This window comes from Eptesicus fuscus, chromosome 7 (assembly GCF_027574615.1).
Source record: "Eptesicus fuscus isolate TK198812 chromosome 7, DD_ASM_mEF_20220401, whole genome shotgun sequence".
Lineage (NCBI taxonomy): Eukaryota > Metazoa > Chordata > Mammalia > Chiroptera > Vespertilionidae > Eptesicus > Eptesicus fuscus.
Genome location: NC_072479.1, coordinates 107628266 through 107688103, shown reverse-complemented (window position 1 = coordinate 107688103; position 59838 = coordinate 107628266). Strand labels below are relative to the sequence as shown.

General features: G+C 55.9%; 1 protein-coding gene across 5 annotated transcripts; it reads left to right on the top strand.

The window, feature by feature from the left end:
- Nucleotides 1-13103: 13103 nt before the first annotated feature.
- BRD1 (bromodomain containing 1) lies at nucleotides 13104-54429 on the top strand. Of its 5 annotated transcripts, none has more exons than XM_054719655.1 (13): nucleotides 13104-13360; nucleotides 16490-17870; nucleotides 28306-28462; nucleotides 32554-32685; nucleotides 33060-33188; nucleotides 33612-33924; nucleotides 35945-36148; nucleotides 42332-42436; nucleotides 50476-50611; nucleotides 50970-51097; nucleotides 52001-52110; nucleotides 52279-52433; nucleotides 53086-54429. In XM_054719655.1, exons 2-13 carry the CDS (start codon nucleotides 16504-16506, stop codon nucleotides 53267-53269), a joined length of 3120 nt encoding a protein of 1039 aa, XP_054575630.1. In that variant the 5' UTR covers nucleotides 13104-13360; nucleotides 16490-16503; the 3' UTR covers nucleotides 53270-54429. The 5 variants fall into 5 exon arrangements, with proteins under 5 accessions (XP_054575630.1, XP_054575628.1, XP_054575629.1 ...); XM_054719653.1 differs by having other exon boundaries at nucleotides 41942-42436; XM_054719654.1 differs by having other exon boundaries at nucleotides 35945-36205.
- The last annotated feature ends 5409 nt before the right edge of the window (nucleotides 54430-59838 follow it).

The following is a 59838-nucleotide window of genomic DNA, read 5'->3' as shown; positions in this document are numbered from 1 at the left end:
TGGCCAGTGCGCTCAGTGGTTAGAGCATCTGCCTGCGCACAGGAGGATTGTGGGTTCGATTCCAGTCAAGGGCATGTACCCGGGTTGCAGGTCTGATCCCCATCCTGGTTGGGGAGAGTGTGGGAGGCAACCAATTGAGGTGAGACACATTGATGTTTCTCTCTCCTCTCTCCCTCCCTTCCACTCTCTGAAAAGCTATGGAAGAAATACCCTCTGGTGAGGAGTAACAAAAAAACTAAAACTAATAATAATAACAAAAAAGAAATAATTCCTAGCAGTAGAATTTTTTGAATTGAAAAAAATTTTTTTAATATATTTTTTTTTTTTTAAATATATTTTATTGATTTTTTTACAGAGAGGAAGAGAGAGGGATAGAGAGCTAGAAACATCGATGAGAGAGAAACATCGATCAGCTGCCTCCTGCACACCCCCCACTGGGGATGTGCCCGCAACCAAGGTACATGCCCTTGACCGGAATCGAACCTGGGACCCTTGAGTCCGCAGGCCGACGCTCTATCCACTGAGCCAAACCGGTTTCGGCTTTTTAATATATTTTTATTGATTTCAGAGAGGAAGGGGGAGAGAGAGAGAGAGAGAGAGAGAGAGAGAGAGAGAGAGAGAGAGAGAGGAACATCAATGATGAGAGAGAATCATTGATTGGCTGCCTTCTGCACGCCCCTCACCAGGGAATTGAGCCCACAACCCGGGCATGTGCCCCAACCAGAATCGGCCCCAGGACCCTTCAATCCACAGGCCGACGCCCTATCCACTGAGCCAAACCAGCCAGGGCTAATTGGAAATTTTATGGAGAATCACATGCAATTCTAAGATATAACACAGAAAGCGCCTTTGTGCGTGTTGGCTACTTCCTCAGAGGTAACCTTTTATAAAACAGTAGAAGATCACGGCCAGGACATTGACACTGATACAAACCCCCCATCTTGTTCCCACTTCCCAGCTTTACCTGTATTCCTATATGTATTAAATTCTGTACAATTTTGCCCTAACCGGTTTGGCTCAGTGGATAGAGCGTCGACCTGCAGACTAAAGAGTCCCAGGTTCTATTCCAGTCAAGGGCATGTACCTTGGTTGGGGGCACATCCCCAGTAGTGGGTGTGTAGGAGGCAGATGATTGGTGTTTCTCTCTCATTGATATTTCTAACTCTCTCTCCCTCTCCCTTCCTCTCTGTAAAAAAATCAATAAAATATATTTTAAAAAATAAATTCTGTACAATTTTATTACCCAAGTTGGTTCCTGCATCCAGAGTCTATAGACATTGAAGAGCCCCAATGATGATGGCTCACCGTGCCCTTCTGTAACCACACCCACCTCCCGGATGTCACTCATCCCTGGCGACCACTAACCTGCCCTCCGTCCCTATAATGCTGTCATTTCCGTGCTCGGAGGCGGGACCACAAAGGAAGTAGCTGTTTTGCCCAGCGTAGCTCCCTGGCGATGCGCCACGTTGTTGAATGCATCAGTAGTGTGTTCCTTTGTGTTCTGAGTGGTATTCGATGGTGTGGGTGGACCGGTTTGTGTAACCACTCACCGACTGAAGATGGGTTGATTCCAGCTTTGGTCTGTTACTGTGCACATACTCTGTGTGCAGGCTGTGGTGTGAACAGAAGTCTTCATTCCTCTGGGATAGGTACCCAGAGCGTAATTACTGGGCCATACTGTACTTGAGTGTTTAGTTTTTGAAGAGACGGACAAGTTGGCTTCCAGAGCAGCGGTACCATCTCCCACCTGCACTAGCAATGTGTGAGTGATCAGTTCCCCCACTTGTGGGCACAGCCTTTTATTTCATCACTAGAAGCTCGATGCATGAAATTTGTGCACAGGGGGGCGGGGGGAGAGGTGCCCTCAGCCCAGCCTTGCACCCTCTCTAATCCGGGATCCCTCTCACAATCCAGGACCACTGGCTCCTAACTGCTCACCTGCCTGCCTGCCTGCATGATCACCCTAACTGCCTGCCCCCATGGCCTGGTCACCCCCAACTGCCCCCCCCCCGCCAGCCTGGTCGCCCCTCACTGCCCCCTCCTGCTGGCCTGGTCACCCCTAACTGCCACCCCTGCCGGCCTGGTCACCCCACACAGCTGTTTGGTCGTTTGGTCACCCCTTACTGCCCTCCCCCCCCCCCCCCCCCGGCCTGGTCGCCCCACACAGCCTTTTCGGTCGTCCATTTGGTTGTTTCGGTTGTGATGGTCACTTAGGCTTTTATATATATAGATTATAGTAGGTGTGATAGCTCATAGTGCTTTAGTTTGCATTTCCCTAGTGGCTAATGATGTCAAAACTCTGCATCCAAATGATTGGCTAGGCCCACCCACATTATGGAGGGCCACCTGCTTTGTAAATCACATCCAAAAAACACCCTCACAGACACATGCAGAATAATGTTTGATCAAATATCTGGGCACCATGGCCCAGCCAAGTTGACATGTAAAATTAACCACCACAACCCTCCCATCACTTTTTTTTTTATGTCTGTAGGGTCTAGAGTGATACCGCCCATTTCATTCTTTACATTGGTAATTTGTTTACTCTTTTTTTCTTGTCAGTCTCGCCTAAGGTTTGTCAATTTGATTGATATTTTTCAAGAACCAGCTCTTTATTTCATTGATTTTTTTTCTCTTGTTTTCCTATTTCCGATTTCATTGATTTCTGCTCTTACATTATTTGTGTCCTTCTGCTTGCTTGGGGCTTGTTTTGCTTCCCCCTTCCCCCAGGTTCTTAATGTGGAAGCTCAGATGATTGATTTGAGACGTTTACTCTTCTCGGATGTGTATTTAGTGCTGTAGGTTAAATTTTCCTCTCAGCCCTGCTTCGTTGTGTCCCAGAAATTTTGACATAGTGTATTTTTATTTTATTTAGTTCGATATTTTAAAAATCTGCTCGAGCCTTCCTCGTGAGCCATGAGTTACTTAGAAGTATATCCAACTATGTGGAGATTTTCCTGTGGTGTTTCTGCTTTTGATTTCTAATTTGATTCCATTATGTTCAGTGAACATAGAATGCTGCACCAGACTGCATTCCCACCAGCAGTGCACGAGGGTTCCTTTTTCTCCACATCCTCGCCAGCACTTGTTGTTTGCTGATTTGCTGATGATAGTCATTCTGACAGGTGTGAGATGGTACCTCATTGTTGTTTTGATTTCCATCTCTCAGATGATTAGTGACTTTGAGCATGTTTTCATAATGTCTCTCGGCCTTCTTTATGTCCTCTTTTGAAAAGTGTCTATTTAGGTCCTTTGCCCATTTTTTGATTGGATTGTTTATCTTCCTTTTGTTAAGTTGTGTAAGTTCCTATTATTTTATTTTAACCTACCTATGTCATTATGCATGAAGTGAGTTTCGTGTAGACAGCATGAGTTGGGTTGTGTGTTTTTTTGTAATCCACTATGGCAATCTGTGTGTGTGTGGTTTTTTTTTTTAAATATATATATATATTTGTATTGATTTCAGAGAGGAAGGGAGAGGGAGAGAGAGACAGATACAATGATGAGAGAGAATCATTGATCGGCTGCCTTCTGCACACCCCCCACTGGGGATCGAGCCCACAACCCAGGCATGTGCCCTCGACTGGAATCGAACCTGGGACCCTTCAGTCCACAGGCCGACGCTCAATCCACTGAGCCAAACCAGCTAGGGCTGGAAATCTATGTTTTAATCAGTGTATTTACATTAATTTTTTTGATATATTAGGGCTTTAGTCTGCCATTTTATTGTTTTCTGTTTATTCCCTCTCTCATTCTTCTTCTTCTTCTTTTTTTTTTTTGCCTTTCTGTGGGATACTTGAACATTATTTAAAATTCTATTTTGATTTTTTCATACTGCTTTTGAGCGTAACATTTTGAATAGTTTTCTCAATGGTTCTCTGGGTATTGCAGTATACATACACAAGTTATCAAAGTCTACGGATTTCAGTTTAGCACTTCGAGCAAAGTGTAGAAACCTTACTTCCACTTAGTTCCCTTTCCCACCCCCATTTAAAAAATATGGATATCTAAAATATTTTCTATTTATACATTGAGTTTTATATCAGGTAGTTACAAGTTTTGCTTCAATAATCCAATATGATTTAAGAAAGTTGTAATAAAAAGGATAATCTATTATATTTACCCCTATTTTACCCATTCCAGCATTTTTCTTTACTCTCTGAAGCTCTAAGCTTTCGTTATATTTTCTTTTCTGTTTGAGAACTTCTTTTAGCTATTTTTAAAAAATATATTTTTATTGATTTCAGAGAGGAAGGGAGAGAGAAGTAAAAACATCAATGATGAGAATCATTCATCAGCTGCCTCCTGCATACCCCACACTGGGGATTGGGCCTGCAACCCGGGCAAGTGCTCAGACCGGGAATTGAACCGTGCATGATCTCCTGGTTCACAGGTTGACACTCAACCACTGAGCCACACCGGCTGGGTTTCCTTCAGCTATTCTTTATAGGTAGTTCAGCTAGTGACAAATTATTTTAGTTTTCTTTGTCTGTGAGTGTTTTTATTCCCACCCCCCTCATTCCTGAAGCATATTTTCACTAGATATAGAATTGATGGTCAACAGTTCTTTCCTTTCAGCACTTCAAAAATGTGTCACTTCCTTCTGGCCTTGTGGTTTCTGATGAAAAATTCACTGTTATTCCAATTGTTTTTCCCTTCTAGGCAATCTGTTGCTTCTCTATGTTCATTTTCAAGATTTTTTCCTTTTCATTAGTTTTCAGAAGTTTAGTTATATGCATGCCATAGATTTGAGTTTATCTTGTTTGGGATTTGCTCAGTTTCTTCAATGTGTAGGTTTATGTATTTTGCCAAATTTGAAAGTTTCTGGCATTAGTTCTTCAAATATCTTTTTCAGTTTTATAGCTTTTCTTCTCTCCTTCTAGGATCCATCCAACGATACAAATGCTAATTTTCTTTTTTATAGTCCCACAGTTTCCTGAAGCTTTGTTATTTTATTTTTTTCAGTTTATTTTATCTCTGTTTTTCTGATTGGGGAAATACTATGGTTCTATTTTCTAGTTCATGGAATCTTTATGCTGTTATATCAAGTGTTCTATGAGGCCATTGAGTTCTTTTAATTTTTATTTTGGTGTATTGTATTTTTCAGTTCTAGAATTTCCATTTGTCTTTTTAATAACTTGTTTCTTTGCTAAAATTTTCTGTTTTAAAATTTGTTTCCAGATAATTTGTAATTGCTTGTTGAAGCATTTTTTGATGGTTGCTTTACAATCCCTATCAGATAGTTTTAACATCTGATTCATCTCAGTGTTGATATCTGTTTTTTTTCTTATTAAAGTTATGAATTTCCTGGTTCTTGTTATGACAGTAATTTTATTTTAAAATAAGTTTTTGTTGATTTTTAGGGAGAGAGGAAGGGAGAAGGACAGAGAGACAGAAACACTGATGAAAGAGAAACATCGATTGACTGCCTCCTGCATGTCCCCCACTGGGGATGGAGCCTGCAACCCAGACATGTGCCCTGATCTGAAATAGAACTGGCAACCTCTATGTGCGTGGGACAGTGCTCAACCAACTGAGCCACACCGGCTGGGCATTCTTGGCCATTTTATATCTTTGGAGAAGTGTCTACTCAAGTCCTTTACCCATTTTTTTAAAGCTGGTTGTTTATTTTGGTTGCTGAGTTGAGAGAGCTTCTAAACACAGGAGTGGCAGTATCCCTTGGGCTGTTGTGACTAGAGAAAATATAGAAGTGCCTGGTGAAGCACAGAGACTAGTCAGAATACTGAGATAACCAGGTGAGAGAGGTAGTGACTGACCCTGAGGTAGTAACAGAGGAGGTGGTGACATGGGGCTGGTTTGGACACATTTTCAAGGGGGAGCCCACAGGATTTGCTGTTGCATCAGATGTGATCAGTAAGCATTCCCTTTCGTTCAGGAAGCATGAAGTCACCACCTACTGAGAAGGCGTAACTGCCATAACCAAGAACCACAAACTGGGTGGTTAAAAAACAAAACAGAATTTTTTTTGGTCTCATGGTCCTGGGGGGTGGAAGTCTGAGACTCAGGTGTCCGCAGGGCTGCATCCCCTCTGAAACCTGAATGGGAGTATCTTCCTGCCTCTCCCAGCTCCTGGTGGCTGGTGGTCCTTGGCTTACAGCTGCATCCTGCCAGTCTCTGCCTCTGTTGTCACATGTCCTCCTCCTTGTGTGTCTGTGTCCAAATTCCCCTTTTCTTATCAGGACAACCGTCACGACTGACTTCATTTTATTTAATAGGAACAGACCCTATTTCCAAATGGGGTCACATTCACAGGTTCTGGGGGTTAGAATGTCCACATATCTTTTGGGGGACACAATTCAACCCATAACACATGGGGAAGACAGGCGAGGAGAAGTTTGGAGATGAAGTTTGGAGATGCTCGGTATCTGGCATGTCAAGTGTGAGATGCCTACTAGACATCCCAGAGGAGATGCCGAGGAGGCAGCTAGATAGGGGAGCTGTCAAAGCATAATTTTCAAGAAGTTAAAAATATGACTCTCTGGCTCTAAAGTAAGGATGTGTCAAAGATTTATTTAAATCATTCATGAGGAAACCAGCATGATGGCGAGGCTGCTTCAAAAGATTGGAGAGAGAGAGGGAAGTGTGTGTAGCAGATGAAAAAGCTTGCTTGAGTAAACTTGCTAATTTAGTTTAAGAACAAGCCACTATTCTACAGGGCCATAAAACGGCAACCTCTTCTAACTGTAATCTTTTCTGCAGACAGAAATCATTTGTACCATTTACTGCTGGGCATTGCTTTCAGACAAGAATCACTTTACCAAGCCATCATTTTCTACAAGTCTGCCCTCCCTGAGTTGCAAAAGAAATCACCATCAATAGGAAGTAACAAGTTAAATGGCGCCTCAGAGAATCAGAAAATTTCCCTGGCAGGTCTGCTGCACAGCTCTCAGCCTCCTACCCCAAGGACCCATTGCCATCCTTCTGCCTTTTCATGTTTTGGAACATTTTTATCAGGTCCTCTCCCCGCCCCCCTTCCCCCCCTTCATGATGATGATCTCCAAAGGTTCTTCCTGAGCACAGAAAGCTAGGCTTATTGTGTTTGGACCTGATTCATCCACACAGGTGCTTCAAGGAGTGGTAATTAACAAGCAGGAGCCTCTGGTTGGGCCAGCACATCTAAGCCACATGGTGTTACCCAACACAGAGGCCGGAAATTCAACTTCTGTCTGGAGATGTCATCATAAGGAATGTAGGACTGGGCCTCTGTGCTGCCTGAGATTTTAATGTCTCTTGTTTGCTCTTCTCTTCCTAGGTTACAAAACCGAACCAAACCAACCTTCTTCAGGTTCGCCTGCGGTGCTTGTGAACACAGGTGTGTTTCTGTCTTCTCAAGGACTGTGGTGTCTGCCACAGACCCTGTCTTCCTTACTAGTAAGACCAATGTGGGTCTAAGGACGTTGGTTCAACACAGATGCCACAATGCTTATTCTGAAGCTGAGATGGCCATCTGAAATCACATGAGATATATTCTCAAATATTACAGCAATGTAAGGCCTTGGTTGCACAATCGATTTGTCTAATTATATGCTGGTAAAAAGGACTGATTTTTATTGAAACTATGCCAATAACTAGATTTACACTGAGTGGCCAGATTATTATGATCTCTGAACGCATAATAATCTGGCCACTTAGTGTATATCCTATATAATAAAAGGCTAATATGCAAATTGTCCCCTCGACCAGGAGTTCCACCAGCAGGCAGGCCGCCAACCGCCCATATCCTCTCCCCCTGGCCAGGCTGGTCAGACCCCACCTATGCACGAATTCATGCACCGGGCCTCTAATACACACACACACACACACACACACACACACACACACACACACACACAGAGTAGCCAGATTATTATGCGTTCAGAGATCATAATAATCTGGCCACTCAGTGTATATTAAAAGTGAAGAGTCAGGAAATAGGACATTAAAAAATAACACAGTGCCCTTCTCCAGGCCTTTGTTGGGCCCAAGCTTTCAGCAGAAGATTTAATGGTGTGGGGCTAGAGATGGGGTGGGGGTGTGATGTCCTCAGAACTGAACTTTTGGCTGGTGCATCTGATGGTGGGGGGGGGGAGGTTTGATGTGTCTGGGGACAAGTTTCTGGCTGTTATGGCCCCAACACACAGTCAACTGAGCCCCTCGGTGAACTCATAGAGGTTTCTCACTGCTGAGAGTTATACAGGAAGGGGTAAGGAGAGAATGAACTCTGCTGGGCTGGAATTGGAACTATCAGTATGAACTCAAGGTTTGTTAATAGATATTGAAGAAGGTGTGTGTATGTGTGTGTGTGTGTGTGTATGTGTGCGTGCACGCACATATTTACACATCTCTTTTTCTAGCTCTCTCTGCTGAGTGTAAATGGACTCACACTTGACATTATAGTCTTCTGTGAGCTGTCTCTCCCATTCAGTATTACTGTTTGAGATTCAGCACCTGGCTCAAAGTGTTGCAATTCATTCATTGTCTGGACACACCTCATTTGATTATCCAAAATTTTTGGTAATAAGGACAGTGCTGCTTTGATGAATGTGTCCCCTGATGAACAAGTGCAGGTTTCTCTAGCCTACATCTAGGCATGAAATTTTTACCTAGGAATCAATTTAACCCCACAGCTGGGAATGGGTGTGCACATTGTGGCAGCTTGCATTTTCCCAAAGTGGTCACAACAACTTCTCCCATACCTCATGCTCCTCTTAAAATGTGATCGACATTTCTCTCCACAGGAAGTAGGGGTTGGTGTCCTCCCCATATCTTGAATCTGGACAGGCTTGTGCAGAAGTGATGCTATGTGACTTCTGGGGTAACAATATGAAAAGTGATACAGATCTGGAAGCCCAGTGTGCCACCTTGCAAAATAAATAAATAAGTACAAATAAAAAGTGATACAGGTCCCATCTGGTTCTCTTGGGATTCTTACTCTTGGAACCTGACCACCATCCCACAAGGAAATCCCCAAGGCCCAGAGCCCATAGCCTGAACCAGCTTACCAGCCGCCTGAGTGCACCATCTTGGACATTAGTGAAGATGCTCTAGCTGGCACTGCATGGAGCAGACCAGCCGAGACTGCTGAATCCTGCTGACATAGCAGATCCATGAGCAAAGGGAATGATTGTTGTTTTGAGCTGATTGAAGTTTTGGGGCGGTTTGCTATGAAGTGATAAGTGATACACATGTCGAACTTCATTCAGTAATTTCATAATATTTACCAAGATAATTGCACCATCTGACATTCTGGCCAGTAGGGTTCAGTTGACCCACCTTCTTGCCATCACTGGATATTGCCAGACTTTAACATTTGTGCCAGTTTGGTGTGGTTTCAGTTTGTCTTTATAAAATTACTAGTGAAGTTATTGGCCCTTTCCATATTCTTCTCTGTAAGGAGTCTGATTATGCGTTGTGTTCATCATTCTATTGGCTTGTCTTTTTCTAGTGGATTTGAAATGATTCTTTTTATATTCTGGATAATAATCATTTTCAAAGTACATTTGTTGCAAATATCTCTTAACTTTTAGTCTTTTGTTTTTCATTCGCTTTATGGTCTTTTGAGGAGCAGAAATTGTATGATATATGCTTTCCATTCTTTTGTTTTCAATCTCTGTGACATTTTTAGGGGTATTTCTTGTAAACAGTATTTAACAGTATTTATATTTCAATTTGAGAGTCTCAGACTTTTAATAGACGGCTTTAATTCAGTCATGTCTCCCATTACTCAAACATTTGAATTTATTCCTGTTACCTCATATTATGTTCCTAATTTACTACTAGAGGCCCGGTGCACGACATTCATGCACTGGAGGGGGGGGGGTCCCCTCAGCCCAGCCTGTGCCCTCACAGTCCAGGACCCCTTGGGGGATGTCTGACTGCTGGCTTAGGCCTGCCGCAGTAGGACATCCCCCGAGGGGTCCTTAGCGCTGCCTCGGAGGTGGGAGAGGCTTCTGCCACTGCTGCTGTGCTCGCCAGCTGTGAGCCCAGCTTCTGGCTGAGCAGAGCTCCCCTGTGGGAGTGCACTGACCACCAGGGGCAGTTTCTGTGTTGAGCGTTTGCCCCCTGGTGTTCAGTGTGTGTCATAGCGACCAGTTGTTCCGCCGTTCGATTTGCATTATTAGCCTTTTATTTTATAGGATGCACTTATCTTTTCTTCTTTTTGTTGGCACTATCAATTTTTCATTTTAGTTTTCCCTCCAGCTGTCTTGAAGTCTATAAATCCTGTTTCCATTTTTTTAGTGGAAACTTGGATATTTTAATATTTTAAACCTTTTTCTGTATATTCTAATATCCTTTGACAATACAAGAACTTTAGTACACTTTTACTTCCTGCTCCCTTCTCCTTTTGTCATAGCCATGTTCAGCTCATCTGGGATTTTCTCTCAAGTTGTTATTTGATTTTCTTTTAACAGTTTCAACTGGTTTCTTTGCTGGCATACATATCTTACTCTGAGATTCACCTTTCATTTTGCTAGGGTATATCTTTCATTAATTTTTTAGAAACTTTGTGTGAGGTAAACTTGGATGTTTACAGGCTATGAAATACCCTGATTTTGCTCTTTCACTTGAAGGCTAGTTTCGCTGGGTATGGAATTTAAGGCTCAATTCCCTTAGAATTTAGTCAATTGCTTCTTTGCCAAAGAACCATCCAGGCTTCTCCCTCCTCTCAAAAGAACTGACAATCAGGTTCAGTCTGATTAAATATCTTTCCTCTCTGAAGGTGTCTGGGCTCAGCTCTTTATCCTTGGAATTCCAGAATGTCATTGTGACAGGCCTATGGTTGTTTTTTTTTAACTCCTTGGACAAACTTCCATCCTGTGAGAAGCCATTCTCCCATTTTTTCTCCTGCTCTATGATGAAGGGCTATGTTGTCTTCCATCTTCTCTTTATGAGACTCTCTCTTACTCGTGCTCTGTGTGGTGAGACTCTCCAGCTTGTTGGTGTGCATCAGGCTTGCAAAGGGTGGACAGAAGGATGCAGGCCCTGCTCGCTTGCTCTCCATTGCTGGCTGTCCCAGGCCCATCTGGATGCAGAGAAGCAGGCATATTTAGAGCAGAGGCGGCACTTGCAGCTCCTGTGTCTGGTGCAAATGTGCTGGGCCTGCCCCATGTTGGCCCGAGGATGTGTTTGGAGGGACACCAGCTTTGAGGTTGGGCCTAGCTCAGGACTGACCACTGGGTGTTGTTATCTGCAGTCCTAAGCCTCCCTCCATGCCTCACTTCTCAATTCATACACTGGGTGCAGTGGGGCACAAGTGCTGGTCAGCAAAAGGCCTGTGGGACCCCATCCCCCACTTAGGACACTTGGTGGGCAGGGGCAACCCTCTCCCAATCTGGCATTTGGTGGAGGATCCTAAGCAGATGACCCTGCCTTGCCTGTTGTGGGGCAAGATCTGACCAGCTCAGAAGGACTCTTGGGTGTATGTGGCGATGTCCATTCTCTTCCTGAGCAGCCTCCCTGATGTCACAGGCTGGGGGTCCACCTGTTGGCACCTTTTCCCTGGCTGGGTCTGGGCTGCCCACACAGCCAGTTCTGCACTAACAAATCCTCCAAGAAAACCAAGGAGCCCGGCCAGTGTGGCTCAGTAGTTGAGCATCGACCCACGAACCAGGAGGTCACAGTTTGATTTCTGGCCAGGGCACCTGCTGGGGTTGTGGGCTCAAGCCCCAGTGAGGGGCGTGCAGGAGGCAGCCAGTCAATGATTCTCATCATTGACGTTTCTATCTCTCTATCCCTTTCCCTTCCTCTCTGAAATCAATAAAAATAAATATATCTAAAAGCCTAAGGAACCATCCAACCGGTAGCTATGACATGCACTGACCACCAGGGGGCAGACAACGCAGGAGCTGCAGAGCTGCAATGACTTGGCCACTGCAGTTCTCGGGTGATGCACCCAGAACCAAAGAGGAGCGAGCCCTATTCCAGGGTGTGTCACCGGAGAACTGCCCTCTCGCAATCCCGGACCCCTCCTGGGATGTCAGAGAGCTGGTTTGTCTGATCCCTGCAGGCCAGGCCGAGGGACCCCACCATGCGCAGCCTCTAGTATTTACATAAATATAAAGAAAACCAAGGAATCATCTAGGTTTTTCCTGCCTCTCAGAACATTTTGGGACTTAATGTCAGGATGAAAACTGTCACAAAACCACTGAATTTTAGAGTTTAAACAAGGTTCAGGAACTTAATTTCCAACATGCTCAGCTTTGAGGCCTGAGCAGGGCAGACCCCTCCCAGCCCCACCCCACCAGGAGCCTCCTGACACTGTGATCAGGGGGGATGAGCGCTCCCAGCTGCTTCTTCCCCCCTCCCGACACCCCCCCTCAGGCCGCCCTCCCCCATCCGGTGTCCACTGCCCTTCTCCTCCGTCCACCCTTGGGGGTTCCCTTCCTCTTCAGCCCGGCCCCAGGTGCCCCTGTCCAGAGTCCCCTTGCTTCTGGTCCAGCCCCCACACCCACTTCTTGGGTCTCCTCCCCGCTGGGGTCCCCTCAGGCACCCCCTCAACCAGCACCCCTCAGGTCTGTCCCCTCTGCTCCTCTCCCCTGCCGGATGCCCTAGAGGCCCCCAGCCCTGGAGTCTACCACTCCCTCAGGCCCCAGCCCCTCAGCCCCTCATTCCCGCCTCAGGCCGGCCCCTCAGCCCCGCGTCCGGCGGCCCCTCAGCCCCCATCCCCTCAGCCCCTCGTCCGGCGGCCCCCGAGCCCCTCATTCCCGCGTCAGGCCGTCCCCTCATGCCCTCGTCCGGCCGCCCCTCAGCCCCCATTCCCTCAGCCTGGTGTCCGGCCGCCCCTCAGCCCCGTGGCCGGTCGCCCCCTCACACTCCCTTCCCCCTCATTCCCCATCCCCTCAGCCCCGTGTCAGGCCGGCCCCTCAGCCCCTCATTCCCGCCTCAGGCCGTCCCCTCATCCCCCATCCCCTCAGCCTGGTGTCCGGCCGCCCTTATCGCCCATCCCCTCAGCCCCGTGGCCGGCCGCCCCCTCGCGCTCCCTTCCCCCTCAGGCCCCGCCCCCGCGTCTCCCCGACGTCACGTCACGGCGGCGGGCGGGGCACGTCCCCACGCAGCGCGCCGGGCGGAGCGCTCGCCGCATTGTTTCCTCCGCTGGGGAGCGAGCGAGCCGGCCCGGGCGTCCGAGCACCCGAGCCCGCGCCCGCGCCCCGCTCCCCCTTCCCGCCGCCGGCCGGGCCCCCGGCTCCCCGGCTTCCCCGCCGCCGCCGCCGCCGCCGCCAGGAGCCCCGCCGGAAGCCCGCGCCCAGAGCGGCGGCGCCGGGCCTGCGCGGCCGTTGGCGGAGGAGCCGCGGGCGCCATTAGCGCCGCCTCGGCCGCGCCGGCCCCCGCGCCCGCCCGCCGGGCTCCCGCGGCCCCGAAGGTGAGTGGGGGGGCCAGGCTGGGTCGCCGCCGCCGCCTCGCGGGCCCCGGCCGCCGGTGGGGGCCGCCGCCATGTTTGAGGCCGCGGCGGCCGTGCATTGTCCGCGGGCGGCGGCCGTGGGGCGCGAGGCCGGGGCGGCGGCGAGGCCCGGCCGCTGGGAGGCCCGGCCGCGGGAGTCGGAGTCGGGGTCGTGGGGCCGAGGCCGGGCCGGGGCGGCGGAGCGCTGGGAGGCCGGGCTGTGGGGCGGGGGCCGGGGCCTCGGAGAGGCCGGGGCGGGGGCCGGGGCGGCGGGGGCCGGGGCGGCGGGGGCCGGGGCCTCGGAGAGGCCGGGCGGGGGCCGGGGCGGCGGGGGCCGGGCTCGCTCCGGGCTCGTTCCGGGCCCGCCCGCCCTGCAGGCCTCCTCCGGCCGGGGCGGCGCAGGGGCGGCCTCTGCGGGGCGGGACCGGCGCGAGAGCGGGCCGAGCCCGGCCGGGAGCCCCGGGCGCCCGCGGGTCGCATTATGTAACAGACACTCCGTACGCCTCGCCGGGGCAGCAGCCTGCCCGTGGGGCCGACGTTCCGGGTTTCCTCCGGGACCGGGGAGGCAGCCCGGGGAGTCGGGGGACGCAAGGTCAGGCCGCCGGCCGCGCAGGGAGGCGTCCCTCCCGCTTCCGGGCGGCGCTGGCAGCAAACACGGCGAAGTGGACTTGTGCCCCGGCTCTCGGGGCCCTTCTTTGAAGAAGGAACTTTATTGAGGCCCCGGTTTGCAGAAAGTGCAGCTGCTGTGAGCTCACAGTGCCTTCCGACCAACGTCTAACGCCCAGGAAGCCGCCCGCCGTCGAACGCCCCGTCAGTCCTCAGACTTCACCCCTGCCTGGTCGCCGCCTAACACAGGGATGTAGACTCGGGGTGCTGTCTGCTCCCCGGGCCTGGCAGCCGCTCTGCCGGGCACGGGCCCGAGCTCTGGGTGGTCACTCTCTGTGCGCACTGCCCCGAGGTGTGTGCTGCTCCTGCTCACACTTGCAGCCCGGGGAGCAGTGGCTGGGAGCCAGGCAGGGACCCCGCTGACGTGACCCGCTGAGCTGATCATTAGTGTGGAGTCTCCCCCTCTTGGGGCCCCCATGGCCTCCCTGGTTGTGTTTAACAGAATTATTTCTGGAGAGGCTTTTGCTTCTTGTCCTTGCTGTTCCCTTCCCTCTGGAAATGCTTGTCCCTGTGCAAAAGTGCCACGGGGGCGGATGGAGCCAGAGGGCCGAATACAGAGCCTTCTGGTGTGGGAATGATGGGCAGGCGAGGTGGTCGGTGACTGTGCTGGGCGGCGCTGCTAAATGCCCCCCTTCCCATCAGTTACGTGTTCAACTTAGAGAGCGGCTGACCAGCAGGTGTTGGGTGAAGTTCTTGTAGAAAGTGGTCCGAGAGCTTCAGCACCCACTGGCACTGTGAGTCTGAGGGGTGGTTCTAGTTAGAGCTGCTTGGTACTTGACTGTAGAGGAGAAAATTACATGTTTGCTTTCAGTCTGGTGAGTAAGCAAGTGTTGCTTCTGCCCCACCTCAGTAATGACACCTCTGTGAACCTGCCCCTGGGTGCAGAGGGTCCCCTCCGGGCAGGCTGGGGCACCTACTCCTGGGGACACGCCCAGCTCTCCTCAGAAGGGAGTACAGGTCTGGCCAGCTGGGCGGTGCCTTTGTTGACCACTCCCCAGGAATGAGGGCTGGGTTCCTGGGCTCATGTGGAGGCCCTGAGTGCAGGTGAGTTGGGGTTTGGCTGACCATGGGGTTTGCCATGCTTCACTTTACAAGGAATTTCTGTCAAAGCGTGGGTTTACATTGGATAAAAGAAAAACACACCACACTCTGAAGGGCCTGGCTTACAAAGTGCATTGAGGGGCCCTGGGCTTTCCTTTCAGGACTTAGAAGCCTGTTGAGGGCTTTTCCCAAAGACCAGCTAGACGCCCTGGTGGCCACATGCAGCTGTGGGCCTTGGGCTCCAACTTGGAATGTTGGTTTGTAAGTCAGTCTCTTACGGATCCTTTTGCTTTCTGCCAGTAATCGTCGTTTGGAGGGCGGAGTGTCAGGTCCGAGAGCGGTCCATGTTGTCAGTTCCTAAGGTGACGGACACTCTGGGGGGCAGTGGTCAGTGATGGACAGTGCAGGCTAAAAAGAGCAAATTATAAACCTCTGGCCAAGGATTCAGGTACCCGAGCCGTTGCCTGCAAACCCATCGTGGGGGCTCTGCAGGCAGTGCGGGGTTCTCGGGGTGGCCCTAGCTGTGGAGCGAGAGCAGAGATGCTATCCCTGGGCACATTGTAGGTGTGTGGTGTCCTTGAGAGGGGGAGCGCCTGGCCCGGCACTGGGGTCAAGCCAACAGCTGAGAAGTGCCCCGAGGGGAAGGGGCAGGCTGACTGCCCATGTGGGGTTTCCAGGGGGGTCTCTGCTGAGGACCTGCAGAAGCTGGGTGGGGGCCTCCTGGAGGTGAAGACGTGCCCTTAGATCCGTCTGCGGCTCCTCCCTTGGCTCTTGGTGTGTGGTTGGTGGCCCTGTGTCTCCACGTAGGTGTGGAGGACGTGTTCATGAGAGGAAGGAGGACAGGCCGCGGTCAGACCGCTGAGGCCTCTGGCCCCCAGCACGGGTGCTGCCAGGATGGTGCACTGGGCTACAGAGGCATTCCTGGGCAGCAGCAGGGGGAGAAGCTGGGTCCTGGGGGGTCATCATAGGTCATGAGCAGGGAGCCGCTGAGCACCCTTGTCTCCTGGTCACAACCTCCATACCTGCTGGAGTCTAACCTGTGAGTGGGCTTCTCTGACTCAGGGCGGAGACTCACTCCTGAGGGCTGTTCCAAGCACCTCAGTGACCTTGGCTTGGTCTAGGAAGGTGGCTGGTGAGCAGCGTGCCTCAGAGGGCACGGGGGACTCATCACTGCACATACCGCTCTAGGACACTCCTAGCCTCTGGTCCTGAAGTCCCTGGGGAGGCATTGGCCTGGTGGGGACGGGCTATTGAAATGCGATCGTGAGTCTTGGGATAAGTGATTTTGGAGGCCTGAAAATTACGTTCGCTGGAAGCTTTGACTCAGTGTGAGTGGGTTAGAGAGTTCTGCCCAAGGGTGCTTGGTGGTTTTCTCGAGCTAACTCCACCTCTGCTCTGTTCCAGGGAGTCGGTACCAAATGAGGAGGAAAGGACGATGTCATCGAGGCGCTGCAGCGAGGCACCCTTCCTCCCCATGCAGTACTAAGCACTCCCCGACGCGAGAAACCCTGACCTACGCACAAGCGCAAAGGATGGTGGAGATAGAGATTGAGGGGCGCCTGCACAGGATCAGTATTTTTGATCCCTTGGAGATCATATTAGAAGATGACCTCACTGCTCAGGAAATGAGTGAATGCAACAGCAATAAAGAAAATAGCGAGAGGCCTCCTGTGTGCTTAAGAACTAAGCGTCACAAAAACAACCGAGTCAAAAAGAAGAATGAAGCCCTTCCCAGCACCCATGGTGCACCGGCCTCTGCCAGTGCACTTCCGGAGCCCAAGGTGCGGATCGTGGAGTACAGCCCCCCGTCCGCCCCCAGAAGGCCCCCCATGTACTACAAGTTTGTGGAGAAGTCGGCCGAGGAGCTGGACAACGAGGTGGAGTATGACATGGACGAGGAGGACTATGCCTGGCTGGAGATCGTCAACGAGAAGCGCAAGGGCGACTGCGTGGCAGCCGTGTCGCAGAGCGTGTTTGAGTTCCTGATGGACCGCTTCGAGAAGGAGTCCTACTGCGAGAACCAGAAGCAGGGGGAGCAGCAGTCCCTGATCGATGAGGATGCCGTGTGCTGCATCTGCATGGACGGCGAGTGCCAGAACAGCAACGTGATCCTCTTCTGTGACATGTGCAACCTGGCCGTGCACCAGGAGTGCTACGGGGTCCCCTACATCCCTGAGGGTCAGTGGCTGTGCCGACACTGCCTGCAGTCACGGGCCCGGCCCGCAGACTGTGTGCTGTGTCCCAACAAGGGAGGTGCCTTCAAAAAGACGGACGACGACCGCTGGGGCCACGTGGTGTGCGCCCTGTGGATCCCCGAGGTTGGCTTTGCCAACACAGTGTTCATTGAGCCCATCGACGGCGTGAGGAACATTCCTCCCGCCCGGTGGAAGCTGACATGCTACCTCTGCAAACAGAAGGGTGTGGGCGCCTGCATCCAGTGCCACAAGGCCAACTGCTACACAGCCTTCCACGTGACTTGTGCCCAGAAGGCCGGACTCTACATGAAAATGGAGCCCGTGAAAGAACTGACTGGGGGCACCACCACCTTCTCTGTCAGAAAGACCGCTTACTGTGACGTACACACGCCCCCTGGCTGTACTCGGAGGCCTCTGAACATTTATGGGGATGTCGAAATGAAAAACGGGGTGTGTCGAAAAGACAGCTCAGTCAAAACGGTCAGGTCCACATCCAAGGTCAGGAAGAAAGCAAAAAAGGCAAAGAAAACACTGAGTGAGCCCTGTGCGGCCCTGCCACCTGTGTGTGCTCCGTACATCCCCCCCCAGAGGTAAGCACGTGAAGGGGGGGTCAGGATGAGCCTAGAATGGGGGTGCTAGGGAGGGGTCCGCAGGGCTGTGTTAGAGCGTCCTCGTGCCTTCTGTTTACAGAGCTTCCTTGTGGTCCTCTGAAATGCGGCCTTATTCATTCACCCCGGTGAATGGAGCATGGATGTTGCAGGAGACTTAGTCTGTTAGACCTGGAGGATGTATGGTTTCCTTCATGCCTGCACTGGCCCATGGGGTAAGCCAGACGCTGCCAGGGTGACCAAGGCTACACTGCCTGCAGCGACTGGTCTGGGGCCCTGTAGGGCCCAGGTCTGGTCACCTTCTTTGACAATAAAATGCTCTTCCTCACCTTTCCCACCAGAATTTGGGAACCTTATAGGATTTTTAAAGTAATTGGTTGGAAAGTGAAGCAGCGTGGCTAAGAAAGGAGACACTAGGGTGGAGATCAGAGTGGGGCTGACGTGCGCTATGGGGAGGGAGGGCTGGCCACCTTCCTGGTGTGTGACAGCCTTTCTGGTTTTCCTGACCGTTTGTTTTGTGATGCGAACATTGCCTGGTCAGTGCAGGGCGCTCTGACCTGGAGTGGTCCACAGTGGTGGGGCCGGGTTCTGCTGGCGCCTCTGGGCAGGCCCTGCCTCGCTCCTGCCTGTGTTGGCTCCTGTTCTTGTTCCCGAACGTGTTCCCGCCTCTTTGCCTGCTCCTCTTGTTGCAGACTTGCTCTTTTTATTCCGTTGCCTTTCAGATGCTCTTGGTCAGAACACGAGGTAAGTGACTTGAGAGCCAGCAAGTGCCCTGTGAGTCTGGGAGAGCAGACGTCCTCACTCCAGCACTTCCTTGAGCTTTGAGGAAGTGGCACACTTTCTTTGTAATAGCGCATGGGGCTTTAAAGCCTTTGGTTAAGGAAGTAAAGCATTGAGCTGGTGAAGTGAAGATGCAAATGGGTGTCTGCGTGGAGAACAGCTGATACGATACCTGTTGTTACCCTGACCATCTTATTATTTGAAAGTCACATATAAATAAAGTTGTATATATCTTACACTTGAATAACATACTACCAAGGTATTTTTATTATTATGTAAAAATTACCTTCATTATGTTGAATGTTAGCTTTTTGTATTGTTTTCCTGTATGTCTGTGTGTAAAATAATTAATGCCTATCAACATGTGATTAAAATATATAGTTTTTTTTTTTTTAATACAGGCAGTCCTTGGGTTACGTCGGACTCGACATATGTCGTTTCATGGTTATGTTGCCATCTCCCATTTATTTATAAAAAAAAAAAGTTCCGTCATTTTGACGTATATACATTTGTGCTTTATATTTTTATTATTTATTTACCACAAGTAAAGGTCAGGAGTTGTTAGCTTTCTTTTAATTTTATTTTACTGTTTCACTTCATTACTGCTGTGTATGTGCTCCATGTGAGTGACGTAGGTGCTTATGTAGGTAGGTTCCGACTTACGGTTACGTCGCGCCGTAGGAATGGATCTCCCACGTAACCCGAGGACCTACTGTATATAGTTTGGTTTTAATGTGTCACGATTTTCGTCACACTATCTAGTTAGGTTGTAAGAGTGTAGTGGGATCTGCCATTTAGAATACTGGTTTTGTCCTGAGAGGAGCAAGCACTTACTTTGTATTAAGAATGAGAAACGTGGCTTTTCCCCCTGAAATGAAATCTTTTTTCTTTTACAGAGTAGTACATACTCGTTACAGAATCAGTAAATTCAGAGAAAGTGAGAAAAAAGTGCTCATAATCCCTCTCATCCAGAGAAAACCATTGTTAAAACCAAGGTGTCTCTTGCAGATCAGTCAACCTGACTTTTATTTTATTTTACTAGAGGCCCAGTGCACGAAATTTGTGCACTGGAGGTGAAGGGGGCTGACCCTCAGCCCGGTCTGTGTCCTCTCACAGTCTGGGACCCCTCGGGGATGTCCGCCTGCCGGTTTTCTTCTGACTACTTTTAAGATGTTCTCTGCCTTTGTTTTTTTTTTTTTTGTATTTTTCCTCTAATGCACCCAGGTATTAATTTTCCTTCTCCTCGCAGTCCTGTCCGCCTGCTTGCCGCTCCTTACCACTTGACTTGCTGCTCCTTAGCGCTGCTGCGAAGGCGGAAGAGGCTCCCGCCACTGCCTCTGTGCTTGCCAACTGTCAGCCTGGCTTCTGGCTGAGCGACACACCCCCTGTGAGTGCACTGACCACCAGGGGGTAGCTCCTGCGTTGAGCATCTGCCCCCGGTGGTCAGTGCACATCATAATGACCGGTTGTTCTGGTCGTTCCGCCGTAACAGTTGCGTAGGCTTTTATTATATAGATTATTATTATTATTATTATTTTAAATCCTCACCCAAAGAGTGAGGATATTTTTCCCATTGATTTCTAGAGAGAGTGGGACCGAGGGCGGAAGGGGAGAAAGAGAGAGGAGAGAGACACTGATATGACAGAGACACATCGATTGGTTGTGGGGATCAGACCTGCAACCCAGGAACGTGCCCTTGACCAGGAATTGAACCCAAGCGCTCTAACCATTGAACAGTGCTGGCCAGGGCTTATTTTATTATTTTTTAAATTTTTATTTACTTTTTATATTTTATTGATTTCAGAGATGAGGGGAGAGGAAGAGAGAGAGAAGCATCATTGATGAGAGAGAATCATGGACCGGCTGCCTCCTGCACGCCCCTCACTGGGGATGGAGCCCGCAACCCAGGCATGTGCCCTGACTGGGAATCGAACCTGTGACTTCCTGGTTCATAGGTCAACGCTCAACCACTGAGCCACGCCAGCCAGGCTATTTTTTGTTAATCTTCACCTGAAGATAGTTTTTCCATTGATTTTCTTTTTTTTTAAGATTTGATTTTTTAAAAATAATTCTTTTCCATTGATTTTTAGAAAGGGGGGGAGGGAGAGAGAGGTAGAGAAAGAAACTGATGTATGAGAGGTGCATCGATTGGTTACCTCCCACAGTGCTCTAATCACTTAGCATCACAGGCCAGGGCCGTCAACCTAACTTGGATTTCTACCTGAGTAAAAAAGTGTAGGATTTGTATCAAGAGCTTCTGTTGAAGTGCCTTAAAAATGTGAGCTTTACAGAAAATACGATCTAACAAATTGAACAGTCGGAAGTCTGAAGTGCTCCCTGCCTTGTGTCCAGCCCCTCGTACCTGTTCCAGGAAGTGTGCCCTGGGCTGTGTGTGGGGCTGCAGGAGGAAGCGTTCGCAGGTGGGAGTGCACACACTTGAGCGTCTGGGATGCCCAGGCCTGAATGAGAAGAAAACTCGTGCTTTGAGCCTCAGTATTTCAAAGCAGGGGATGCAGCTAAGCCAGGTCCTAAAGGTGTAGTCGGCTCACGTTGTGTTTTTTTGTTTTCCTAATTGAGGGGTAAACTTCATTACAGTTTGGAGTAGAGATAAAGGACGTACCTGGACAAGTGTTGTGGCCACAGGCTTTGCTGTCTGGCAGTTAATTTTACTATATTTTATAAAAGTTCCGACATACCGTGTCCTGGGGACACGAGATGCTGGAAGCAATGTGGAAGCCCTTCTCTGGATGCCCCGTAGCAACAGGGCGTGTGAGCTCCTGTGGGTGCCCGCGGGCGGCAGTCATGTAGCCCTGCTGGCCGAGGGAGGCAGCGCCCCAGGGTCCCCAGTGGCCTGTGCAGTGGCTACTCTGGAAAGAAGCATTAAACCCAAACTGAAAAGTGCCGGTCACGTGCACGTGCAGGGCCCGTGTTTCCGTTACTGCCCGGCGGCTGTGTCCTGGTCGCTGAGCAGTGTGCAGGCGAGAAGCCCTCATGTGGGTGTTGGCCTGAGTGCTGTCTTAAATGATCTCTCCCTCCTATGACTTCATCACTTTCCTTGGTTTTATTAAAATTTTTATTAAATTTACTTATTTACTGATTGATCTTTAGAAGGAGGGGGAGAGAGAAACACTGGGGATTGAACCCACAACCTTGGCATATTGGGATGATGCTCTAACCAACTGAGCTACTCAGCCAGGGCCCCTTTCCTTGGTTTTAATTCAGGGGAACTGGGTGTCTCCTTGCGAGTCTGTCTTGGTCCAGCGCGAAAGGGCGTCCTCCAGTGAAGAGGGATGTGGGCCATCTGGTGAGCAGATTTGTTTTCATAGAAGAGCCAAAGTGAGTGAAAATAAAACAGTGCAGGGAGACAAACCGGGCGCTGAAGCCTGCGTGTCATCTGGTGTCAGTGTGCGCTTGGGGTGTATTGGACTCCCGAGAGCTTCCTGTCTTGAACTAAAATTAGTGCTTCTGAGTGCAGAGCCGTGGGCGGAGTGCTCCATGCTCATCAACCTTTTAGACACCTCGGCCCGAACTACCCTCAGGCACCTGCTCCTGGGGCTTCTGCCTGGTGGTCTCTCCCAGGACCCACCCCGGTGTCCCACACATTCAGCATGTCTGCTGTGCTCACCGTGCCCCTGGGCCCGGTCCCCTCCCCAGGCGTCCCCTGCACACAGAGCAGGCTCAGTCCACAGGAGAGCTCCTCACTGTATTCACTTCTTTTGGCAGAGATGGGGTGACAATTTATTTGAATCTTAATACTGGCAGCGGGTAATTGCCACACAGTCTCACCTCAGCTCTAGCCTAGGTGTCGCCTGGGCATACACAGTAGTCAGCAGTGGGACAGGCGGGCTGAGGGAGCACCGCCATGGGCACACAGAGCCTGGAATTACTGGGTCGGGTGTCATTATTTCAATTCTTACTTGGAAAACCTTCAAGTTTATAAATTATTGCAGAAGTAAGGAGAACACCCCAATCCTCTACCCAGGCACCTCTTGCTAGCGTTGTGTCCCATGCGCCCTGCACAGGTAGCAAGCACACATGGGCGTGCCCTCTGAGGGCGATTCCATGGGTCCCGTCTCCTAGGACAGGTGGGCACGGTGAGGGGCTCTGCGCCATCCATTGGCCTCGAAGCAGGAAGGACCAAGATGCTCCTGTGCCTTCAGCCAGGACCGGTCCTGGGCAGCCCCCTTTGGTCTGGACATTTCCAGCTGCTCAGTGTCTTCTGAGACGCCGTTTTCTCTTTTTTGGTTAATCCTCACTGGAGGGTATTTTTTTCCATTCTTTAAAGAGAGTGGGAGGGAGAGGGGGAGAAAGAGAAACATGGATGTAGAGAGCCTCATGGGTTGGCTGCTTCCCGCACATGCCCCAACTGGGATTGGACCTGAAACCCGGGTACGACATGCCCTTGACTGGGAATCGAACCCAAGACCCTCTGGTATGAGGTCCGGCGCTCTAGCCACTAAGCACACTGGCCAGGGCTGAGATGTTCTGTTTTGAAAGAGGACAGCCCTTCCCCTTCAGTAGAGCCAGCCTCGTCTCGGGTTTGGTGTCCGCCTCGCTAGTGGCAGTATGCCCAGGTACCAGGGGGACGCCATGCATTCCCCCATCTGGATGCAGTGACGTCCCCTACTTCTTGGTGACTAAGGTGTCCCCAGCCTCTTGGACGATTTCTGCTTTTGTTTCTTCTGACCTCCGACCTGAGGCTGGGAGACCTTTGGAGGCCATGTGGCCCCTGCTCCTCTTCCCCACCCAGAAGTCGTGTCTGTTCTTGCGTGGGTCGTCCTCCCTGTGGGGGCTGGAAACGAGTGTCCACTCGGCCCTCCCTCCAGCGGATCCTTCCCCTCGGTGGAGCCTTCCCTTTTCCCGATGTTGTGGGCCAGGAGGTGCTGGTTTTCGGAGGTCCACCCAGCAGGGCCACGGAGGGGGGCTCACGGGTGCCGGGCAAGGTCAGGGCTGCTTCACAGAGGTGAGTGTCTGGTGGGCTTTCTAACAGAATCGGGCTCTGCCAGGTCCTGATCTCAGGACCTTCAGTTCTTGGTGAGTGAGCCGAGGGGAGCCCCACTGCAGGCAGCCACCTTGGTGGGTCTGGATGATGGGGAGGCTCGGCCGGGGGCGCGGACATGTGCACCCCAGGGGCCTCAGACCATCGACTGCACCTGGAGCTCCGAGGTTTCCCTCACCTTGTCAGCCGGGTGCACAGCACACGGAGTCAGCCTTCTTCCTGAGAGCCGTTCCGGACAGAACCCGTCAAGTCATTTTGAAAAGCAGTGCTGCCCCTTCCCCATTCTTCAGTCGAAGGCCAGTATTTTCACCCCAAAGAGTGGGAAGGTATAATTTCTGGGCTGATGAGGGTGTCTGCGTGTTACAAGGCACATCACTGCTGACAGTGTGCCCAGGGGAACTGGCGGTGGGCCAGGCATCCTCCGCTCAGGCTGGTGCTCGGCTGCCCACTGCTATCCCCTCGCCGGTCTGCACTCTCGCTGGCCTGAGTGTTGAGGTTGCTTCCTAGTCAGGTTGTCGTACTGGTTTGTACACACTCCAGGCTTGAAGCTTCTCAACCCCCAGCGATCTCTAATGGGCGCATCTCCTAGGGAGGCTTCCGTGCCACCGACGGCCTGCGCCGAGATGGGTCTCCCTTAGTTCTGCTCGTGGTGTTTGTTACTGTGGACGTCAGGGTGGGGAAGCGGGATCACACGTGTAAGTAGGTTGTGTAAAAGCAGTTTCGCCGTTGCAGTGATGTACTCAAGTTTTGAAAATTTCCTTCTAAGTTACACACCAAAATCACAAGTTGATGTTTTGTCAACTGACCTGCAGTTTCTGCAGAAGCTAATGGGCGGCCTGGCCTGAGAGTCCGTCCGCCACTGCCTCCTCCTGGCGGATCTCCACGGGCTTTCCCCACCGCCCACCATGCCCGTCACTTCCGCCTGAGCACCTTTCTTGGGAGGCGCCTTGTTCACAAGGTATCTCAGAGGCTTGAGAAATTCAAACTTCTGATCCTTCAATAGGCCCTTGCCAAATACCGCATTTAAAAAAAGTTTAAAATACAATACAAAACCAGGAAGTTGGTAAAACAAACACATGGCTTAGGGAATTGCTGTAGGGCAGACATGCTCATGACCACCATCCACCTGAGAAGGTAGGACCTGGCCAGCCCTCAGCCCCTGGGGAGGGGGCTGGGGGGCTTTTCCCACTCTTAGGACCACTGCTGTCCTCACCTGTGGACCTCGCCTGCTCACCCCTTCCTGATCACCAGGGCTTATCGCGCCTGTAAAAACCCTAGTCCTTGCAGCATCTCCTCCTCTGAAGGTCCCTCTTGGTCTCTCTCCCTTTGGAGTTTATGGAGGGGCTGGTCCCCATTCTGTCCGGTGCCCGTCCCTGGGCTGGGCGTTTCCATGGTTGGTTTCCCGTGTTCCTTGCCCTCTACCTGCGGTGAATGGTGGTTGGGTTGGGGTGATGGGTGCAGAGGGACATGGTGGCTTGTTCACTGTTTGCACAGCTGCTCCCCGGAGCTGCTCTGTGTCCTTCCGGGAGCACATGGCGGGCGCCTGCAGGGCCGCCTCACGCTCAGCCCACCTGCTCCTTTGTGACTGCTCGGGAGGTGGCTGTTCGGTGCAGGTGCTCAGTAAGCACTTGAGGACAGCTCTGAATGTATTTCCATCAGAGCCCGGTGCTCATGCCTGGGGGCTGATAGCTCAGAAGTCCTGACCCTGGAGGAGTCAGTGGCTTGTTTCATGGGACAGAATCTTTATTTATAAGCATGTTGCCAAACAGCATTTCTTTGGACCTTGAAATTGTTAAAAAGTACTTCTATCCACATTGCTTTATTTGGCTGTGGAAATAACTGAGTGTGTACGTGTGTTAGAATGTCTGTCTGCGTGGGCAGAGATCCACAGAGCTGTATGTGCTAAGATTTACTGGTATGCACTCACTGCACCGCCGTGATAACTCAGTCAAAAATGGCAAAATCGAAACTCCACCCAAAAAGGCACCTGTGAGGTGTCCAGGACCAGCCCCAGCCCCAGCCCCAGCCCCAGCCCCAGGCACGGGGGCTGCAGGCAGAGCCTGGGTTCCCAGTGCGCCTCACCTCCTGCTGAAGCCATGCGACCAGGTGTCCTCCAGTGTACAGGCCTGTGGCCCCTTGGTCAAGGGCCTGCAGTGGACACACTAGAGCTTGGGTTCCGGATCTGCCTGTACCAGGTGTACCGGTTAATAATGCGGATTTGTTTCAATAGATGGAGTTACACATATGTTGATATGTATGTGATTTGATATGTATGCTACTTTATTGTATTGACAGCAAGCTTCAAAACTTCATATGTAAAATATTCTGAAGGTGTTAACATCATAGATATTTTTACTCTTAAAAATATTGAATTTGGTGCCAAAAAGAGCATTTGCGGGAAGTTTTAATTCATTACTTTATTTGAAGAAAAGTGCTGCTGAAAGTTATCGTATACTTCGGGAAGCTTATGGTGAACATGCTCCATCTCAAGATACTTGTGAACGCTGGTTTAAACACTTTAAAAGTGATTATTTCAATGTGAAAGACAAAGAACGTCCAGGTCAATTGAAAAAGTTTGAAGACCAACGATTACAAGCATTATTGGATGAAGATGCATGTCAAACTCAAAAACAACTTGCAGAAAGATTAAACGTTGCTCAGCAAACAATTTCTGATCATTTACAAGCAATGGGAAGGATTTTAAAGGAAGGGAAATGGGTGCCACATCAACTGAACGAAAGACACATGGAAAACCGAAAAGTCATCAGTAAAGTGTTGTTTCAACGGCACGAAAGAAAGTCTTTTTTGCATCAAATTGTGACTGGTGATGAAAAGTGGATTTAATTTGAGAATCCCAAATGTGCAAAATCATGGCTTGATCAGGTCAACCATCAACATGAACTGCAAAGCCAAATCGCTTCAGAAAGAAGACAATGCTCTGTGTTTGGTGGCATCAGGAAGGTGTGGTGTATATGAGCTTCTAAAACCAGGTGAAACTGTTAATACTGATCGCTACCGACAACAAATAATCAATTTGAACCACGCTTTGATCGTGAAACGACCAGAATGTGCCAGAAGACACGGCAAAGTAATTTTGCTTCATGATGATGCACCATCACACACTTCAAAACCAGTTAAAGACACGTTAAAAGATCTTGCCTGGGAAGTATGAACCCACCCGCCGTATTCACCAGACCTTGCTCCTTCAGATGACCACTTGTTCCGATCAATGGCACATGCACTTTCTGAGCTGCACTTCAAAACGTATGAAGTGGAAAATAGGGTCTCTGAATGGTTTGCCTCAAAACAAAAGTTCTATTGGGACGGTATCCACCAATTACCTGAAAGATGGGGAAATGTGTAGCTAGGGATGGACATTACTTTGAATAAAGCACTTTTGATGTTTCTCTTGAAATTATCGTGTTTTCTTTGATTATAAAATCCGCATTATTAACTGGTTAATAGTTAATCCGCATTATTAACCGGTACACCTAGTAGAGGCAGAGGCTCCTGGCACCTTCCTGGGGTTTGATGTGACAGGGCCACCTCTGCAAAGCCCCCAGGGTCAGGCCGCTCCAAGGGATGTGAGCCGTGTCCTGCCACAGCAGGTGGTCTTGGGTCTCCCCTGTGCGATGCTTGCCCTTCAGAACTCGGCGGAGGCCAGCCAGCGGCAGCACGTTTGGGCCGTCCTGGAAATGCACGGAGCCGTTGTGTTTAAGGGCAGGCCCATAATGGTCTGGACATGGTCGAGCTGGGGGTCTTCTCACGGTTTTGTTCTTTGGTTATTTTGTAAGACTTGTGGTTTGCATTCTTTAAAAAGTTTGCTCTTAAAAGTCTCTGATTGCTGTCCTGACATTTTGATTGTGATGCACAATGAGGAATGCCTTCTTGTTGCATTTTGTGGTTTTCTGTTTTAGTGTAGATTGAACTTATCTTTCAGTGTCCTTGGGAGGCAAATTGATGAGTTGCTCTTTGTTTCAACAGGAGAGTGATAACTGGGGAGAGGGGAGCTTTCTGGTAACCTGAAGGGTTGCTGAAGGATCATTCACACCCCTCCCCCGCCTCCTCCCCCCGTTTTACAAAGCCCTTGCACTTTATAGGGTGGGGGCTCAGGAGACTGGGAGGTGCCAGTGTCATTCCACCAGCAGCAGCTCCTTTGCTCCTTTGTCTCCAGCCCTGCCCCTGCCGCTCCCTCACTCGAGCTGTCCCAGCTCTTCTTTCCTGTGAGGTGACTGAGAGCGGCTGGTGCCCACCCTCCATGAGAGCCAGCGGGTCTTGAGGGACCCATGCCTGCTGTGCCAGCCGGCAGAGCTTCCCAAGATGTTCCTGCAGCTGCGTGCGTGGGGACAGTGTCTCGTGGAGGAGTTAAGAACATTTAGAGCTTTGTTTTCTTTTTAGGTGTTTAGTCTGATAGACACGAGTGACTTAATAGTGGACGAAACCTGTGGGTAGCAGGAGGTGGTGGACTTGGTTTCAGCAGAACCAGAGACATCAGAGGTAGCATTGTTGTGCCACGGATGAGGGAGACATGTGTGAACACGTGTGGTTTATTAAAAGGAACACTGTCATTTCCAGTCCCCATGAGGAAAGCACGCTGACGTACGGCTTTAAAACTGAACCCGAGTTCGTTGTGTTTAGGTTAAACCGGATTGCGAATCAGGTGGCCGTGCAGCGGAAGAAGCAGTTTGTGGAGAGAGCGCACAGCTACTGGCTGCTGAAGAGGCTGTCGCGGAACGGCGCGCCCCTGCTGCGGCGGCTCCAGTCCAGCCTGCAGTCCCAGAGGAGCGCGCAGCAGGTACGTGCCCTCGGGCTCCAGGCCCCTCGCCGGCGGGTCCAGTGTGGGCCGGCCCTGGGGCCCGCGAAGACCTCACGCGTCCCGGCCTGCGAGGCTGTGGGTTGTGCAGGTGACTCGCATCCATCCGTGTCCCCGGATGTTCCTGCACGCGGCTTCTGCTTCCTCCCCTCACTCTGCACACGTGTGGAACGCCTGGGGAAGGGGAAGCCGAGACTGCGGATCACGTGGGGTGGGGCCCAGGGGAGGGAGCAGCTGCAGGGGAGACGCCGGCCCCATGGGGGTGGGTGGGTCTGAGCTGGACCAGGCGTGTGTGTTTGGGAAATGTGTGAGAGGGACTTTCAAAGGGCGCTTCTCTGCAAGCTGGTTTAGCACTGACTGCAGACGGAGGGCAGGAGGCAAGAGCTGAGCTGCGGGAGAGGAGCAGGGAGTTTGCTGCTGCTGTTGTTACTCTTCTCCTGAGGACATTTTTTCCGTTGACTGTTAGAGAGAGTGGAAGGGATAGAGACACACACACACACACACACACACACACACAGATCAGTTGTGTCCATATGCGCCCTGACTGGGGCAGGGATTGAACCTATAACCCAGGTGCCTGCTCTTGACTGGGCATCGAATCCGAGACTCTGGTGCTCAGGCCAACCCTCTACCACTGAGCCACACGGGCCAGGGTGGTTTTTGCCTTTTTTTTTAAATACATTTTTATTGATTTTAGGGGAAGGGAGAGGGGAAAGAGAGCAACATCAGTGATGAGACAGAACCATTGACGGGCTGCCCTCTGCATGCCCCCCACTGGAGATTGAGCCCCAACCCGGGCACGTGCCCCAACTGGAATCGAATCCAGGACCCTTCAGTCCGCAGGCTGATGCTCTATCCACTGAGCCAAACCAGCTAGGGCGGTTTTTGCTTTTTAAAAGAACAAAACCAGCGCTTGCTAAATTGGAAGGATACAGAGCAGGTCAGCACGCCCTGTGCAAGGATGGCACCCCGGCCGTGAAGCACTCTAAAGCAGACACCAAACAAGCGCTGTGTGCGCTTACCTTTAGGTACTCCATGGGGCGTGGAGAGCCGTGTGGGATTATACAGCAGTTCTGGAAACGCGCGTCTAGAAAGTCAGAAAGGGGCTCTGTAAGAATTTGAAAACACAAATGGTCATCTGCTCGCTGCCCTAATTTTTGGCTGGTGTCTGTACACTCTGCTGTGAGGGGTGGCCAGCCTCTAGGAGGGGTGGTGTTCGTGGTTGGCCTCTGGGCTTGGCCACCTCCTTGGGCCGAGAGGCTGGGAGCACTCGGCAGAAAGTGGAGTCTGGTCAGAGTTCCCTCGTTGCCCCCTGCCCTCCTGGGCACTCGGAGCTGCCCTCCGGTGAGTTGGTAGTGGGCCCTGTGCGCCCGCCGCACCACCACTGTCTGAACGGCTCGCTGCTCGGTCCCTCTTGCTGCTGAGTTGCTAGGGCTGAGCAAGGCCACGGGGACACTGCAGGACACAGCAGGGCGTGGTGCTGTGGGTGGGCAGGACAGGGCTCCAGCCAGCAGGTGAGGCTTGGGGTCTCTGATGAGGGTCTCGGGCCATCGGCGGCCTCTGCTCGCGTTGCTCCCTCTGCTGTGTTCTTGGGTTGGGTACCACTCCTGGGGGACTGTTCCCACCGAGCGAGAACCCTGTCCCTCCACAGGTGACCACCCTCCACAGGGCCTGCCCCCAGGAGGGGCCTGGAGGATGTAGCCAAATTACCTTTTCAGCCCCTTACCTCTCGAAATGGGGCTTTTCATCTCGGTGCCGTCCGTCGTCTCAGTCACAGTGTGTCCTGGGCTGAGCCTGTCCCTCCACCACGTTGCGTGGCCTGGACAGCGACCTCCTCCTTAGGGAGTCCCTCATCTTCACTTTCCTGAATTCTGTGGTGATGGAGGTGATTTAAGTATGAACACGTTTAAATGTTCAGTTTTTAAAATTTAGATCTTAATGTCTCTTTTTATACATTTTGAAAACTTTACCTTTTGCACTCGGATGTCGAGTGTGACTCGACAAGGTTAGCATTAGAATAAAAGAATTGAGAAAAAAGCAAGCGAGTGCAAAGGGTTAAGATTCTGGGCCTCTGAGAGGGGTGTGTCTTGGGGCTGAGGGGTCCGTGCGTGGGCCCCGCTCTCCTGAGGTGAGGGAGTTTCTCCTCTCAGCGGCTCAGGGTGGGGGTGGGTGTCCAGGGCCATCTGAGTTGCAGCCCAGGAGTGTGCAGGCCCGTGTGGGCTCAGTGAAGGCGAGGGACGGAGTGCGTGGTGGGCCAGGCCTCGGCAGAAGGCATCGCCTGCCGGGTGCCAGGACCACCAGGATTGCTGGGCGGGGTGCTGGCTCAGGGTCCAGCACATGGACAGCGGCTCCCTAACCCAGGGTCTTGGCTACCGGGGCGCACGCGTAGCTCCGGCTGGGCTTTGTGAGCGTCCTGGTGGGCGGCTGGCCTGCCGAGGGGTCAGTTGCCTGCTCCGTCTGGCATTGGGCTGGCTGGCTGCTTTGGACGCGTGCCTTGTTTCTCCATGTGCCTGCTGTGGGCCTAGGGGCCTGCGCGTCCTGCACCCACAGAGAGCCTGGACCCTGGAGTCCCCTCTCAGCCTTGGCGTCTAACCTGGGATCTGATGTTTGTTGGTGATGCCTGCTTAGCTGACAGGCTGCGTGCTCGCCCTCCCTTTGGGAACGGAGTTTGTGTTCCCGTCAGGGCTGTGCCAGGGCTCTGGGCCATGGGAGCACCGGCCGCAGCTGGCACATAGTTGGGCTGTGCTGACCGACAGGTGTAGCAGGAGGTGGGACCAGAGCCTCACGGCCTCCAGGTGGGGAGAGCCCTGGCCTTTGCAGGTGGATGGGCAATGCAGGGAGGCGCTGTGGGGGCCGGACACGGAGGTGGGGTGACGCCGAGAAAGGATGCAGACCTGGGCTCTCATCAGGCATGGGGCCCGGATGAATGAGGGGTCCCACACATGGGCCTGCCAGAAGACGCTGGTTTCCGGAGCAGCGAGGGGGTCCCAGCAGTTTCCTTGGCTGTCTGTGCTGGGTCCTTCTGGGTGTGGGTGTGGTTGGGCAGAGGTCGGGCCTTCAGCAGACAGGACGCGGGAGGTGGGCCAGCTCTGCAGGTGGACCCTGGGGCTGTGTTAACAGTCGGCAGGAGGAGGTGGGCCCAGGACAGTGGTCGGCAAACCGTGGCTCGTGAGCCACATGCGGCTCTTTGGCCCCTTGAATGTGGCTCTTCCACAAAATACCACGTGCGGGCGCGCACGTACAATGCGATTGAAACTTCGTGGCCCGTGCGCAGAAGTCGGTTTTCGGCCTGGGCGAGTCTATTTTGAAGAATTGGTGTTAGAACACTCAAGGGGCCAAAGAGCCGCATGTGGCTCGTGAGCCGCCGTTTGCCGACCACTGGCCCAGGAGGAGCTGGGGGTGGGCAGCTGCTGTGAGAGTGGACGGTCAGCGTGCGTGAGGACCGGGGCCCTAGGCACACCCAGGGGGCCGGGAAGGAATGTGAGGAAGTGCGTGGGGGTGGCTGTGTGGAGCCCCGGGGGGAGGGGAGGCAGGACCGGAGTTGGAGTGCTGGGCCCCGCCGGGCTGGGACACGAGCACCTTCGGTTCCGTGTCCTTCTCTGCGCCGGGACGGGCGGGTCAGCTTGGTTGGAGGTGCGTTGGGTGGGCCTCGTGTGTCCTGGCACCGCCTCTGTTTCTCTGACTTTTCAGTACAATCTTTTCAGTGTTGAAACGTAGAATGGAGACGGGCAAATGGCGTGTCCAGAGCACAGACCCACCTGTCCGGCCTGGGCGTTTCTGTGTGTCTGGTTTTTCCCCGGCTGCTGCCTTATTCTGAGAGTCCAGGCGGTGGGACCCCGGCCTCGTCCTGAGGTCAAGGCGAGTGGCTGCTCTCGGCGCAGGCCCTTCAGCGTTTTGGGTCCTGCGAGGCCCCTTGCCCTCCACTTGTACGGACCCTGGTGTGCCCGCACGGTGGAGTCTGCACCCTGCTTACTCCCGCCCTGCTCTGCTCTGGGCGCTGTGGGGAGGGCTGGGCTCCCGCTGCCTCCCTGGGCATCTGCGGCCGACTCCAGCCTCTGGATTCCTTTTCACAGAGAGAGAACGACGAGGAGATCCAGGCCGCCAAAGAGAAGCTCAAGTACTGGCAGCGGCTGCGGCATGACCTGGAGCGCGCCCGCCTGCTGATTGAGCTCCTGCGCAAGCGTGAGAAGCTCAAGCGGGAGCAGGTGAGGGGCTTCGCCGGGCGTGGGCTTCTGGACCTGCAGTCCTTGGCCCGGCCCTCGGCCATCCCGGTGCCCTGGGTTGCAGGCAGCTTTATGGAGGGTGGCACTGCCTCCTTAAAGGACGCCGGGGGTGGTGCAGGGACAGTGTGGCATCCCGTGTGGTGTGTGGGACGCTTGCGGCCAGTGAAGGGGGGGAGCCTGGCCAGCACCTGGTGGGTGTTTGGGGGCGCCATGTGTGACGTGCCTTGACCTAGGCTGCCAGGAGTCCGGGTTTAACTGAGGAGCTTGAATGGCTGTGGACCGAGTGTCAGCGCTGGGCAGTCCTGCGACAGGAAGGCCACCTGTGCGTGTCCGCGCTGAGCACCCTTGTCCTCCAGGTGAAGGTCGAGCAGATGGCGCTGGAGCTGCGGCTGACCCCCCTCACGGTGCTGCTGCGCTCCGTGCTGGACCAGCTGCAGGAGAAGGACCCGGCTCGCATATTCGCCCAGCCGGTGAGCCTGAAGGAGGTGGGTGTGCTGACCGCGCTCGCCCGCCCCGTCCACACTGCCCGCAGGACGCTGCTCACCTGTGTTCCTAAGTCCTCCCTCTCTCTCACCGAGTCCTTAGGGTTAACGGCGCACGTTTCATTGTAAAGTCTTAGCGATGAGGTGGGGGACGTTCTTGCTGAGAAAGAGCCTCAGCAGGTGGGGGGTCTGCCCAGCGGGTGCTCTGGTTTCAGTGAAGGAGCTGAGCCAGCAGGGCCTGTGGGAAGGCGTGTACGTGCCGTGTCTCAGTGCTGCCGCACGTTAGTGGGAGTCGTTTGTGCTGTGTGTGCATTCAGGCATGTCGTGTTGCATGTGTGCGCGCGTGAGACTCTGTGTGGACGTGTGAATTCTCTGGAGTGGCAACAGACCTTTCCTCGTGTAAGTGCTGTGCCCTCCTGCGGTCAGGTGCCCGACTACCTGGAGCACATCAAGCAGCCCATGGACTTCTCCACCATGAGGAAGCGGCTGGAGGCGCAAGGGTACAGCAGCCTCCCTGAGTTTGAGGAGGACTTCGACCTCATTGTGGACAACTGCATGCGGTACAACGCCAAGGACACGGTGTTCTACAGAGCCGCGGTGCGGCTGCGCGACCAGGGCGGCGTCGTGCTGCGGCAGGCCCGGCGCCAGGTGGACAGCATTGGATTCGAGGCGGCCTCGGGGGTGCACCTGCCGGAGCGGCCGGCCGCGGCCCCTCGGCGGCCTTTCTCCTGGGAGGATGGTAAGCACCTGCCCAGGTCCAGGGGTGCCCGGGAGAGCCACCTAGGCCTTGTCGGCCCCGCCCAGCAGGACTGGGATGCGAGCCCCATGGCTCGGTTCCCTAGGAGCCGCACAGAGGAGGAAGGAAGGCGGTTTGTTTCAGTGGCGTCCCGTGTTGTGGATTTGACACGCAGTCAACGCAGAAACCACTGGGATAGTTGCCATTTGCCTTATTTTTCTGTTGCCGCTGCGGTGTGTTACCCTCACAGCCCTGCTGTTCAGACCAGCCACGTTTAGGTGCCCACGTGAGAGGCCCACGCGGCCGTGCCCGTATGGTGCAGCCCAGGGAGCAGCTTAGTTGGGGACTGCGCCCAGGGTGGGTCTCTAGCTTCCGAGGGTGCTGTCAGCTGTGTGAAAGGGCCAGAAACAAGCACACGCACGCCGTTGGCTTCCCTACCCCCTCCCCCTCCTCCTTCCCCCTCCCCCTCCTCCCTCCCTCTGCCCCTCCCCCTCCCCCCTCCCCCCACTCCTGGTTTGCGCGCTGTGGAAAAGGCCTCAGGACTCCGGCTGCCTCCCTCTACGAGGGCACGTGCTTGCTTCTCCAACATGGCGGTCTGCGCTGTTTCTGTCCTCCGAGGCCGGGCTGCCCCCCGCCCCCAGGCTCCGGCACCACGCCTTGGCCGCCACCCGACTTCCCGGAGCAAGAAGGCGTTTGGGGGCCTCCGTGCTGGGCCTTTCAGAAAATGGCCATGCACGCTGCCATGGTGTCGCCTAAGTAAATCCTACACCGCGGTTTTTCTAGGCATAAAATCAAGGATGAGAAGTCCCACTGTATCTCTTCCTTGGTATCAGGGCGGGGGTCCAAGGTGAGCTGGCGCACCCAGTGTGTCCTGCCTCCCTCCCGCTAAGCCTGCTGGGCGCTGCGTGCCCCTCCGCTGGGCGGGGCCGTGCCCTGCTGCAGGCGGGCAGCTGACCCTGCTCTGCTTAAAGAACCGCCAGAGGCACCGAGGCGTTTTCCTTCGGGCTTCGGATGGCGTGGTTGTTGCTCATGTGAATGTTTCTGAGGAGGGTTGCCTATGAAGCTTTGTGAGTGACGATAGGGATTCGAGCCAGGCTGCTAATTCTTAAGCTTCTTACGTGTTCTCTGTGCAATGTCTCCTTCACTTCATAGGAAAGACGGGGGTTCCAGCGTGTCTCTCTAGCTGGGAGGGGCTCCTGCTCCAGCAGATGGCGCTAGAGTAGCTCTCTGCTTAGCGGCCTCACTTGTCTAAGGCAGTGGTCGGCAAACTGCGGCTCGCGAGCTGTGGTTTGCCGCTCTGTTGACTAATGAGTTTGCCGACCACTGACCTAGACTCTCGATTCCAATAATTACAGGCTGTTGTTGTTCCTTGTGATTAAGCCCCTATCCCAGTGGTCGGCAAACTAAGTCAACAGAGCGGCAAATTGCGTCTCGTGAGCCGCGGTTTGCCGACCACTGGTCTAAGGTAACTTGTGCCTCACAGATTTTGGTGTTTTGCTGAGATGAAGCTGCTAGGGGTTTTTGTAGACATAAGCCTGGGGTTCAGAATTACCTGTGAGACGTGCAGCCCAGTGTAATCCCTGGGTCTGGACTCCTGAGCTCGAGGTCAGCTATGCACAAGCAGCCCCCCCTTGGCACTGGCACGAGGAAGGGGCGAGTCCTGCTCAGGAAGAAGCTCGGCAGGTGGTGGGCCTGCCCAGCCGGGCACAGTCGTCACTTAGTTTCAGTCAAGGCGCTGAGTCAGCAGGGCTCAGTGCTGGCCTCCCTCACGCGAGGCTTGGTGGCCCTGCGTCTGCCCCTGCGTCTCCCACGCCCGTGCACCGCCGCGGTGGCAAGCATGTCCCCCTGTGGCCCTGTCTGCCCCCCGTGGCAGCCCTGTCCTGGGTTTAGATCGTGTGTGAGGGCCATCACGTGGCTGAGCAAGGGGCGTGGCCCAGGGTGACGTAGGGGCGGTGGAGGTGGAAGGATGTTCTCTCAGCAGCACCACAGGTGATGGCTAATGGACGTGTGTTCTGTGACTCAGTGGACAGGTTACTGAACCCGGCCAACAGGGCCCACATGAGCCTGGAGGACCAGCTGAGGGAGCTGCTGGACAAACTGGACCTCACGTGCTCCATGAAATCCAGCGGGTCGAGGAGCAAGCGGGCCAAGCTACTGAAGAAGGAAATCGCTCTCATTCGGAACAAGCTGAGCCAGCAGCAGAGCCAGCCCCCGCCCGCGGAGTCAGGTACTGGAGGCTTTGAAGAGGAAGGTGCCCCGCTGGGGCAGGAGCCGGGGGAGGAAGGTAAGCAGCGCGGCCTCCCGTCCGTCTTCCCCAGGCCTAGGGCACCCGCCCCGCCCCGGTCACTAGGCGCTGGTTCCCGTGCAGTCCTGCCGGCGGTGCCGTGCTCCGGCCCCGAGAGGGCCCCGGTGCGAGGCAGAGTGAGGCTGTCCTTCCCAGCTGGGTCCTGAAAAGCCGCCCAGAAAGCACGGCTTAGGTCCCGCAGCACCCCGCGCGGTGGAGCGGAGGGTGGCGTGCCCTGTCTGCGAGGAGGGAGCACCACTTAACGTGCACAGGAGGAGAGGTGCTGTGACGGGCCGCTCTCAAGTGCCCTCCTGTCCATGCTCCTCTTGGGTGTTGGGAGGGTGGAAGGCAGTGTGGGCGCCAGTCACGGGGGCGGCAGGGGGACCGGGGCTGCCCGAGGCCCAGAGCCAGCCCTCCTCGGCAGCAGGGGGACCGGGGCTGCCCGAGGCCCAGAGCCAGCCCTCCTCGGCAGCAGGGGGACCGGGGCTGCCCTCCTGGGCAGCAGAGCGGGGCGAGGCGCCCCCCCCCCCCTTGTTCCGAGCTGGGGTGCGTTGTGAGCAGACCGGGCGGCAGGCATGTTTCTGGGGACTGGAACACGGTGGCGCAGACACCACCCTCCAACCGGGAAGCGGGCACGGGTGCAGAGGGAGCAGTTGGGCGGCTGGTCCAGGAGGTGAGCGCAGGGGGACTTGCAGGTGTGTTACAAGTCCTTTCTAGTTTCAGAGGAAGCGCGGTTCAGTCACACAAAACGGAAAGTGGAGCAAGACTCCACCACCAACAGCAGTGGGGCTGTAACCTTTCTGAGCTTTAAAAAAGCAACACGGATTGTTCTGCAACTTGCTCTTTTAAAAAAGCCTTTGCCTGCTGTTGGCGGTCTACAGGGTCCTGGTCACGGCCATGCGTGTGTCTGGTGTTGCACCGTGATCTGCGGCCCCCAGGAAGCGCTGGCCGTGACTATGTAGTTCCTCTGAGTTCCACATGGTTCCCTGGGTCCCAGCTCCCATGTCCTCTAGCGGTTCCCGTAGGAGTGACGTGTGCATCCAGCCCGGAAGTGGTTCTGCTGCCTTTTCTCCTTTGCTGCCTGGTTCTCAGTTGTGCGGTGGGTTGATTTAGGGTCCGTAGCCTAAGGTGCAGGCCCTGGCGCTCTCCTTGGGGATGTGAATTGCAGTGGGCTCCAGAAGAGAGAGGAGCTTCCGTTCTCCGCGCTCTCCCTGCTGGAGGGTCGGGCCCTGGTACACTTGATCCAGGGACCTCTGGCAGCCAGATGCACTTGGGGTCCCATCGTCAGGCCTGTGCACCCTTGGGGGATGAGTGCCCTGAGACACGGCAGGACCTGGGGGGCGGGTCAGTGTGGGGCACCACTGTCCTCCCAGCCAGCCCTCTTCTTGCTGCCGGGGCGGTAGCTCTGGCTATGGCATTCTGTCTCTTAGAAAGCCACTCCCTGTGTAGTATTTGTCTTAAAAAGAGGGAGGGAAGGAGAAAGCTTGTCAGCAGGTGGACTCGCCATCACTGGAATAGCTGCTCTGAGCACTTGCTCTTCCCAGCAGTCGGGTCTTCTCACTGCGGAGAGGTGTGTGATGCTTCTGTTCCTTCGTCCAGGGCTCCCTCCCTGCATTGGGTCCCGCCCGCCAGGCTGGAGCCCCTCAGTCAGGCCGGTCCCTTTGCTACTCCGGTGCTGGGGTCATTTTAAAGGAAGCACACACACCGAGATGTGAGATGAAAGATAGCCTGGGGCTGCCTGTAACGTGCCCCGTGTTAAAATAACCACGAACATGGAGAAAGCATGTCGCTTTCAGCTGATGGGAAAGGAGATGGAGAGAAAGCAGCTTCCTGGGGACCCAGCATCAAGAGCAGGGAGCACCAGAGGTTTCGAGGCGCCTGTGTGATTCCATGGATGTGCGTGGAGACAGGCGAGTCAGCCGTTGATGTTACTCTAGAAATGGGACTTAGGAGGTTATGATGCACAAAACCCAAGAACCTTTTACAACAACCTTTTACATACAAAGACTCAGAGCAACGACATCATTATTACGCCAAATAGTAGTAACTCCTTAATATCACAAACTGTCTCGGTTATGACTTAGCATTTACCAGGTGTACCGGTTAATAATGCGGATTTTTTTCAATAGGTGGGAGTTACACATATGTTGATATATATGCAATTTGATACGTGTGCTACTTTGTTGTAGTGACAGCAAGCTTCAAAACTTCCTATGTCAAATATTCTGGAGGTGTTAACATCATAGATATTTTTACTCTTAAAACATTGAATTTGGTACCAAAAAAGAGCATTGCGGGAAGTTTTAATTCATTATTCTGAAGAAAAGTTTTGCTGAAAGTTATCGTATACTTTGGGAAGCTTATGGTGAACATGCTCCATCTCAAGATACTTGTGAACGCTGGTTTAAACACTTTAAAAGTGATGATTTTGATATGAAAGACAAAGAACGTCCAGGTCAACCGAAAAAGTTTGAAGACCAACAGTTACAAGCATTATTGGATGAAGATAGGGGTCAAACTCAAAAACAACTCGCAGAAAGATTAAACGTTGCTCAGCAAACAATTTCTGATCATTTACAAGCAATGGGAAAGATTTTAAAGGAAGGAAAATGGGTGCCACATCAACTGAAAGAAGGTCTTTTTTGCATCAAATTGTGACTGGTGATGAAAAGTGGATTTATTTTGAGAATCCCAAACGCACAAAATCATGGGTTGATCCACGTCAACCATCAACATCAACTGCAATGGCAAATCGCTTCAGAAAGAAGACAATGCTCTGTGTTTGGAGGGATCAGGAAGGTGTGGTGTATGATAAGCTTCTAAAAGCAGGTGAAACTGTTAATACTGATCGCTTCCGACAACAAATAATCAATTTGAACCACGCTTTGGTCATGAAACGACCAGAATGGGCCAGAAGACACGGCAAAGTAATTTTGCTTCATGATAATGCACCATCACACACTTCAAAACCAGTTAAAGACACGTTAAAAGATCTTGCCTGGGAAGTATGAACCCACCCGCCGTATTCACCAGACCTTGCTCCTTCGGATGACCGCCTGTTCCGGTCAATGGCACACGTACTTTCTGAGCAGCACTTCAAAACGATTACAGAATCCGCATTATTAACTGGTACACCTGGTACGTGGTTTCCACTTGAAGAACAGGGAAGTGATGGGTGGGTGTCAGGCCCATTGAGGTGGGGGCCGCACCCACCCAGCCAGGAAGGGGTCCCCAGGGACCTTCCTCTGATTGAGGCCTGGGGGTGAGGAGGCAGCGGCAGGCCCGTCCCTGCTGCGCACGCTGCACAGTTGGGGGCCAGCGCTCCTGCAGCTGTGCGCCCCTCAGCTCCTAGTCTGTCTGCTGCCCAGTTCGGGGCTATTTCCCGAGGGGACTGTGAGGCTCAGTGAGAGCTGGAGGCGGCTGTCCCAGCACCTCGTCCCCTGGGGAGTCCTGCATGCAGCCAGCACTTGGAGAGGCCCGTGCTTTGCTTGCACATGGAGCGTGCGTGCCGGTGGCTGCTGGGCCGGATCTGCAGACGGCAGCTCTGGGAGAACGGAGTGGCGTTGTCGCCGAGTCTCCGATAGGGCTTTTGCTCTAGGTTGTGGGGTTTGAGGCCGTGCTTCGAGCCCTGCCTTGCCGTTCCAGGCTGAGCTGTCCCTGACCAGAGGCTCCTGGGGCTGCCTGTCCAGTGTAGCCGGCAGCATGCCCTGGTTGGGTTCTGCTTTATGACATCTGTGGGCGAGGGCGAGGGCAGGCGAGGGCAGGCGAGGGCCCTGTCGTGGTTGTAAGGACTTTTTAAAGGAGCTTCCTTCCTTGTGTGTTAACATCCAGTGCCGTTTCCACACGGTTCGGCAGGCACCGCTCTCCGGGTGGTGGGGGCAGGGACTGGCTGACGGGTGGTGGAGCCCGGGGTTCACCAGGCACCTGGGTTGCGTGGCCCCACACCGGGTCCTTCGCCCGCTTGCCCCTTCATGCCTTGGAAGTCTTTCTGTGAGTTGCCCTGGTGGTGGGCGCCCCGTGGCTGCAGAACAGCGACAGTGGGTGAGCAGAGCGGCTGGAAGGAGGGGCCGGGAGGCCCTGCTGGGTGAGGTCCCCTGCGTCTGGTGCAGGTCTCCTGTGACGGCGAGAGAAGCCCGGTGGGCTGAGCGTAGAGGAGCAGAGGTGTGGGCCATGGTGGTCCGGGGCCTCGCGTGTGGCAGGAACAAGGGCGCCTGGTGGGCTGCTGCCCTGCAGGACGGTGGGCCCTGGGGCCGGATTAGCCTCTGAGTAGGGGGTGGGCTGGAGGTGGCCGTGAGAGAGCCCAGCAGTGGGAGAGCCCAGCAGGGGAGGGGCAGCAGAGAGGCAGGCGGGGGCGGCACCCACCCAGCCAGGATGGAGGCGGCCTCGCAGGCACGGAGGCGGGCCCTTTAGGCGTCGTGGTCGTGGTGATGTGGGGGCTCCAGGGTCAGGCGGAGGGAGGAGAGGAGGCAGGAAGTCAGCGGAGGGTCTGGGGAAGGGAGGGCGGGCCTTCGCGGAAGGCTTTCAGCAGGAACTCGCAGGCCCCTGTCCGTCCACACCGTGCTTGTGTTTTGTCAGCTGTTTTCTTGCGTTTGTTCGTGACTTCACGCAGCGGTGGGAGGAGTCTTGTCACCAGCCAACCCGTCCCTGTGGCTCTCGATTCCGCATCCTGCTGTGGGTGTCCGCTGTCCAGGGCGGGAGGGGGTGGTGTGCCCTGGCAGCTCTCGGTTGGGAGGCCTCTCCCCCGGGGATTTGAGTCCGGGAGGTGGGCACCCTACCGAGCGGGGAGCCCCGAGGCCGGACTTCCGCAGCACGGGCTCAGGTCACGTGGGCCCTGCACGGTGCGCAGCTTTTCAGCTTTCGTTCTGAAAATGAACTTGGGGTTCAAGTGTTAACTTGACATCTTTCAAGTGGCTTGGAGGACGTCCAGGGTCAATACAGGAAGAAGAATGTATCTAGATGCCAGATGCCACTTGGGGTCATTAAATAGCTCCTCTTGGCTGTAGGTCACGAGCTCTGTGGACGGCGCTCATCCCTGTGGGTGTGGCCTCGCGCACGGCCAGCCTCCAGGGCTGAGCTGGTGTTTAGAGCGCTTGTTGCGTGTGGAAACATGAAGCCTCGGTTAAAATGGTTAAAATAGTCTTCTTCTTCCCAAAGGTGGTATTTATTTTAAAGTCAGATTTAAAGAAGAGTTACACGTAGCATTTCGGGATGTGGCTGGCATAGGAGTGAAGTGTGTGCTGAGAACTGAGTGGGAGGTTCCTCCCCGTCCTTAATCGCTCACAGCCCTTCAGCATTGCCTGCTTTTGGCACCGACTAGGGCAGCCTGGGCAGCGGTGGGTGTGAGTGTTTGCTTCCGTGTGCCCAGCTCTGGGCGAGGCCGGGGCCCCGGGCGGGCATGCCCACTAGGCCCTCAGCTGTGTGCGCTTTCTCTTCTCAAGGTAAGTGAGCTGCGGCTGCGGCTGCTGGCGTGCACCCCACTGATGTGCTCAATGTTGGCGAATGTGAAGTCATCTCCCAGGTGTTTCCAGAGGCCAGGGTGCCAGGGCACCCCCGCCTGTGGGGTAGGGAGCCCCCCGATGGGACCCCACAGCCCTCACTGCCCGCAGGGAGTTGTGTGTGATGCTTTGTTTCCTTAATTGAATTAGTATTTTGGTGGACTTCACATTTACAGTAAGTTTTATAATAGATTTTATAATTACCAGTTTTCAAAAATCACTTTATTTATAATTTTTTCAGGAGATAAATCTCCCCCTAAACTTGAACCATCAGATGCATTACCTCTTCCTTCAAACTCGGAGACTAATTCAGAACCACCAACCCTCAAACCAGTAGAACTCAACCCAGAGCAGAGTAAACTATTCAAAAGAGTCACATTTGATAATGAATCACATAGCACTTGCACTCAGAGCGCCCTGGTAATCGGACACCCTGCAGAGCCCACCCTCGCCTGTAGTGGCGCTGCGCCGGCGGCGGCCTCCGCGGGGGCGGAGCCAGCAAGCGATGTAAACAGACGCCCTTCTGTTCTCTTCTGCAAATCGAACAGTGTAAGCCCCCCAAAGTCTGCCAAGAACACTGAGACCCCGCCAGCTTCTCCTCAGCTAGGGACCAAAACCTTTCTGTCTGTAGTCCTTCCGAGGTTGGAGACTCTTCTGCAGCCAAGAAAAAGGTCGCGAAGCACCTGCGGCGACTCCGAGGTGGAGGCGGGGTCCCCGGGAAAGCGCCTGGACACAGGTAAATGCTGCGGGCTCTCGCCTGCCCTTCTCTTCTCCGGGGTCAGAGGGCAGAATCGTGGGAGTGCACCCAGCTGTGGTATTTCAGTCCACTGTCCACAGTCCTCTTAATTTCCAGATGAGAAGACAGATGGCGCATTTTTTCTTAGAAAACCCCTAACTTGTAGGTCTGAGGGTGCATTGCGGGGTGGCTGCTGGCCACATGGGCCTGGGTGGGCGGTCCCGCTCCTCCCTCAGCGTGTGCACTGCGGGAGAGCCGAGGGGCTCATTTGCATGCCGTGGGCTGGAAGGAGGCGCCTGAGCGCTCCTGCAGCTGAGTCTGTGTCACTGAAATGTCCCCTGCGGGGCTCCACGATGGCTGTGCCTCTGGGAGGCGCTGTTCTGTGTCTGACACGTCCGGCAGGAGGTGTGTGAACAAGCTGGTCCATCCCGTGGGTTCTGTCTTGGACCAGAGCCTGGTCTGTGTTTCTTACTGTCCACCTGGTGCGTCCAGACAAGGAGAAGTGTGCTCTCTTGGCCGTCCTGCTGTCGGGGCGCCTTCTCAGCTCAGCTGGAGGAGCAGAGGCCGGGTGGGGCGGGCCATCGGCATCCCGAGCCTTCCCGCAGGGTGCGGTGGAGGGCCGTCCCTGCACCCATCCATCCGTTCTTCCATCCATCCATCCATCCACATCCACCCACCCACCCACCCACTGCACGCGCCGAAGGCGCACGAGGAGGAGGAGGTGCAGCAGGTGCTTCGGGGGCCGTCCTGCACTCAGCAGACGCTCCTTGTTGCCAAAGTCACTGCTTGTGAACGTCGTTGGAACGTAGGGAACGTTCACACATTCCATAGACATTCTCTACCCACGTCCCTCTCTTCATGGTTGACACCAAGTGGGAGTTCTTTAATAATTTGTGAAAACCATCGAGTGTCTGAGCCACACAAGCTCCTCAGCGTCTCTCAGGGCAGGTGAAGGACGGCGCGCGCTGCGGTGCGTGGGGCTTCCCTCCTGTGCCCTGGCCTTGTGTAGGGACCTCAGGCGGCTTGTTTGCAAGTGTTCTGAGACGTGCTCGGAGGGCAGTCGCTGAGTGTCGTGTTTCCGCTTGGCAGTGGCTCCGGGCGCCAGGCCCTGCCTTTGGCTCTGGGGTCTGGGGCGCCCATCCCACGCCACACCCTCTGCCTGCCACCCAACTGCAGCGCCTGTGCAGGGCACTGCTGGTCCAGCACCCACTGAGAAGCTGGTGACCAGAAGGCCGGCCGGCCGGCCCCGCAGTGGCCTCACCTGACCTGGGGGGTCTGGCTGGAGCTGTTGCCACCTGTGGGCCTCCCATCGTTGGCGAGGGCCCGCCAGCCGGCATTCGTGGCATGCAGGGCTCTTGCACTCGGTCACCGGCTGCCCCTCCCGCTTTTCCACGTCTGAGGGGAGGGTTTTGCACAGGCGACCGTGGCCGGGGAGGAGTGTGTGCCCTGTGCCCTGTGCCCTGACTGAAACGCGGTCTCTGCTTCTCATTCCGAGGGGCGTAGTCAGTGGACGTGCGATGAGGCCTTAGCTCTGGAGCCTCAGTAGCTCGTGGGCAGAGTGCCGGCCAGCGGTGCCCACCCGGCCATTCGGGCCTCGCCCACTCGGGCTGCGGCTCTGCACCTGGATCTCTGGCTCCAGCTTGCAGCCTTCGCAGTCGGGACTGGAAGTACCCCGGTCCTCTGATCGTCCCCCACATTTCACCAGCGCGCTCGGCCTGCCGTGTAGGGAGTCTGGGTTCCACTGTGCTGCAGGGTTTCCAAGTTAGAGTGCAACTGAGGCGTTCATTCAGGACGCCGCCCCGTGGGCTCCGTGGGAAGCGCCGCGGGAGGCGTGGGCTGCTCTGGCCTCCAGGAGGGACAGCACACCCGCCTCAGCTCCTCCCCGTCCGCAGAGCTCTACTCTGCTGGCTCCTCTCTTCCGTGGCCACTGGCTGGTTGTAGCAGTGACCCCACTTGTCTCTCCTCCTGAGGTTCCTGCCGCGTGATTCCTGTGTGCACGTGGGGCGGGGAGGGAGAGGGACAGAGGGGAGAGGGACTCTTCGCGTCCTTAGCCGTTCAGGGCAGCGGCTGCTCTGTTGATGTCTTCAGTCAGACTAAGTGGCTTTTTCACTGTTTTCCAGGTTCTCATTTAACTACTAACATGCTGGGTAGTTCACTCTTGGGATCCTAATTATTTTCTCTTGCTCAACTTGGATGGAGTTCGGCCAAGTGGTCATTTGGAGCGCAGGGAGATGGCTGCATCTTGATTTCACATAATTCTTTGGATGTCATTGGAAGCATCAGCCCACCCACCCTCCAACACTAACACCGGCACGTGGAGACCTGCCCCCTAAGTCAGAGCCCGGCGCGGGCTCAGCTGGCTGGGACGCCGCCGTGGGCCTCCCTGGGGACAGGTGTGAGCCTTCGAGTCAGTCGTGGCTCAGATCACCTCTCGCATCCAGAGGACTCACTGGACAGATGCCGATCGCATCCTCAGCAGGCACAGGACCGGGCCCGACAGGACCCGCGTGCGCCACCTGACAGCCAGGAGACCCGGTGCTCACCCTGTCCCTCTGTGTCCTCCCGCCCGCCCTCCCCTTTCCTGCCGGTTCTCCTGGCCGTCCCGCTCAGGGAGGAAGCCCAGCCTGGGAGAGCGGCGGCCTGTGCCTGGTGCCCGCGCCTGCTTCCTGTGCCACGGCGTCTCGTGGAGCTGTCTGGGCACAGCAGGCGGTTGGGATCTTAACGTGCTGTTTTCGGTATCTATTGGGAGGTTGAGACACACAAATGCAGCTCTCGGGCTGAGAGTAAACGTCAGGGCTGCGGACAAGGTGATGGGCTTGCCCCACCGCTCATGAGGCCGAAGCAGGTGCCCCGCCCGGCCCGCGGAGCTGGCCCCAAGTTGGACCCCACGTTGTGCTTCGGGGCCGCGAGGCAGCCTGGGAGGAATGCTGGTGTCCGCAGCCACTCTTCCTTTGCTTTTGCCTCATCAGCTGCCACCCAGAAGGTGTTTTTTTAATTTTTTAATCTTAATACCTTTTTATTGATTTCAGAGAGGAAGGGAGAGGGAGAGAGAGAAACATGAATGATGAGAGAGAATCATTGGTTGACTGCCTCCTGCACTCCCCCTACTGGGGATTGAGCCCACATCCTGGGCATCTGCCCTGACCAGGAATCGAACCCGGGACCCTACAGTCTGTAGGCTGATGCTCTATCCACTGAGGCACACCAGCCAGGGCCAGAAGGTTCTTTAAGGCGCAGTGCTGCGTGGTGGGTGGGTCTGGGCTGTCATATCTGGGCTTGGGGTCCCTGGCCGTGCAGGCTGTTCCGACCGAAGGCCTGGCCTTGGTGAGCTTACTCTGCAGAGTCGCCTCAGTCGGCCCATGGGGCACCTCTTCCGCATGCGCCTGGGTGCGCCCCGGAGGCCTGGAGGGGGTGGGGGCGCCCGGCCAGGGCGCCTCAGCTTGGCCAGGCCTTTGCGGGCAGAGGAAGGCTTGTCTCAGCTTTGTCTCCGTGACCCCCGGTGGCCCTGGGCACGGTGCTGGGTGGAGGACACTGGCCGGGTTCGAGAGCCGCCCTGTCTTGTTCCCTAGCGCACTGACTTGACCTGCAGCCTTCAGAACGCCCTCGTGTTGCGTCGGCTCCCCTGGCCACATGGTTGCTGCAGCTCGGGCCGGCCCTCCTGTCTGCAGACCTGCAGAGCCTGCCTGACTGCGTGTCATTCCGTGTCCTTGCAGGGTCTCCGAGGCCCGGCCTGGCTGCTGCCCAAGCCACAGGGGGCGGGAAGGGCTGCCCAGGGCGCCCCGTGGAGAGTGAAGGTGCTCAGGGACACTTCTCGGGAAGAACGGGGGGGCGGGGTGCTTGTCCCCGGCTGCGTGTCCCCTGTCCTTGGGAAGATGGAAAGGAGATGCACTCCTTCTCGTGCCTCAGGCTGAGGCCTCCCCACCCCTCAGTCTTCCCCCGAGTGTCACCCGGGAGCCTGGCTTTAGGCTGTGGTCCCCAAGCACCTCGTCTGCTGTGGACACCCGAGTGTGGGCTCGCCGTGGGTCTAGGCGCTGGGCTTCTCTGTCCCGGACTCGCCTCTGCTTGGGCGCCTACGCGGTCTGCCCTCGGCCAGCTGCTCCTGTGCTTCCCCGGCAGGCTCCCCGCTGCAGGGCCCAGCCTGCTCGCTCCACGCTGGAGCTCTCCCCGGGCCTCTGGGAGCTGGCCCGGTGGAACTTCCATCATGGCTTTGAGAGGCCGGGCCCCGCCGTCCTGCTTCTCTGCCTGGAAGGGCGGCATCAGCTCCTTGTCGGGAGGAGCGAATGGCCGAGGTCCCAGGCGGGAGAGGCAGGGCGAGGCCGTCAGCTCCACGCCGTCGCTGCAGGCAGAGACTGGGGCTGTGTGTCCAACGTCGGTCTGTTGCCACAAGGTGTGTTTGGACCAGGCCCGGGTCTGGTGATGCTGAGGGTTTCCTCCGAGGCCACAGGTGGTGGCCTGATTCCCGTGCTGGTCCCGGGCCCGGATGTGCGCCTGTGGCTGTGGCCCCTTCTCTCACCTCGGATCTCACACTGGGCTCCGTCCATCGGTCCATCCATCTGGGCGGCCGTCTCTGACGTGCTGAGTTGAGGGTCATCCTGGACAGTGCCTCTGTGCCTCCTGCCGCCTGGAGGACCCTGAGGGGGAGGCAGGACGTCCGTCCCCTGCTCTCCGTGCCCCTCGGGTGTGGGCTGTCGTCGGTCTGCATCTCATGCGGCATCAGCTGCCTTTCCAACATGGTTTGGTCGCCGCATGCAAATGTCAGATTACAGAATGAGCCTAACACCCAACAGTCTGCAGTTCCTGCTTATCAATCTGAGCTAGTTTTAAAGGCAAAAGGACTAAGTGATTTTACAGCCAGTGGGGTTGGTCCACGCAGGGCAGCAGGTGCCTCAGGTTCCGTGGGAACAGCAAAGCTCACTCCCTTCCTGCCCTTGGACTTCTCAGCTGCCGTCGGGTTACTCGTCTCCCTTATTTAAAAGTAAGTCACGTGCGCTGAGCAACTACGGAAAAGCGCACAGGCACATCTTAGGGACACGGGACGAGGGTCCAGACCCCCAGTAAAACAGGGGTTGCCATAAAGTGACCCACATGAATGCTTTGGTCCCAGGCCCATAAAGACAGTTTGCCTCACACGAGTCTATTAAATGTGTAATAGCGTTAAGTCTAACAAAACCACTGTGCATCCCTTCACTAAAACACTCAGTCAAGTCAGCCACCATCTGAGCCGCTGTCTGTGCTGGAGGGTCTCGCGTGGTGGTGATGGCGGCTGACTGTGAGGCGGTTCCCGGAGCGGGGGCGGCTTCTCAGAGTGAGACAGCAGCGACGCTCTCCGCACAGCCGACGACTCCGCGGCCTCCCTGCAGCTGCAGCGTCACCCACAGCCTCTTTCAGAACTGCAGCCAGTCCTCGAACCCGGCACTGCTCTGTCAGTCACGCTCACGTCACACTCTCAGTCCTCTGTCGCCATCTCACCGTCCTCACAGCCTCGTCACAGGGTGGGCTCCGTCTCCAGAAACCCCTCTCTCTGCTCCTCTGCAAGCACCGCCTCATCACTCAGCTCTGTCCTGAGTTTGCAGCGATTCCGCCCGTCCTCAGGCTCCACTTCCTGCTGCTCCTCCTGTGCAGGCACTTCCTCTCGGAGGTCTGGAGCCCTCAGATCGGCCACGAGGCTGGATCGGCTTCTCCCCGACTCCTGTGAATGCCTCCCAGGAATCACTAAGGGTCTCAGTGGCAGCGAGGGCGGGGAGACCTTTTCCATTGATTTTGCCCCGATCCATCAGGAACCACCACGGCAGCGATAGCTCATAACTGTGGTTCTTCTTCACAAGGAGACTTGGGAGTCCAAGTTAGTCCTTGACCCAAGAGCGGCAGGAAGGCATGAAAACAGCGTTCCTCTGGCCCCTCCCCACCAGCGCTCGTGGTGACCAGGCGCCTTGTCGCGAGCGGTAGGTTACGAAGAGCCCTGTTTTCTGAGCAGTCGGTCTGCACGGGCTCACACTGTCCAGTGAGCCGTGTGGCACATTCAGACACAGGTGGAGCAGATGGAGCCTCACTCCCACGGGCCTGGATTTTCTAAATGGGAAGTGAGCACTGGCTCCAGCTTAAAGTCACAGCTGCATGAGCTCCTAGCAAGAGCCGCCTGTCCTGTGAGGCCAGGCGCGGACCTCCTCTCAGCTGTGAACGTCCCGGGTGGCGGCTCCTTCCCAACGGAGGCCTGTCCTCCACCCTCGGAGGCTGGTAGGAACCTGCTGAGTGGCCCCTCCACGAGGCACCCGAGCGGCCCTTCTGCACAACTCGCTGCAGCTCAGCACCTGCTGCCTCCCGGCACCTCCTCCAGCTCACGACCAGCCTCCACACGTTCCTTCCGCAGCCTCCTCCCCTGTCAGCCTCACAGGGTGGGAGAGAGTCGGGCCTGGCCCTGGAGTAGGCTTTGGCTGGAGGGAGCCCTGGCTGTGTGGCCCTCTACCCAGAGCACGGACCCTGTCTCCTCACCAGCAATAGGCTGTTCCCTCTTATCACGCGTGTTCGCTGGAGCAGCACTTTAATTTCCTTCCAGAACTTCTTGGCGTTCACAGCATGCTCGCTGTTTGGTGCGAGAGGCCTCGCTCTCAGCTTCTCTTGGCGTTGGACAGGCCTCCCCGAGCTGGTCGTTTCTGCTCTTGATTGAAATGAGAGGTGCAGCTCTTCCTGCACGGCGCCACCTGGAGGCCGTTGTGGGGGCTAGGAAGGGGCCTGACTTCCGTCTTGTCGTGTCTCAGGAAATAGGGGCCCAGGAGAGCAGTGCGAGCACAGCATTTCTCAGTCAAGTTCTTGGTCTCATGGGGCAGTTTGTGGGCCCCAAACAATGACAGGAGTGAGGTTAAGGGTCACTCATCACAGAGCACACGACCAGTGATGACAGTGACAAGGTTTGTGATATTTCGAGAATTGCACTGAGCACCGGCTGTTGGGGAAGTGGTGCCAGGGGGCTGGCGAGATGCAGGGCTGCACACGCCTTCGGTTGGTGGAATCGCAGTCTCTGAAGCGCAGTGAAGCGAGGTTGCTTTGTGAAGCGGGCGAGAGCCCTCTAAGCTGACCGCCCACTTCACACCGTTGTAAAGAAACGGCTTTTCAATTTTTTAAGCGTGAGGAGTGGGATTCCTTTTTTGGGAAAAAATATGCACAGTCCTTGGTGTCACATGGGAGGGAGCCCGGCTGGGTCTGCGGTGGGGACACGGGTTATGCGGTGAGGGGTGACGTCGGTGGCAGGGACGTGGCCAGTGTGTCTGGGAGGCAGGCCAGGGGCGCGGCTGTGAGGCGGCCTGGCCTTGTGACCACTGCTTCCTGGGAGTGCCCCCCTCCACCCCCCCCGCTTTTAGCAGGTGCCTTGGTCTGTTGTAACGTGTTCTTGAGGTTCTTGATACTTTCCTTTTGAAAGTTTTTTTCCATCGACTTTCCGTTCCCATTTGAAGTTCCACCGTGTGACGTCGCTCTTGGTGGTCTGGCTCCTCAGCCAGGTCCTGGCCGGCCTGGCCCTCGTGCCTGGTGCAGACACAGCTCGTCCCAGCCTACACCGGAGGGACATGCGTGTGGTCCGCCCGCCTGGGAGCGAATAGCATGCCTGTTCTCTGCTTGGTGGAGCCTGTTTCACACGTGACGTTAGGAAGAGCCCCTCTGAGACCAGCGCCCCTGAGCGAGAGGCTCTGTCAGCCTTTGTGTCACTGCGCAGGCCCTGCTCCTGTGCCGTAGGCCCTGCTCCTGTGCTGCAGGCCCTGCTCCTGTGCCGTAGGCCCTGCTCCTGTGCCGCAGGCCCTGCTCCTGTGCCGCAGGCCCTGCTCCTGTGCCGTAGGCCCTGCTCCTGTGCCGTAGGCCCTGCTCCTGTGCCGTAGGCCCTGCTCCTGTGCCGTAGGCCCTGCTCCTGTGCTGCAGGCCCTGAGCTAGGGCTGGGGTTTGGGGTGACAGCCTCCACGCTGTCATAGATGAGACATCAGATTCCGGTTTGGGGGCAGTTCGCGCTTGGGCAGCGGCTCTGGCCGCAGAGCTCAGCCACTGTGTCTTTGCAGGTCTCACCAATGGCTTTGGGGGCGTGAGGAGCGAGCAGGAGCCGGGCGGCCTCCCCGGGAGGAAAGCCACGCCCCGGCGCCGCTGCGCCTCCGAGTCCAGCATCGCCTCCAGCAGCAGCCCGCTCTGCGACGCCAGGTGGGCCGGGGGTTCCCGAGTCACACGGGACCTGTTTTGTGGGCCTTAACCGAGAAGTGGGATGACAGGTCCATGGGAGTACAGGTCTTAACCTTTTGCACTCGAATGTCGAGTGTGACTCGACACGGTTAGCATTAGAATAAAGGAATCGAGAAAAAAGCAAGCGAGTGCAAAGGGTTAATGGGTAGTTAGTGATACTTTCCCTTACCAAGTCTTGCGTGTAACGGCGTGGTGGTGAGCACAGCCACTTTGTACCTGGGCTGCACTCCCTGCTGGCGGGCCCAGCTCCCTGGGGGGATGGGGGGGTGAGGGCTGTGGCTGCAGCGGCGCCACCTGACCAGCCTGCGCTCCCCTGCAGTTTCAGCGCCCCCAAGTGCGGCCGCGGCAAGCCTGCCCTGGTGCGCAGGCACACGCTGGAGGACCGCAGCGAGCTGATCTCCTGCATCGAGAACGGAAACTACGCCAAGGCGGCCAGGATCGCCGCCGGTGAGTGCAGCCCAGGCCCCTGTGTGCCCCTCTGCCAGGCTAAAGGCAGCAGCTGGGTGTGCCCGTGGACACGTGTCTGCTTCCCAAGTGCCTCCGAGGGGACTTGGTGCACCCTGGCCTCTCCCGGAAAGGCCGGCTTTGGCGCCGAGCGAGGCGGTGCGCCGAGCACAGACAGGCCTGCGGGCGCTGTGGGGAAGCGACGCGTTGGTCCTGCATGTCGCCCTGTGTGGGTGCTCGGCCCCAAGTGGTTCCTGTCAGACCCTGATAGGCCGACGGGCTTTGTTTAGGCTCATGTGTGACCTGCAGCCAATTGTGAGGCTGCGGGCGGGGTGGGGGTCCCCCAGCTTTCAGTGTCTAGAGGCGGCTCGGGGTCAGGTGGGGCAGTGCGCTGTGCTGTTGGGATGGAGATGCATTGGCACTGTGGGTGGAGGTGGGTGGCAGTCAGGAGGGTCTGAGCAGAGCAGCGGTCAGCCCTGCTGCATGGAGAGGGGCTGGGGACACCAGGATGTGGGTGTGGGCTCCAGGGATGTTCTGAGGTCAGACCAGGCTCCCTGCTGGTTGAGGGTGTGAGGAGGGTGGGGAGGGCGCCAGGGCTGTGGTTTTGAATTAAGGGTGTTGGTTCCAGAGGGGCCCTGGGGACCTCCCCTGAGAGGGGGGCATGAGGGCGGAGGTGAGGGCTCAGCGGAGAGAGATGGTGGGAGCCTGGAGGTCGGAGCCTCAGGTAGGGTTGGGGTGCGTGGAAACCCCGGGCCAGACTGTGGGTAACGGTGTCAGGGTGCCGGGGCCTCAGGCCCCCTCAGCCAGGGCGGTGCCCATGCCCACCGTTCCTGGTGCTGTCGCTGCACGGGGAGACGCGCACCCTGCGGGGCGCTGCGGGGCTCACCCTCGCTCCCTCTCTCTCAGAAGTGGGTCAGAGCAGCATGTGGATCTCCACGGACGCCGCGGCCTCCGCGCTCGAGCCCCTGAAGGTGGTGTGGGCCAAGTGCAGCGGCTACCCCTCCTACCCCGCCCTGGTGAGCCGGGGCACGGGGCGGGCGGCACGGCTGTCCCCTGCGGGCAGGGCAGGCGTCCACGGGCCCCTGTCCGGACACCCGTGTGGGGGAGGGGCGGGAGAGCTCCCTCACCACCCACCTCGGGGTGCAGCGCCAGCGCTTGGGTGTGACCCCCTGTCCCCCCGGCAGATCATCGACCCTAAGATGCCACGCGTGCCCGGGCACCACAACGGGGTCACCATCCCAGCCCCGCCGCTGGATGTGCTGAAGATCGGCGAGCACATGCAGACCAAGGCGGACGAGCGGCTGTTCCTCGTCCTCTTCTTCGACAACAAGCGGAGCTGGTGAGTGCCGGCGCCGGGAGCACGGGGCCCAGGCTTCCGTTTCTTACCTGTGGGTCCCCCGAGTCCTCCCAGCCCTCAGGTGGGCCCGGCCCTGGGCATTCTGCCCGGAGACACCGCCTCGGCCCCTCTGAGCGCGGATGAAAGCTCGCGGTGCTGTCGGCAGCGCCCGGGCAGCGGCAGGGTTCCCCGACCTCAGCACTGCAGCCCCTCTGCCCGCAGCTGCCGGTTGGCGCCCGCCTGGGGGTGCAGGGCCTGCTGGCACCTGGGGGCTGTGGCTGGGCACCCACCAGCATCGGCATGTCCGGCTGGATTGGGTTTGGGTGTCAGGCTGGTGGGCCTGGGTGGCCACTGGGGAGGGACGTGGAAGGCTGACGGGGCCTCCAGGACACGGGCCTCCTGGGAATCATGGAGGTGCCACCCGGTTTACGTGAGGGTCTGGTTGTGCCCCCGCCCCGCAGCCCCCAGCTGACCGGGCCGGCCACCGACAGCCCTGCTCCGGCGTTCTGGAGGGGCCCCTCGCGCACCCTGACGCCCGGGCACCCTGACTTCGGGGTCGCGTCAGCAGGGCTCTGCGTGGTTAGACTGACGTGACGCGTGGCGAAGGGAACGTGCCCGCAGCTCTCACTGTTGCCGTCTCTTTTCTTTTAAAAAGGCAGTGGCTCCCTAAGTCCAAAATGGTCCCCCTTGGCATCGACGAGACGATAGACAAGCTGAAGATGATGGAGGGGAGGAACTCGAGCATCCGGAAGGCCGTGAGGGTCGCCTTCGACCGCGCCATGAACCACCTGAGCCGGGTGCACGGCGAGCCGGCCAGCGACCTCAGCGACATCGACTGAGGCCGCGTGTCCGTGTTGATAGCTGTACATGTTGTATATCGCTCAGACCTAACTTATTCTGGTGTGGACGTGGCTCTTCCGTCTGTTCCGGGGCCGGGGCTTGTTTCCAAGTTTTCTGTGAAACATCCCGTCTGGGCGCGGCGGGCGCGGCTTCCGTGCGACTCTGCCCGGCACAGGTCGCCGGAGGGTGCTGCTGGCATCACTTTCTTTGATCCATAGCTTTTTTAAAAAAGACTTTTGAATGTTTAATAAATTTGTAAATCATACTCTTTACGCAGAGTACCTGTTATTTAATAAGATGGGATGTAAATTTACAGTGACAAATGTGTATTTTAAGAAAGAAAATGACATTATTTTGAGTGGTACTTTGTGGAAAGAGGCGGAGAGTAAATTTCTGCCGTGTACATCACCTGCGAATCACCAAAAACACTCCGCGCCCTGCGGCGGGGCGGGCGCGTCCCGGTGCTGCGTCTGCCGGTCCTCCGCCGCCCGCCGGCCTCCGGCCTCCGGCAGCCCGGGGGGCCCGCGGATTATTTATTGTAGAAAGTGTATTCACTGCTTTATAATGAGAAATAAATTTGCAAAAGTATATTGATAGCATTTTTATACAGGCACACGGACGGGCGCCGCCCGCGCGGGCTGCTGGCTGTACAGACTGCGTGTTCTTTGGTTTGTACCTTGTCCTGTTTACAGCGAGGGGCTTTCTGTAACTTGTTTTGGTTTAGAACACTTTGGTAGCAATAGAAACTTTGGATACATTTTGTATGGTACCTGTGATGTACATAGAATTAGTACTTTATTTTTATTTTTAAGAGGTAAAGCATTATGTTAGGGGAAAAGGTAGGGTGGGTTTCCAAATTCCATTTTTTTATATTAAAAAATAAAGTCAAGATTTGGACGGTGTGGCCATTTCATTCCTACGTCCCCAGAGTGCTGGCGGGCAGGCGCCTGGAGGCTGGCGGGCCTGGGCCCCGGGCCTGTCCCCACGGCGCATTCAGGCACCGCCCCTGCGTTGTCATGGCATTATTTATTATTTCAGCTGATCACATTTTCATTTTGAACTGGCGGTCTGAGGTTTTTAAATGTTTCTCCTTCCAGTCTCCGTTGTTTGTGACATCTCCACAGAAACTTGAAAATAAATGTCTTCCTTTGATGGCTTTGTCCTGTGTCTGGCAGACGCTTTATCTGCTGTGTTCCTCTCGGGGGCCTGCTGGGGCGAGCCAGGGCCGTGGGCTGCGCAGGTGCCCTCCACAAGGCGGCGGGCGGTGCCGTCACGTCACGGGGTCTGAGCGCGTGGGGTGGTGACGCTTGGAGCTTGTGGCATCAGCTGGGCTCAGGCCTCGGACCGGCTGCAGCGGCTGGCCTGGCGGGATCTGTTGTCCTGGGAGACTGCACCCCAGTGATGTGACCACATCATGTGGCCTCCCCCGCCCCCCCCGCCGTGAAGTGACTGTCACGTGGGCCCCCAAGCCGTGGCACTGCCCCGGCTGCTCTAACCAGGTGTTTCCTTCCGTGTCGGGCCCACGTGCAGGCTGGTGGGAGCGTCCGTGGCAGTGGTTCTGCCCCTTGCCGGTGGTTGAAGGCCCAAACCTGCCTTTGGCTCTGGGGCGAGGGCGGTGTCGGGCACCCAGTCCGCACCCAGGCCCCAGGCTCTGGTTGGGGGGGCTGGGCAGGTGGCCTGGTTGTCTCTGAACTGCTTATTGGGGTCCTGGAGGTCTGGGTGGGGGCGCTCAGGGCAGCCGTGAGGGCAGGGGTGCTGGGCACACTCAGTGGGGAACCTGGCCTGGGGTGCCACAGGCCCCGGGGCGAGTGGACCCACTGAGGCTCATGGTGGCTGCCCCTCCCCCGAGGCCGCAGAGGAGCAGAGCTCTGTGAACCAGGAGGCTCATGTTAAAAATTCATCACTTCGCCCTGGCCGGTGTGGCTCAGTGGATAGAGCGTCAGCTTGCAGACTGAAGGGTCCCAGGTTCGATTCCCGGTCAGAGCACATGCCTGGGTTGTGGGCTCGATCCCCAGTGGGGGGTGTGCAGGAGGCAGCCGATCAATGATTCTCTCTCATCATTGATGTTTCTATCTCTTCTCCCTCTCCCTTCCTCTCTGAAATCAATACACATATTTTTTAAAAATTCATCATTTCAATAAACACTCTGCTGGGTCGGAGTACTCGGTGAGCGCTGCTGCAGGCTCAGTGCGGCGCCGTGGCCCAGCGTTGGCGGTTTCCACGTGGGACTCGTATTAAAAACAGGTGCTTTGCTCTGCGAGAGGGTGACACTCGCCAAGACGCTGAAAATTAAAGTCCACGAGGCCCCGAGGCTCCGTCTGGCCCACGAGGCAACGGGGTCTGTCAAGGCCGAGGGGCTGACCCTGGGAGGCACAGCAGGGACCAGAGGCTCCCAGGGACAGGCCCACAGCGGGGGTGGGGGTGCGCCAGGCCGCCTGGGGCCAGTGCTGGGCCCCCTTTCCGCTCCCCCCCCCCCACCCCCCCGCCACCCGGCACTTGGTGTCCTTGGCTCTGAGTGGGGTCCTGCGGTCTTGGCTCATCTCAGCGTTTCTCCAGCTGCGACTGCAATGCGCCTCCCAGGGACCTGCTCCAATTTCCTGTCAGCCCAGCAGAGGGCGCTCCCACCCTGACATGCCAGCCGTGGCCCCCCCACACTCCCTCCACCTGCTGCTGCCCAGGGTCGGGGGAGGGCTGAGGGCTGAGAGCCTGGGGCCGCTGTGTGCAGGTTGGTGGGGGACAGCGGCCAGGGTCCCGGCCAGCGGGGCGGAGGCCAGGCCTCACGGTGGGCACTGATGACAGCCCGAGCTCCCAGGTGCCCCTGGGGCCCGCCCTCTGCCCCGGGACCTGTCCCCACGGTGCCTGTGGGGCTGCAGTCAGGTACTGACCACACCTGAGGCCACGCTGGGCCTGTGCGCTGGCCCACTCGGCAGGATTCGGGGGGGGGGGGGCGGGGTGCGGATCCAGGGCTGAATTTCTGTTCGATGAATGCACAGTAGCATCACGTTTACAGTTTTAACCCACGGAGTTGTTACTCCTGTGACCCTGGCAGGATGTTCCTAAATGAGGGACCGTGCGGAGGCCCTGTGCACCCCAGGACCGACCTCTTGAGTCCCAGCCGGCACCACTGGGGGAGCCTGGGCCACGGGCAGTGGTGTCCTGTGAGCACAGAGCGCCACGCGTGGCCCGAGGGCTGCGGCCCCAGGCGGCCGAGGGCCCCAGACCAGCGGCAGGTTTGTTGTAACGAACACGAAGCAGCTGCTGCGACGTGGCTGCCGCCCGAGCCAGGCGCTCCCGGCCTCCGACCATCATCGCCTGCAGCCGGGGGATGGCAGGGAGCGGCCGCTGCAGCCGGGATCCCTGGGCCGGTGTGAGGCCCGGGCAGGCCGCGGGCATGGCGCTGGGGGCTGGGGCCTGCAGCGGGCGCCCTGGTGTACGTGGCGGAGACGTGGCCAGCCTGGGGCCTCGGGTGCTCACCTGCAGCCAGTCTGCTGGGGAGGCCCTGGCCGAGGGCTGGGCTGTTTGGTTCCTGGGGTTCAGGGTGCTGGGGTACAATGTGGAACAGGCCCGGAGGTGGAGACTTTACCCCTTGCTGCCGGTGCTGGGCCCCGAGGGCCGCCTGCGTCCGTCGCTCGGGGTGTGGGGGCTGGTTACACGGATGCAGCCCCACCCCCGGAGCCCTAGCTGCAGGGGCCCGGCTGGGGGACTGGCTGGGGGCAGGGAGCCGTCCACACACACGGTGTCACATCCCCCAACCACCCCCGCAAAGGCGTCCTGTCGAAGCTGTTAGTGTTGTCCCCATTTTCCAAAGGAGAAATGGGGGCTTGGAGGGAGGCGTTGCCTGCTCGGGGGTGCGAGGGACGGCTCGAGCGTCGCCTGGCTGAGACCCCAGGCCCGGCCCCGCTCAGGGGAGGGTCACTGAGGGCTGGGACCTTGGGGCCGCCTGGAGCCTCCGCCCCGACGTGCACTCACTCAGCTCCAAAGGCTGACGTGGGTCCTCTGATGCTGGTCTGGGTATGTTTTTATTGATGTCAGAGAGGAAGGGAGAGGGAGGGAGAGAGAAACATCCATGATGAGAGAGAATCATTGATTGGCTGCCTCCTGCACGCCCCCTATTGGAGATCGAGCCCATAACCTGGGCATGTGCCCTGACCGGGAATCGAACCTGGACCCTTCAGTCTGCAGGGCGACACTCTATCCACTGAGCCGCCCCGAGGGGTGGGCGTTCGGTCCTCCCCGCAGGCAGGCCAGGCCCCCGGGACCAGCCCTCCGGCTCCTGGCAGGTCGGGAATTGGATTGTGATGACGAGGTCACGCTGATTGCAAGGAAAACGCATGATCTTTTCTCTCCGTGACGAGAGGCCGACTTCGCTGGAACTAATCGGCGGCGGTGGGGCGGAGAAGCGTAGAGACCGAGGAAAGAAAAGTTAGACGGCATTTGAAAAATACGGCAATTCCCCCCCAAACAACGTGCGTTGTGATGCGTTAATCCCGGCTTCGAGCGATGGCGGGTTCTGCCGACGTCCAGAGCCTTTACCCAGACTCAGCACAGCTCCCGATCTCCGTCATTATCTCTCAATGAACTCACGTCAGGGCTGGCGTTTGCTGTCACACTGACCCTGACTGTCCCCAGAAAGTGGCCCTGGGAGCCAGGAGCTGGGGACTGGCTGGGGCCGGCAAGCCATGTGCCACAGCCTCGTGGGACCCCTGGCCCACTGCCCACTGCCCACCCGAGGGCCCCGCTGCCCACCCGTGCCCCTCACTCCTCGCACAGGGTTGATTTCCACACGCTCCACCCCACAGAGGTCTCAGGAATGAGTCCATCTGCAGGGCTCTGGGTCTGGGGGTGTCGAGTGGCTGTGAGGTGCCCCATGATGTCAGCCATGTTGTCTCTGGACTCGGCTGCAAAGCTCCCGAAAGGCCACGGCCCCGGAACCCTGGGCCCGGAGACCAGGCGTGAGCTGCTGTGGGTTGTCCTTTGCTGTGAAACAAGAACCATGAGGGTCACCCAGCCGGTGTAGCCTATGAACCATGAGGTCAGGGTTCGATTCCCAGTCAGGGCATATGCCCAGGTTGCAGGCTCCATCCCCAGTAGAGGGTGTGCAGGAGGCAGCCAGTTGATGGTTCTCTTCTCTCGTCAATGTTTCTCTCTCCCTCTTCCATCCTCTCTCTCTAAAATCAACAAAAACATGTCCTATATAATAAAAGGCCAGCAACCATAATGGCGTCATGACCATAACGACCATCGACCAGTCGCTATGAGGTGCATAGACCACCTCTTGGTCCCTCCCCCGGGGGTGGCAGTGGGGCGGGACTGGGGACTGTTGAGCAGCGGCAGGTGGTGAGCGTCCAGCAGCGAGCATCGCGGGGGTGGCGGAGGCGAGTGTTGTGAGCTTCGTGGAGCGTTGCAGGGCGTCATGGGGCATTGGACAGGCTAGGCCTAGGGACCCTACTCACCCACCATTTCGTGCCCTAGGCCTCTAGTCCCATTCGTAAAAGCCTATGTGGTTGTCAGGCCCTCACACCATGACGCTCTCACGCTGCAACGAGCGATCACCAGGAAGCTGTGGGTGCGCGGGGGTGCGTGGGGGCTTGATGCTGCATGCGCGGCGTGGAGGTGGGGCCCGCTGCTCTGTGCGGCGAGGCCTGGGGGACCCCCGGCTTGGCCTACCTCTTTGGGGCGATCGATCGCGGGGATCCTGCACTGTGAGAGGGCACAGGCCAGGCTGGGGGACCCCCTTTCCGAGTGCATGAGCTTTGTGCGCCGGGCCTCTAGTATATATATAGACAAAGACATTCACAGAAAAGAATACCACAGACCAACATTTCTCATAAACATGGAAGCAAAAATCCTCAACAAAATAGTAGCAGCGCAAATCCAACAATGTATATAAAGAATACACCGGGATGTGACCCAGTGGGACTTATCCCAGGCATGCAAGGCTGGTTCAACCTTCAGGAATCAGTTAGTGTTACCCACCACACCAACAGGCTACCGAAGAGAGACTATGTGTGGTAATGCTACATGCCCCACATAACACAGATAGTGATCATATCTGCCGGTGCAGAAAGCACTTTTTAAAATTTAAATATTTAAATATATCCTTTTAAAAAATGTATTTTTTATTGGTTTCAGAGAGAAAGAGAGAGAGAGATAGAAACATCAAGGATGAGAGAGAATCATTTGCTCAGCTGCCCCCTGCAAGTCCCACCCTGGGAATCTTGTGCCTTGACTGGGAATCGAACCATGACCTCTTAGTTCATGGGTCAACACTCAACCACTGAGCCACACAGCCAGGCCAGAAAGCACTCTTTACTGCTGAGAAGCGCACCGTTGCACGGAGTGCTGTGACTTTTTGTCCATTCACGAGTTTGGCGTTGTCTCCAGTTTTTGCCGCGTCCACATACAGACCATGCAGAGGGCCTGTCTTCTCATGTCTCTCGGGCCAGGACCCAGGAGGGAAGGGACAGAGGGCGGGGCAAGCCTGTGCTTGATTTTAGGACAAATGCCAGGCTGTCCCCCAGCAACGTCGGAAAACACCCAGCTGCACCGGAGAACGCCCAGCAGCGCC

Coding starts and splice junctions, on each gene's coding strand:
- BRD1 (XM_054719652.1), top strand. CDS start 16,504: ATGAGGAGGAAAGGACGATGTCATCGAGGCGCTGCAGCGAGGCACCCT. Junction 42,437..50,475: donor GGGAAAGCGCCTGGACACAG/GTAAATGCTGCG, acceptor GTGTCTTTGCAG/GTCTCACCAATGGCTTTGGG. Junction 52,111..52,278: donor ACCCCTCCTACCCCGCCCTG/GTGAGCCGGGGC, acceptor TCCCCCCGGCAG/ATCATCGACCCTAAGATGCC.